This window comes from Populus trichocarpa, chromosome 5 (genome assembly GCF_000002775.5).
Source record: "Populus trichocarpa isolate Nisqually-1 chromosome 5, P.trichocarpa_v4.1, whole genome shotgun sequence".
Lineage (NCBI taxonomy): Eukaryota > Viridiplantae > Streptophyta > Magnoliopsida > Malpighiales > Salicaceae > Populus > Populus trichocarpa.
Window position 1 is genome coordinate 14,675,439 of NC_037289.2, and position 72,089 is coordinate 14,747,527.

Genomic DNA, 72,089 nt, shown 5'->3' on the forward strand with positions numbered 1-72,089 from the left:
GTCACCTTAACTTCTTCACACTCGTTCAACCATTGAAACTTATATGGTGTAGCATGTTTAGTAGTAGTCAAGTTCAACTTTCTAACCAAAGTTATGCTAGAAACATTATTACAACTATTGTCACACGTATGCGGCGTCGCGACGAATGCGTCCTGATGCGAACCCTAGCAGAATTGAATGGAATTCACAAACCCAAGATCTATATAACCCAAGTTTGCTGAAATTAGGATGAACTTATCACAATGGAAGACATGCTCCAAGGCAACAAAACTATAAACCAACCCAATCACAACGCTTACACCCGGAGACGAGCAAAACGAGTATAAATTCATAACAAAGATTGGTCAATTCTTTGAAGAGTTTAAAGTTCAATCAAGAACCAAGATTGACAACCAAAAACTCAGCAAAAATCAGAATAATATTAGCTAAAAGAAAGTGTGCTGAAAATTATTCTCAAGAGTATTTATACCTCAAGCCAAAAACCTAGTTTCCCTAATGGGTCACATATAAAGTCAATTTAAATAATAATCAACCCAAGCTAAAACTAGCCCAAACTAATTAAAATAAATAAAATAAACAAGTTTAAAACCTAAACAAGTGTTTCCTCACAAAATAAAGAAAGTTTAATAACTCAACCAATTTAATAAGACAAGTTTGGTTATTTCTGCATTCTGTCTGGCAGCAGCAAAACCCAATTTCAAACGGATGCTTATCTCTCATCTTAAATAATTAAAAGGTGTGCTATATACCGTTGGAAAGGTATGGAAGTCTAGTTTCCAGCCCAACTAGAATCACCTCAAAATTCGATCTGTAGCTCCAGTTATGATAAAAAAGGTAGAGAAAAGTCAAACTATCCGATTCTAGTCTTCTTCTTCCAATCCTTGTGTAATGATCTTGGTTCCACCAACAAGCTCCTCTTAAACATGAATAAGATTAATCACGGCTTGCTCCTCATTATTTAATATCCTCTTGAAGTCCACCTTAGCCCATGTATCTTGAAGAAGTCCATTAAAAGCCTTTTTGAACCTCTTAGCTCTAAGCCTTGTAAATGGACCAACTGGAACCTCCAATGGATCCTTTGGTGTTTGGATCACATCATCCCCTCTCTCCTCAAAAGGATTCGACCCAGTTACATCACCTATATCAAACAAATAAAGATCAACGACATTGAATGTAACATTAACACATACTCACCTGGCAGATCCACTTTGTAGGCATTATCATTAATCCTTTCTATGTTTTTAAAATGACCATCTCCTCAAGGCATCAAGTTTGATCTTCTTTGTTCAGGAAACCTTTCCTTCCTCATGTCGCGGAGCGGCGCGAGCGCCGGCGCGACGTCGTCTGGCGACGGTGGAGGCTCCTATTGTGAGGTGTGGTGTGTTGGGAAGGTTTTTTGGATTTAATCATAAAATTATGATTAATGTTTAGGAGTCGCCACCTAGTATTATGGTCACTAGGAACCTATGGTCTGCGAGAGTCTGGGTAAGGGACTGGTTGTGCAAGGGGAAGACGCATCACCCCCAGTGCACCCTACCTAAGGTGATGTAACCATATTATTCGATAGTTTCACCCACATCTACCTAATGTTTTGTCCATGTTTTATATATAAAATGCCTTGATATTCTTTGTTTTATGTTTTGAAGGCACTTTTGGATGAAAGATGCAAAAGGGAGTAAATTGGAGGTAATTGGCAGATTTGATGTTCAGTCAATGTTTTGTGCAGAGTGTGAGTTCTAGAGATCGAAATGAAGTGATTCCAGTGGCACTAAAAAGCTAACATCCATACCTTTCTGGAAATGTAATGCAAGAAAAATAAAAAGAGAAAGATCATGGAAATCACATCTTGCAAAGTCAAATCTCGCATTCTGCCAGTGTTGACCTTTGGCCATTCAAAATTTAATATATGGAGCTACAGAAGTCCAATTAATGCAAAATCAATTTTCGTGGATTCCTGACTTAAAGACCTATCAACGCTAACAATTTCAGCCAAAAACGATGTCATATGAGGGAGATATGATTTTGCAAAGATGACAACTGAATTCTGCCAACAAACAGGTTTCGTGAAAAAACAAGTCCAAATTACATTCCAAAGCATCTAAACCGACATCCAAGTTTTTATATTAGCAATTTAGCTCCTCTAAGTCAGAGCTTGAAGATTTCATGCAAGGCTATTTCTCCTTTTAGGAAAAATAGTTATTGAAGTACTTAAATGTAAACTGCCAACTCAAGGAAGGACTATTTTGTAAAATAGAGACTAGGGTTTCTTAGCATATAAAAAGAAAGAGAGAAGGAGGCAGCAGCCAGCAGAAAAGAGGAAGAGCAGAAGGAGGCAGCAGCCAGCAGAGAATAAACACAAATTCTCTCCTCTACAAACCCAAAAATCATGCTCTTTTCATTCTTTAGAAGTAGTTGTTCAATAGTTATGCAAGACTAAGCTCTTTTCTTGGTTGCAAGGACACAACAAACCTTCAGATTTCAAGAACCGTGAGATTTATTCTTCCTTTTATTTTCAGTTTATGTTATGAATGAGTATGATTGTTTTCCTCTGCATATTTCCTATGATTGTTGTTGATGATTGCTAGAGCGGACTCTAAGTTATTGTTGTGAACAATCTATTGCTAAGTTTAATATCAAAACCGGAGTTGTGATATATGAACTTGTGAAGCAACTAAGCTTGATAATTGTGGCGGAACTACGTTATTGAACTTAGGGAGAACATTTGAACAAAGTGACACAAGCTGCGGACAGCTTGTATGTTAATCTTGATGAAATTATCTAGTTCTTAAAGCTACCATTAAATTGAATCATTAGTGCAGACACTTTGATTGTTTGTTGGTTAGGATTAGTTATACGGCGCATCCGTTAATTAATCAACGTTAAGAAAAGATAAAATTTCAGAACATAAACTGCAATTTTCGTTTCAAGGATCGGTTCTAATTTCCGTTGGTGGATGTGTGCTTGCGACCAAGGTTTGTTTTCTTGATAAGTTTCGGTTTTAATTGATTTTGTTTGCTAGTTTAATTGCTGCCATAGTTTAGATAATCACAAACCAAATCCCCCCAATTACATAACGTACAACATAAAAATCTGACTTGAAACTTCCTCGTGGGATCGACCCCTTGCTTGCTCTATACTATCTTGTGTGTTGTGTTTGAAGCTAGGGTAATTAATTTGTGCGACTGCGACATCGCAACATAAGGTAAGGTGCATTGTTGTTTGATTGTTTTTTCTAAGTCGGGTTTCTATTCGTTGGTCTTTTCTAGGGCTCAAGGCAGATCTCTCTTCATGAGAGAGTCTCTACCCTATTGGGTTAAATCCTAACCGTTCTAAAGTCTAAATTTTAGCACCGTATTTTTACACCTTGTATCTTTAATACTTGAGGGTGTACTCTATCGTGTAATTTTACACCTCACAAATATTAAAGTCTACGTCTGGATCATAAAAAAAATTGGAAAAAGATTTTTAACATATTGGCCAAATCCTAATGGATAATCATAAACTGATTACGATATCCATTTTTGGATTTTTTTTAAAATATGGAAAATATGCAATTTTTTTTATGAAAATATGCTTGTAAAATTTTTAGGATTTGGCCGTATGAAACAAAATATTTTTTCTTTTTGAGAATGTTTTAATTTTATTTTTTTGAAATATTTCGGAGAAAACAAGGTATTTTAATACCAGATTTGTATTTTACAGTGTAAATGTACAACCCGATATTATGCAAAATTGGTAGAAAAATATTTGAGAAAATCATAATTTTTTCAAAGGATTTTTGAATTTGTTTTTGGAATTTTTTGTTTTTTTAAAAAGGAAATATACAATATAATATTATATATTAATTAAATATTATTAAAACAGGTGGGTCGGGCCGGCCTAGATAACTGGGCCAAGCCCAGCCGGGTTGGGCCGAAATCTGCCCCACAAAACTGGCTCCTTTAAGGGGGTGGGCCGGACCAGCCCAATCACTTGGGCTGGGCCGGAACAGGTTCAGCCCACCCCAAAGTTTATTATGTGCAGAACGTGAACAGTAGGTTCACGTTCTGCAGGCAATCGGAATGGTTGCAGAAATGGAGGTCGACGAAGGAGCAGCTCACTTGACGAAGGAGTCTCTGCCGTGATCAGGAGGTTGAGCTGATGGTTTCGGTGGCGTCGTTGGGAGGAACGGTTATCGGAGTTGATCACGGGGGAAGGAAGAAAACGAAAATGATGGTGTTGATGGGCTGCTGCCGCTGTGGAGGAAAAAGGAGGTGCTTTCGGTGGAGAGGAATAAGTGTGGTGGAGAGGGTGGAAGATGAGCTGGTGGCAGCGTGGCTTGGAGTCGCTGAGAGCACGGTGGAGAGAGTGTAGAGAGAGAGACTTGTTGCAGAAAAAGAAAAAAACTGGGTAGGAGGCTGGTTTTTTGTCAACTTTGGACTCGATTTTCTCCTCCCTCAGGCCATAAACTCAGCCTATATTTATAGTCGGTGGAAGAGGGTAATCTCGTCTGCAATGGGGTGAAATTTCAGCCCTTGATTCTGTTGGGAAGGATCCCAACCGTTGGCTCAAAGTAGGCATGGTGCACTGTCAAATCTGTAGAAAAAGCTGCCTGAGTTGGCACGTTTAGGCCGGTGCCGGCGCCGATGTCTTGTCATTCAGACTGAACTATTTACATGGGGCTGTAGAGGAACTAACGAGGATCATTGTCGTGCATGTTTGGTTAAATTTGGTGGACGTTAGGTGGATTAAATGCACCTGCAAAGGAGGTAACCGGACCAGCCTTTTCAGAAAAAAATGAAGAAGATAATGAACAGTGCTGAGTTCTGTTTTTGGCCAAAGTTCATTTCAGTCCTCCATCTTTCAATTGCTTTCAATAGAACCCCTAATTGACCCTAAACTTTTGCAATTAAGCCCCCTGATGAATTTCAATTGGAACCTCGAAGTTACGCGCCTATTGCAGAATGGTCCTTGGCTGTGAATTTCTTTAATTTAACCCCTAATTGACCCCAAAACTTCAATTTCTTGCAATTTTGCCCCTGGTTTCAATCAATTAACTTGTAGAAATTAAATTTGGTCTCTCTTAAAATTCCAATATTCTCAATTAAGCCCAAATTAGGCTCCCAAACTTAATTTCTCACCAATTAAGCCCCAAATAAAATTAATTTGACCCATTTAAAGTATAATTAAGTCCTTGCACTTAATTAAATCCTTCAATTGGATCCAAATTAATTCTTAAACATAATTAAAATTTAATTTGGCCCATGATTAAATCAAATTGGCCTATTAAAAATTTAATTATGTCATTGGACTTAATTTTTATGCAAATTCGTCCAGTAATAATTTAATTTAACCTTGAATTTGCATTTTTTTCTCTATTCTTGGGCATAATGGGGTACAATTAGGCCTTGAATTTTCTTCAAAAATTGCAGCTTGATTTCCCGGCCTGCTTTCTCCACGTTGCCAGCCTTTATTTTATTTTTTGATTTTTATTTTGAAAAAAAAGGTGATTTTTGGGGAATAACCCAGAATTGGGTTATGACAGTTGCCCCCCTCTTTAAAATGCTTATGATAGAAAGTCTCGTTAGAGACTTTAGATAGTAAGCGTTGTAAAGAAGAAAAAGAAGAGTGATAGATGATGGACTCATCATATTGAGAAATGATGAATCCTTTTGAGGGCTAGAATGCGCACTCAAAGTAAAAACTGGAAGATTCTTCTTTGAAAATTCAGAGATTTTGAAATGGTCGAATTGTCATGGGTGACCTACCTAGAGAAAATTAAATTTTTTTTGAGATGGTCTTATTGTAATTGGCGACCTACCCGGGTGAAAAACGCAAAGATTTTTCGGATATTTTTTCAAAATGGTGAAAAATACGAAGATTTTTCAAAGTGGTGAAAAATACAGAGATTTTTCAAAGTGGTCTTATTGTAATGGGCGACCTGCCCAGGTGAAAAACACAAAGATTTTTCAAATAGGTGAAAAATATGAAGATTTTTCAAAGTGGTGAAAAATACCAAGATTTTTCAAAGCGGTCTTGTTGTAGTGGGCGACCTGCCCAGGTGAAAAACACAAGATTTTTCAAAGTGGTGAAAAATACAGAGATTTTTCAAAGTGGTGAGAAATAAGAAGATTTCTCAAAATGGTTTCATTGTAATGGACAACCGGCCAAATGTAAGATGAAAAGAGTTTTCAAAGAGGTCTGATTGTGATGGGTGACCTACCCAAGTGAAATGAAATGTCTTGAAGAGACGACATGATAGGGCTCAAAGGCACTATTTAAGAGATGGAAGCTCAAAGGAGCGTTCGAAAAGAGATAGGACTCGAAGGGGAATGAGGGCTGAAAAGCGCACTTGAAAGGAGGCAGAGTTAGAAAACGCACTACCTGAGAAGTGAGGGCTCAAAGGCGCACTTGAAAGGAGGCAGGGTTATAAAACACACTACCCAAGGTGGTCGAGGGCTCTAAGGCGCACTCAAAAGGAGGCAGGGTTAGAAAATACACTACCCATGAGGTGAGGGCTCGAAGGCACACTCGAAAGGAGGCAGGGTTAGAAAACACACTATCTAAGGTGGTCGAGGGCTCTAAGGCGCACTCAAAAGGAGGCAGGGTTATAAAATACACTACCCATGAGGTGAGGGCTTAAAGGCGCACTCAAAAGAGGTAGGGTTGGAAAACACACTATCTAAAGTGGTCTAGGGCTCAAAAGCGCACTCGAAAAGAGGTACGGTTAGAAAACACACTACCATGAGGTGAGGGCTCGAAGGCGCACTAAAAAATAGGTAGGGTTGGAAAACGCACTACCTATGGTGGTCGAGGGCTCAAAGGCGCACTCGAAATGAGGTAGGGTTAGAAAACGCACTACCTAAGGTGGTTGAGGCGCACTCGAAAGGGAAGGAAGATAGGGCTATAAAGCACACTATCTGAATGATGATGACTCAATAGCCCGCTCAAAAAGAGGTGATGATGAGACACCGATCTGTCAGGGATGAAAGTAATGCATCATGATCAATATGCATGTGTACTTACATGAGAAATATAGGTCCCCTTTTCTTCATGGAGTTTTCCTTTTCTCAAAAGTTTGAGTCTCTAATAGTAAGCTTTGATGGCTCTTTCGGCTCTTGCTTACTCGAGTCATATCTTGTGATCTTGACCTCTAGGAGGGTATAACATCAACATACTTCTTTGTCCACAAACATTTATCTGAAGGGTTGTCAGCTCTGCCCAACACTTTCTGTTTTCTTAGAAGGGGAATTATGGAGTCAGCCTTATGTGTTTTGGTGGATTGCCCCCAGTTTGATCATGTCTCCAAGTGTTCAATTTGGGTTTTCCTTGGGGATGAGGCTATGTGGAAGAAGATTTGGTTATTTACAAGGAGTTGTTTTCATAAAGAATTTTTGGAATTTCAAAGCTATTCCGAAAAATCATTTTGATGTTTGTTCAAAACAAACTTGTTCTGAAAAATTCAAGCGATTCTCATGAGTGTTGAAAAATTTTGTTTTGCTTTTGGTGAAGTGTTTGCTCAAAAGGGTTCAAACTTCAATTTGAGGGTTTCAAAGAACTAGTTTTTAAAGCATTCATTTTGCTTGCATGAATAATGACTTGTTTCACATGGAAAAGCAAAGTCTACCGTTCCAGATTGCCTGCCTTTGATCAAAAAGGGCTTGATTGGGCACGTAATGTAGGTTTTGGCTCTTGGTTATGAAGAAAAAGGATATTTAGGCTCAAAAGGTGTTTAAGGGACTTTAAGACTAAGGATCACTAGTGCTTATATCCCAAACTCTTTTTTTTTTTTGGTCCATGAATTTCTAGACCTTGGAATTGATTTGCAAAATGGTCCACGGTGCCCCCCAATGTTGGGCTTTTTCTTCTTTTGGTTTTGAGCATCATTATATCAGTTATTTTATGGAAAGCTCAAATATTTTGATTTCTTTGGATTTTTTATGCCTCCCAACTTTATTTGGGCACCTTAATCATCAAGAACTTTATTTCTCACACTTGCCCCCTAATATTCTTTGGGCACTTTTGATCATTGAGGATTTTCTTTCATGCCCCCAAGGTTGTTTGGGCACTTTAGTCATTAAGGATTTTTTTGCACTTGCCCCCCAATGTAGGGTGTGATCCTAGCCAAGGTTATTTTTTTCAAGAAAAAGTTATTAAGCTCAAAAGGGGACTGCAAGGGATTATTAGAATTTGTGAAAGGATGATCAAAGATGGCCTTTCTTCATTTCAAATGCATGAAGTTAGAAACGACAAGCTTTGCTTTCTCACATGCGAATATGCAGAATGATTTCTCATTATTCATGCAGTCAAAACTCAGCTTTAAAGTTATCTCATGGTGTTCGGGTTGTCTTTCAGGTTTTTTTATAGGTTTTAGGATATCACTTGAATTTTCAGAACTTATTTGTTGGAACAAGCACCAATTTGATTTTTTTTTTGTATTAAAACTTTGATTTCCCAAAAAATCCTTGTGAAAATATGGGGTCATGCTTGTTTTTTTGGGAAAAAAGAGAAAAACACCAAAGAATTCTTGGTGCAGTGGTTTTGTGAGTAAAAGGTGTGTTATTTGCATGAAAGCACATCATGAACACAGGAAAACACATGATTTTATTAACAGGAAAGGCTCATTTGACAGAGAAAATCTTGTGGCATTATGAGCTAAATTGCCAACAAGACTAAAACAGGTTAAAACAAACATGATCAAACAAAAGGAAATAATTGGGTAGGCTCCATCTTCCCATTCTATAGAAGAACTTTGTCCTCTATCCTTGAGAGTGCACACTACCTTCTTCACACCTTGCTCTTGCCATCGGTGCTTTGAAGTTTTCGGAGCATTCCACCTCTAGTGCATTCACCGATCTAGTACTTGAAGCATGATTGGGTAGAGGGTTCGAACTTACGTTTGGAGTTCCTTCGAAGGTTATCCATCCAGCTTTAATCAAATGCATGAGCCTCTTCTTGAAGGCACTGCAAGTATGAATGTTGTGTCCCACGGCGCCAACATGGTACTCGCAAGTGAGGTCGGGCTTGTACCAGTTGGGGTAAGGTGGTTGCAGAGGTGTCAACGGTTCTGGAGCTATGTACCCGATGCTCAGTAGCTTTTGGTACATCTCATTTAAGGGCAGTGGTAATGGAGGTAGTTGTTCTTGGGCTCTTTGGTGTTTGGTTTAAGGCTCAGGTTTTCTGACAGGAAAAGAAGAGTTAAAATTGATGTTGGCGATTTGGGGTGAATAGGATAGAGTGTGGTAATTTTGGAATGAGTTCTTCCTACCCCTATAGTTACCCTCAATATGGTCAACCTCTTTCCTTTTACCTTCGAAGCCCTTTTTTGCAACAGTTAGCACATGAATTTTACCACTCTTGACTCCTTGCTCTATATGCTCAGCTACTGCAACAACGTCAATGAATTTCTGGGCTGAACTATCCATTACATGCTCGTAGTAGGGTGCCTTGAGTGTGTTAGCAAACAAAGTGACTATCTCTTTATCCAGGAGTGGAGGATGTATTTGAGCAGCTAGGTCTCTCCACCTTTGAGCATATTCCCTTATGCTTTCCTTGTCCCTTTTCTTTAGATTGGACAAACTGGTTCTATCAGGAGCAATGTCCATATTGTACTTGTATTGCTTGACAAAAGCATCCACCAAGTGTTTCCATTTGCGGATTTTGGTGTTGTCCAATCTCATGTACCAATTTAATGCCGCCCCACTTAAGTTATCCTGGAAAAAGTGTATCAGTAGTTTTTCATCGTGTACTACTTCTGCCATTTTGTTGCAGTAGGATTTTAAATGAGTTATGGGGCATTGTGTTCCAGTGTATTTGATGAATTCAGGAACACGAAACTTCTTCGGGACAACCACATTTGGGACCAAACATATTTTTGCTGCCCGTACTGGATCGTACAAGTCTACCCCTTCAATGGCTCTAATCCGGGCTTCCAATGCTGCCATCTTATCTTGATCAATGCCATTGGATGACTTGGTCTTGTGGGACTCATTGGCGGATGGATCTATGACTGTAGGGGCAGGTGCCCGTGGCGTTGAGTGTAAAAATGCTGGATTGTATGGAGGTTCTTGACCATGTTCACCCATTGTTTCTTCAGGTTGAGCATTTGTTGGAGGCTGAACAAAAATAGCAGGCTGGTTGGAAGGACCTTTACCAGAGGCATTTCTAAGTGTTTGCTCGAGTAAGCTAGTGAGGTGAGCCACGGTTGCTTTCAGAGATTCTAACTCTTCTTGGAAATGGGCGTCACGGTGAGCACACTCTTCATCTTCCATGTTTTTTACTCGGAGTCGGGTGTTGTAGGCTCTTTGGGGACCTATATTTCAACTTGTTGCATGTATGTATGTTATTTACGATGGATGGATCCAAGTCTTTATTTCGGCAATTTAGCTCCTCTAAGTCAAAAGTCAAAGCTTGAAGATTTTATGCAAGGCTATTTCTCTTTTTTTAGGAAAATAGTTATTGAAATACTTAAATGTAAACTGTCTACTTAAGAAAGGACTATTTGTAGAAAAGAGATTAGGGTTTCTTAGGATATAAAAAGAAAGAGAGAAAGGAAAGAAAGGGGCGGCCAGAAGAGAAGAAAAACACACCCTTTCCTCCACAAACCCAAATTCCTGCACTCTTCTTTCTTTTTGATTAGTTGTACAATAGACATGCAAAGCTAAACTTCTTTTTCTTTTGCAAGGACACAGAAACCTTCAGATTCCAAGAACTGTGAGATTTATTTTACTTTTTCTTTGCAGTTTATATGATAAATGAATATGTTTGTTTTCCTATGCTTATTTCCTATGATTGTTTATTTAAATTGCTAAAGCGGACTCTAAGTTATTATTGTGAACAATCTATTGCTAAATTTGCTATCAAAACCGAAGTTATGATATATAAATTTGTGAAGTAACTGAGTTTAATAATTGTGTCAAATCTATGTTATTAATTTTAGAGAGAACATTCGAACAAAACAAATATGAACTGAGAACAGTTATGTTGTTTAGATAAATCCATTTATCTAGTTCTTAAGGCTGCCATTGAATTAAATTACTAGTGCGAAAACTGTGATTGTTTGTTGGTTAGGATTAGTTATACAGTGGATCTGTTAACTAACCAATGTTAAGAAAAGATAAAGATTCAGAAAATAAATTGATGTTTCGTTTCGATGATCAATTCTGATTTCCATAGGTGGATGTTTACTTGAAACCAAAGTTTGTTCTCTTTCTGATTTATTTAATTTAGTTTGATTATTTTATTCTGTTATAACCTAGATAATCTCAATTCCCCTCAAATTGCATAATGTCTAGCATAAAAATCTGAACTAAATCTTTCTCGTGAGATCGACCATTTGCTTGCTCTATACTATCTTGTTTATTTAAACTGGGGTAATTAATTTGTGTGACCGCGACATCGCAACACCTATCAACCGTGTCCCTAGCTTCAAGATGCATAGGATCCAAAGATAAAGCCTCCTGGACAACACCCTGACTAGCCTTTAGGGTCTCCCTAGAAGTTGCCTTAGTAGAATGTTGATGATTGCTGCGATTGCTAACCCGACTGGTCCTTCCTGCAGAAATAGAATCCTGACTTCCCTTATTATTAGCGCCCATGGCAGGTGAGACTTTGGAGCACATAACAGTTGTGTGACCAAGAACCCTGCAGTGCTTGTAGAATTTTGGAAGGGTTTCATACGCAACAGGTTGCACCAAGCATGCTCCATTAGGCAAGACAACATTAATAGAGTGAGGTAATTCAACAAGCAAATCTAACTCAATTAAAACTCGAGCAAAGGAGAGTCTTGACATGGAAGATGTCAGCATATCACTCTACAAGGGCTTCCCAATTACACTAGACTGCTTGGACAGACCAACACTTTAATGGAAGATTGGGGAACTTAACCCAAACTGGGACAGTGGTGGTCATTTCAATGGGAGAGAAATTGAAGTACTCAGGCATGGATTTCAGAACCAGAGGTCTTCCATACATTAACAATGATACCATTTAAAATTTTATAGCCAGGAAACTTCCCAGCAACGTAGCCCACAACACACAATTTCCAGATATTATTGTTGCATCCCAAATCATCTTCCACTAAGGTACAATTAGTAGTATTATGTAGAGCAGAGAAATGTGATAGTTTCAATGACTTATCAATGCTACGATCAGTGGAGAATAGATCTCGCCATTTACTAGTAGCAGGCGGAGGAGTAGCTGAGGCATGAGGAGGACCCTGAGTATCAACTGCTGGGACAGGAGCTAAAGATACACAAGAAGAGGAATCCAAACCAGCTTCTACTCGAACATGGGAAGGGCTGCTGCAGATACTGGATCAGGGGGAAAAAAACCAGCAAATCCCAGACCTAGAACCATCTTCTGAAGCAGAAAACAGGTCCTCCTCAAAATCATCCTCTTCAGAGCAATCCTCAACCAGAACGCGGTCTTCAGAGGGAGAGACACCATCGGCCTCATGGGAGGCAGATCCATCCCCTACAAGGACATCATCTGTTTGAAAGAGGTATTTGTTCGGGCTAGCTCCTCCTGTAGGGGTTTTGGGTTGACGACACTACTCTTTCTCCTGCTCTAGCTAGATGGACATGAAAAGGAGCCTCCAAGGTCAGAATGGAGCTTGTGTGTTGCGATAGAGAAGCCTGCTCTTGTATCTTGCTACAAGTGGAGGATGCAGATTTCTTCTTATTCCTAGCCATGATAAAACCAAGCGAAGAAAAATCAACAGGAAAACTCGAGGACAGAAAGAAAGGGATTCAAATGTCAGCTGGGCGCACACGAGGGAAACAGCTTTAAAGAGAAGGAGAGCATCTCTCTTTAGTTTCTCTCTCTATAATCTCGGTAATTTTTAATTAGATCCATAATTACCTTCTAAACTCTTCATTTCATACAATTTTACTTTTATATCAAACCAAATCATCAACCCCAAAATTTAGCGTCATTTTCATCTTGGTCCTTGGTTTTTGATTTGTGCTTGGACCCTTAATTAACCATTAAATTTTTAATTTTCTTCAATTTGACTCTTGATTTGGTCAATTTCAGCCCTTGAAGTCTTGCGTCATTTATGATTTGGTCATTAATTTTGAATTTCTTCAATCAAACCTCTAATTGGCTATCAAAATTTAATATTTTCACAATTAATCTCCTGATTTAACCGATTAAACTTTTCAAAATCCAATTTCAGTCCCCCAAACTTCAATTTCTTCCAATTAACACCTAAATTGACTCTAAAAAATTAATTTTCCTTGCGATTAATTTCTCAATAAAATTAATTAAATCTTAAAAAATCTTCTTTGAGTCCTCACTCATCCGAATTTGTATTTTTTACCCCAAATAAAAATATTTTCACCAAATAGGTCTTTTATCAATCAGAATTTGATTGCCAATTTTGCTAATCTTGTACATTCTAGTTCTCCAACGTTTTCACTTGTCAATTTAATCATTCACCACCAACTTGGACAATCTTCTAAGCTTTTTTCATGTATATCATCTTGTATTTTTTACTTTTCTTCATTTTTTATAGGGTTAAAAATAAATTGATGGGCATATAGGAAAAATGAAAGGATGTCATAATTTTATATGAATATTAATTGAGACTGTTGCTTGCTATGATATTATGTTTGGTTATTTGCTAAGAAAGTTTGAAAATTTATTAATGTTGTTTCATATAAATTAAATGGTTAGTTGTGAATTTTAAGAAGTTTGAAAAATAGTCAATATATTAGACAACTAAATGGGTAAGGTCCCGTGTAGGGGTGTGCTACCAAAATTTTGTTAAAAATAGATAGACACACTAAAATAAAAACCCATAAAATATAGATTGAGAATTTAATTGAATATGCTTAATTATTTAGTTATATTATTTAAATATCAAGAAAAAATCTCGGGTCAAAATGGAGCAGTTCTGCTTCTTCAAGCAGTAGTGTTCTGTTGCTATGTCACGGTCGCACAAATTAATTACCCTAGCTTTAAACACAACACACAAGATAGTATAGAGCAAGCAAGGGATCGATCCCACGAGGAAGATTCAAGTCATATTTTTTTGCTAGATGATATGTAATTTAGGGGGGTTTGGACGTTATCTAGGCTAAAGAAAATAAAACAGAAAACTATCAGACGAAATTTAATAAAATCAAAAAATTATCAGGAGAACAAATCTTGGTTGCAAGCACACATCCACCTACAGAAATCAGAACTGGTCATGGAAACGAAACATCAATTTATATTCTGAATATTTATCTCTTCTTAACATTGGTTAGTTAACGGATCCGTTGTATAACTAACCCTAACCATCAAACAACCGTAGTGTCTGCACTAGTAATTTAATTCAATGGCAGCCTTAAGAATTAGATAAGTTGATTAATCAAGAAAACATAACTGTCCGTGATGCAACCATATTATTCAATAGTTTCACCCACATTTAACTAGTGTTTTCCCTATGTTTATATATAAAATGTCTTGATATTCTTTGTTTTATGTTTTGAAGGCACTTTTGGATGAAAGATGCAAAAAGGAGTAAATTGGAGATAATTGGCAAATTTGACCTTCAGTCGATGTTTTATGCAGAGCGTGAGCTCTAGAAGTTGAAATGAAGTGATTCAAGTGGCATTAAAAAGCCAACATCTATACCTTTTTGGACGTCTAAGGAAAGAAAATAAAATAAGGAAGAGCATGAAAAGCGCAGCCTTCAAAGTCAAATCTCACAATCTGTCAATGTTGACCTTCGACCATTCCGACTTACATATCTAGAGCTACAGAAGTCCAATTGATGCAAACTTAATTTTTTTACATATCTAGAGCTACGCAGTCTATGTTTGATTTGATTGAATGTTCTCTCTAAGATTAATAACGTAGATCCGCCACAATTATTAAACTCAGTTGCTTCACAAGTTCATATACCACAACTCCGGTTTTGATTTCAAACTTAGCAATAGATTGTCTACAATAATAACTTAAAGTCCGCTCTAGCAATTAAAATAAACAATCATAGGAAAAATAAACATAGGAAAACAAACATATTCATCATATAAACTGAAAAGAAAAGGTAAAATAAATCTCACAGTTCTTGAAATCCGAAGGTTTCCGTGTCCTTGCAACCAAGAAAACGAGTTTAGCCTTGCATGTTTGTTGAACAACTAATAAAAAAGAAGAAGGAATGCATGACTTCTGGTTTCTTAGAGGAAAGGGGCGTTTTTCTCCTCTTGGCTGGCTGCCCCCCTTCTCTTCTCTCATTCTTTTTATATCCTAGGAAACCCTAGTCTCTATTTTACAAAATAGTCATCCCGTAAGTAGACAGTTTACAATTAAGTACTTCAATAACTATTTTTCTAAAAAAAGAGAAATAGCCTTGCATGAAATCTTCAAGCTTTGACTTAGAGGAGCTAAATTTCTGAAATAAAAACTTGGATATCGATTTAGATGCTTCGAAACATAATTTGAACTCGTTTCTTCACGAAACCTGTTTGCTAGCAGAATTCAGTTGTCATCTTTGAAAACTCATATCTCCCTCATGTGACATTGTTTGTGGCTGAAATTTGGAGCGTTGATAGGCCTTTGAGTCAGGAATCCAAAGAAATTGAGTTTGCATCAATTGGACTTCTGTAGCTCCAGATATTCAAGTCGGAATGGATGAAGGTCAACATTGACAGATTGCAAGATTTGACTTTGAAGGTTGCAATTTCCATGCTCTTTCTTATTTTATTTTCTTGCCTTAGATTTCCAAAAAGGTATGGATGTTAGTTTTTTAATGCCACTAGAATCACTTCATTTTGACCTCTAGAGCTCATGCTCTGCACAAAACATCAACTAAAGGTCAAATCTGTCAATTACCTCCAATTTAATCCTTTTTGCATCTTTCATCCAAAAGTGCCTTCAAAACATAAAACAAAGAATATCAAGGCTTTTTATATATATAACATAGGCAAACACTAGTTAAATATGGATGAAACTATCGAATAATATAGTTGCATCATGTTCCTGAGCCTATAGTACATTTAGGCATCGATAATGAAGCACTTGATGCATATACTAGCAACAAAAGCTTGTCAACTACTAGTTGCAAATCTAACGTCCCATCTGCCAAAGATCTTTATTATGGCAAGTTAATAACAAAATGAAAAATTTCTTCCTGACGGAGTTAATTAAATGATTTTCATGTTCACAAATATAGAAGTTGTATGAAGGATAAGATTGATGATGAAAGCATTAATAGAAGTGTTTTTGTTTGAATGTATATATTACTTTTAGTTAATATACATGTTTTTAAAATTAAAAATTAATTATTTTATTCAAATGATTATAAGAAAAAATCTTTGTGGGATGCTGCAGATTCTAGGGTTACCAAACAAGTATGAAAAAATCACAATGTCACTATGTAAGTTTTAACGTATGAAGTTTATATTTTTTTTTTATAAAATTATAACCTTTTTTATCATTATATTTTTTTAGTTTAACAAACTTCTGAATTTGGTTGTGTGATTTCTAGTATGACATACGCACCTATACTAAGAGATGAGCTGAATTAGATGACTTTGAGGTGTGAAAGAATTTTAGACCTCACATCAATGAGTAATTGGAAGAGATATCTAGAGTTTTTAATGTTATATGGTTTTATGAGGTAGTCATGGAATGGGCCATCAAATAAAAGCAAGAAGACTTATGATTCTATTAGCAAGCATAATGGCGGGTTGCTTCCTTTTATTAACCATTCAAAGCACCTGATAAAAACCTATTTTATTTTTCTTAAAATGATAGTGATTAATTGTGACAATGTTTATTTACTGATTTATTTTGCATGCTACACATCTTGGGCATGAGCCAACTCCAATTGAATTATATATGGAAACACATATATGAAGGATAGACAAATAGGGATACAACAGTCGTAGACAGTTGAGTTGAAGCGTTTATTGTAAGTAAACTTTGAAACTATTGTATATTTTTTAGACTGATGTTTTTTAATGATATCTTTGACTTGGTTTTTTTATGAATAATATAAAATCAGCATGCATCCCCAACATAAAGAGAAACCTTCAACACATCTAGAATACAATCCATAATTGTGGATGAAGGTTGGAGCAACCGATGGACCCGATAGAAATTAAATTTAATGTTATCTATATAACTATAACCCGATATAGAAGGTCGGGTTGTAATGTCTCGACTATAGACACCCCAAGATTTAGCTTAAGGCAGCCATTACCAGCCACTAATGAGTTGCTTGAAGAACGAATTGGTGTTCCAAGGGTTGAAATAGAGGCAAAGTATAAAGAATGAAGAAGAAAGCAATGAGAGGATGATGAGAATGTAAAATGTAACATTTTTTCTCCTTTAATGTTTATTCTTTTATACTCATTTACTGTGTAAATATACTCATTATTCTTATATTTTTATCTAGGATGCAAAAAAAGGCATTAAATGCAAAATGATGCTTATTAGGCCATTTCAAACAGTTTTAACATCACTTTATAATCTGAGCATAACTTCCTCATCTGAGCTCCGATTGAGATGATTCAAATGATATGGAACACCAAGAGATATATATAAAGTTTTATATTTTAAGTTTTGAGAGATACTAACTGCATCGAGGTTGAAATTGGGTATAAAATCGATGCACCTGTACTACCAATGTGCTAGAACATTTTTTAGCTTCTAGATTTGGTGTATGAATTCCAGCTGAGAACGTCACTTTTCTTGTTATATGAGGACTTTGCCTTATTATTTAATATTTTCATTGATTAGTTAGATTTGATTGTTATTATTTGAGGATAATATTTATAATATTTTTAGCAGATTTGATGAGCTTCTAACATGGGGAATGAACTTTAAAAGGAAAGGAAACCATCAGACTAGGGAGATCTTTTTTGTTTTTTTCCTAACAACTCCTTTAGGTTCTCATCATGGTCTTGCATGGCTAAATTTTTATAATTGGTTGTAGATAGAAGCCTTAAAATCAATAAGACTATGAGATCTAATTTATGGATATTCTTTTGTGTATATTCTTATGATTGTCTCATTTAATTACTAGGAAGCCTACTATTGTGTGTATTATTCATTGCAATCTACTTCTAGATTAGATATCAAATCCAATAGGTACTTGTCCCATTAATTTGAGAAGTAACTAAGGGTGCGTTTGTTTCCCGGAAAGTGGTTTCCAGGAAACCACTTTCCAAACTTTCCTGTGTTTGTTTGCCATTAGAAAAGTTGGTCAATGAAAAACACTTTCCGATCAACGGAAAACACTTTCCAGTCAAAGAAAATTTGACTTGGTTTCCAGGAGAAACACTTTCCGAAAGTTGTGAAAAATTTAGAAATGTCATATTATTTGCTGATTATGTCAAATTTGGTCCTCAAACTTTTAATTGCTATATATATATTTTGTTTTGAATATTTTTTTTTCAATTTCATCCCTTACAATTTAATTTTTATATAACTTTTGGTCCTCATTTTTATAATTGTTATTTGCTTTTCCCTTATTATTTTTAAATTGAAATTTTTTATCTATCAAATTTGGTCATCATTCTTTTGATTGTTACTTATTTTATTTGAAATAATTTATGAAATGTTAATTATTATTATTATTATTATTTTAATTTCATCTTTCCATTTTTTAAATTTGATATCTATTATTTTGATAATTATTTATTTTATTTGAGATAATTTATTAAATTATATTTTTTTTCAATTTCATTCTCATTCAACTTTTTAATTTGTAAGATTTGTTCCTCATTATTTTAATAAACTTAAAAAAATAAAACATTAATAAGTTATTTTCCAGCTCATTTTCCATAACATAACCAAACACTGGAAAGTATTTTCCAACTTATTTTCCATTACACTACCATACATCGAAAAATAATTCACTTTCCCGGAATTTATTTTCCAAAAGGAAACTACTTTCCAGCAAACAAACGGGGCGTAAGGTTAAATGATTTACTACATCAGAAATTATTAAATCTTAAAAAGAATATTCAACTAAATTAAATGCAACTGTTTGTGCTTGTGTTTGTTTATTTTTATTGAACTATCTAAGCTACTACTATATTAAACTTTCAACGCTTGTCTTTGGGTTATTTAGTAGTTAGAATTAATTAGATCACTTGTTTCTAATTAATTGCAATTAAAGAGAGACAGGAAAGCGATCCCAACAGTGAAAATTCAAAGTGTAACTTGATATATACTTTAATTGATGATCAATTATAAAATTTCAACAGTAAATGTTGACTCAAACCAAGAATTGTTCTTCTAGTTAATTTCGACCATTTAATTAAAATTATTACCTAGTTTTTTTTCTTATAATTGTTTTCAATATACTCAAACCCCCTCCCATCATTATTCATGATATGTTTCGTGAATTCACACTACTATATATATTTTTAAAAGTTTAGATTTTAAGTTTATTTATTTGCGACGGCACACTAGAGGAGATGATGACATACCTTTCTAGTCATTATCTTCCCCTTTACCCCACAAGATTTTTCTTCCCCTCCTTCTCCAGCCTCATCTTCTTTTTAAATATACTAACATTTAAAATTGATTTTTATAGTTAAATTAATAATATAAAATGTGTTATTCTAAAAAATGTATTTGTTAGTGTTTTAAAAAATTACTAAAATACTAACAAAATCACCAACAATCATAAAAATTCTATCAGTGATTTCATCGATACAATACACATTTTTCTCAAAGAATTATAGAGATTTGTAAACCGTTTTGATATAAACTGATAGATTCAACAATAGAACATGTTTGTCAATGATTTATTAGTCAATCCCTTGGTTCTACATGATATGATATATTAAGGACAATTAGTCTATCAATCAATAATATTTATCAATGGCTAGGCCAACAAAAAATAACTGATGTCTCCTTTTATCACTAACATAAAATGATTGGCGCCTACTTTTATCATTGGCACAAATATTTTATCAGCCTATCCATCAACATTTAAATCATTGACTAAATGACCGACCGATTTGAAATCCTCAACAAGACACTCATCAACATGTTTCCATTGATAAATTTGTTGGTGATTTTTATACTGACACATCGACAATCGACAAAATATTCAGTGATTTAAATTAAAGTCCCCAATACATGTTTTGGGTTTTAGATTTCATACACACCACCTATATTGCGAATCCACGAATCCAGAATGTTTGCCAGTACGCGTCATTCTTACATTAACTCAAAACATAAATAAATACCTATATCTCAAAGGTTAAGTCGATCTTCAAGCGATCGCAGCTTTGTTCCTCGCAAGATTCTACTGGATCAGTTCATTTGCCTCCAGCTTTCAGCTTAAGATGGCCAACCTGTAAACAGTTTGAAGTTGATGCATGCAATTGAGCAATTATTCAATCTAATAAACACAAAACACCAGTTAGTTGCCTCAATATTGAAATTATGGTATATTCAAAATGATAACTTTTCACCGAAGGAAGCTTTATAGCAAGCTTATACGAGGGGTGTGAATTAAATCATTCATTTTGTGATCATGGATCCTTTAAGGCTAAAAGGAGAAAAGGAACCTGAAAAGTGAAACGAAGAAGAAAAATTGCACGTAAATTTAGTCGATATAATACGGGTAATTAAGTTCACCCTAATTTGAGAGAGGTGTCGGAGCTATCATCCTCTACAGGAGGGCCACTGCTGCTGCAGCAAACATTGCTAGTAGACTCCGATGACATCCTTTCTTCCTGAACTGCTGTGTCTAAATCAACAAGGGCAGGTCTCTTTCCCTTACAAATGGTTGTCATCTGCATACAACTTCAAACAAAGTTATTCTTTCAATATTTAAATCTTCACAAGTAAAATTATAAGCAACTTAGGATACAAATTCTTACTTTCTGTTTTAAATGCTTATTCTCTTCCAAAAGCTGAGCTCCCTGCATTATTGGAGTAAACCAAGTAATCAAAGAATGGATGAGATACTTTGCTTATCTAAATGATTAAGAGTATATAAACAAGACTAATGGTTCGTAGCAACTACACAGAAGAACGAGTTCTTGTCTTTTTTTTCTTTTCTTTTCTTTCTTCTTTTCTTTTTTTTTTTTTAATCAAAGAATGACTTCTATCTATGTAGGACATCTCTTGATGAAGTCTTGACCAGCAAGTCTCGTATACCATGAAATCAGTAACATTCTAACCTTCCTTTCAAGTGTAGATATCTCATTCATAATTCGTTCTCCCTGAAAAAAAAAAAAAAAACTCGTTGTTGCAAATTAAGAATCTATACGTGGTTATGTATGGTCGTAAATGGAAACCAACCTTGGTTTCAAGCACACAACAAAGTCCTACTTCAAGCACTTTTTCCAATTGCTGCAATTCCTCTATATTTAGTCCTTGAAGCTCTTCTCCTCTCATTCGCCTGCCATGCATTGAAGGAATACATCCCATTAGAACTAAATAGTAATAGATCAGTTACCACCTTGTGAAGTTCCTTGCTGAATGTTACCTTAGTTGATGGCTCTTTTCAGAAACCTCCTTTCTCAATCGCATATGATTGCTGTTTTCTAGCTATAAATAAAATCAAGAATGAAATTGCAGGTTAAGGACCAGGTATAACCTGCAGAGCTTCAAAAACACCCGGACAATGCCCTTAAAATGAACAAACAGAAACACATATTTTCCATGATATTGAGGTGTTAGTCATTATGCAAAACTAATAGAAGAAGGAATTACCTGCAACTCAAGAGATGGTTGGTTTAGTTTGTCGAGGTTATTGGAGTGCAAATTATACCTCGCAAGAACGTCCTTCATACTACACATAAGTGAAACAGTTAGTGCGTCATATGAAAAGCTGGTGACATTCAGAAAATGAGCAATACAGATCATCGCCACACAAGCTGCTCATAGAGACATAGCAAGGCGATGAGGGCTTCATGAAAAGTCCAAAAGATTAATTTAACTGGAATTGAAATATTCCATCAATTCTGCTAATAGAAAACGTAACAGACCCTGCATACTTCCTCTATTGCAACAGAATCTCAAAAAATTCACAAATATGGACGATATCAGCAAACAATGGCCAAACAAGCAGCAGACTTGTCCGTGGGAGTCTTAACCCTAGAACACTAGGCTCGGTTCAAGTCCCTATAAAATATTTTATTTTTTCTATGGTAAAAATTATGTTGGATAATATACAGCTTGTGGTAACAAATAAAACATATACAACTGGAAAATTTTCTGGTTCACATTTGTCAAATAATTTTAAAAACATTATCACTATTCTAGGAAATAATTACAAGATCATGGGTTAAAAATTAGTTTTTCTAGCTATATTGTTTTTTTTTTGGACAAACTTAATATATGTGATTCTGAACAAATAATTGAATTAGATAATGAGTTTGGATTTTGTATCAAAGTTTAAGCCATAGTCAATTATCAATTTTAAATATTATCATTTAATGTTGATTGTATGAGAGTAATTTATAAAATTATTGTAAAGTCTTTAAGTTTTTGAATTTAGATATTTATTTGATGTAATATTAAATTTTTAGTGTCTGTTTGAGAGTGTAGTGGAAGTTGCATTTTAAAATGTTTTTCACTTGTAAATGCATCAAAATAATATATTTTTTTATTTTTTAAAATTTATTTTTGACATCAGCACATCAAAACAATCCAAAAAAAACAAAATAAAATTAATTTGAAGCAAAAAAATAGCAAAACAATGACAATAATAGCATTAATGATTAATGGTGAGTGGATATAAACCAATTTCAAATTTAAAAGATTTTCACTTAAAAAATATATTAAAAAATAATATAAAAGCATTATAAAAGAAGGATTTTTGGTGATATTAGGTCTTTACTACATTACAAATGGGGCTGATAAAACAATATAATTAATTATACAAATTTCTTTACATTGGATTTATTCATAGTGTCAACATATGCAGTTATGTGCATTGTGTTTATTTTTTATTTTTACTATAAACTAGTGATGCAAGAGATTTTATTTCTTTGTTTATTTTTTCTTATGAAGTTCAATAATATTATTTTATTTTTATTTAGTTAGGCCTAAGATAAATATAAATAAAATTATTTAACTTGTATTTTAAAAGGCTTGAATGAATAAAAAATAAATATTTTGAGTGTTTCCTCATAGTTATAATATTGTTGATCTTTGAGAATTATAACTTGTAACAATCCCTATTATCTTTTGTTTTTTTAATGTGTCAGATGATATCAAAATTCAATGTTTTCTAATAATTTTTGTTGTGTATTGTTGAAAAACCATAATGGAGATCGTAAAGTAGGACATGTTCATTGTGAAGGAGTATAGTTTTCTATTGAGGAGATTCTACCTCAAGAAAGTTATTTTCAAGAACTAATGATAATTAAGGATTTATAAAGGTAGGTTGCGGATTTGAGTAGTTGTTTAGCGGATCAGGATCTCAAGATTTTTAAGTTCGTTGGTCATAACTCCACATCTAGATTTAAGAACCCACATCACAAGCATAAGCGTGTTCAAGATGATCACCATGAAGACCAGGGTTTTCGAGACCCTGAGTTTGCAAGTATCCTGTAAGCTAAGGGATTTATCAATTGATTTTATGAGATAGAACGAATCTTTAAGTGCACGGAGGTTTTGAAGATGAAGGTGAAGTTGATCACCACCAAATTGAGAGGTTATCCCTCTATGAGGTGGAAGCAATTGAAGCAACCTTGTACAAGATAGGACTAGCCCAAGATTTCTGAAAGGGAGAAGATGAAGATGTAAGACCACTTTATACCTTTGAAGTACACTTAAACCTTGAATTCTTCGAAGAGAATATTTCAACAATTGAAGCGCAGTAAAGCAACCAGTATGCATTCATCATGGTGTTTTGGAGATCAACGGCAATTTATAAGTTTCTATAACTACTTGAGACCCTTTATCATCAAACCCAAACATGGCAAAAGGAAGCAACAAGCTGAAAACTACAATAGAAACGAACTGGATATCAAGGTAGAAAAGAGTGCGAACTTTAGTGATCCTATTTATAAAAAGATAAATGTGAATTGGTATTCTCCATCAATTTATAATATTTATTTTGATGATAATTATAGCATAAACAATGACAATAATAGCATTAATGATATTATCAATGTGATGAGGTGTGTCCATATCCGCAGCATGGTAGGCCCACCACGAGGTATTGTCCCACATGGCTTCCAGGCTTCCAGTGGGTTTTGTCCCTTAAAAGACGTCTCGCGATGAGAGAGGTGTCCTTGGTGCCTTATAAGCAATCAAGGCCCTCGTCTCCTAACCGATGTGGGATAATGGCCTCATCACAATGGTTTCTCATTAACAAGCTAAAGATTAAATGCTAAGAGAACATCGTAGGTGTTCAACAAGAAAAAAATTAATTTAAAAGAAGTTGATTATTTTGATTACAAGTTTACTATTTTCACAAAGATAAATTTGTTAAAGGATTATATGATAACAACATATGTTGATGAAACAAGTTACTCTGGAAGCCAAATAAAGAGAAATAATTTATTAATTGGTTTTTTATATAAAATTTAATATGAAAGGACCTACGCTAATAAATAAAATTATAATACACTTGAAGTGAAGAATGAAAAAGAGATGAAGAGTTTTGATTAGATATCCACGAGATTAAAGTAAAAACAATTTGAACTAGAAAACAAGTTCTTTCTAACTTAAGGAGATTGGTGTATAAGCTATTTCTTATTTATTTTTTCTTATTCAATTTAGGAAATTTATTTTCCTAAATTATTTTTTATTTAGTTTAAAAATTATTCATATTTTGGATTATATTTTTCTTATTTAGTTTGTCTAAGACTAATATAAATAGAATTATCTAGCTTATATTGTAATAGAGACTTGGAAGAATATTTTGAATGTTTTCTTATAATTATGTTTTTTTTTTTATTTTTAAGAATTTTAATTTATAATAAATTTCATCATCCTTGATTTCCAATTACATGGGAGAAGAATTAAGATGGTTGTGTGGCATTAATAGTTTTACTTTCAAATGCTTATAAAGTAAAGTGGTAAGGATTCAAATGCATTGTTTACGTGCATATTCATTTCCATATCAAATACAATTGAACTACAAAAGAACTCCCACACGATGGATGTAGACGTAACAAGACTTGCACCCCGTTGAGTACACATGCTTAAAAAGATAAATGAGGAAGCGGATAGGGGATTCCAGAGAACATCACAAAAACCCAATGCTATTTAGCACGTAAGCTATGAAAATCATTTAATAGGACGCTGTTTACAAGTGAAATTGAAGGAAGCTATAGGGAACTTCCATCGTATTATTATAGTTCTATATCATTACGTCCTATTCTTTATTCAGATACACAATCCCTCATTCACAACGAAACATTGAAAAACCTGGTTTGTTTTATATTGTTTCCAATAAACTGTCGTTTCTTATCAAAAGCAAAGAACAAGGAAACGTTAGCCAGCCTAAGTTATTACTCTGTTCAATGTTTCACCATTGTAACATAAAATGCAGCACCTAAATTAAGAAGTTTATAAAAATAATAATTAAATCTTTGAACATTTTGTTCCTGCTAAACATTTAATTTGGGTTTGAATTGTTCTTAGAATTTAAAAGGATTGAACTTGGACGTATAGAAACCTTCAACCCCTTTCCTTTCCAGTAGGTAAAGGGATTAGCTCCCTTCGGCCTTTACCCCTCGTCTCCCTCAAACTTGTATAAAATTTCACTTGACAGTCCTCATGTGCATGCTAGGGTCTCACTAATAGTTTAGAAGGCCAGCCTAAATGGAAATATGAAGGTGGTCTCCAATGCTATACCTTTTCACAAATGCAACAATTGTGTTTTCTCGATCCATTACCAATCAGGGTTTTACATTTATGTCTTGCTATTGTAAGGTTGAGTGCAGAGAGTGAATAGTTTCTCCAAAATTCACACACTGCCATTTCCTCCCATCTTAACCCATAAAAGTAAGATTTTATAATTCCATATGCATTTACTTTTATCCATGTTAGCACACTTTTGAGAGAACATGAAGGTTAACATTTAACCCCCAAGTTAATGTTAAACTAACTAGGGAGTGGAGAGTGAAGGATTGTTTAAGGAGATAAAATTTGAATTTCATGCATTTTCTTATTTTTTCACTTTTTTTCTTGTCTCCTTTTACTAGTGTCTCAAATTTAGAACCACAAATATAAATTATTCAATGTTTTTGTTATAATTTTATTTAATTTAAAATTTCATTTATTTAACATGAGATTCTCTATCACTCATGAAAAAAACTGACTTCTACCAAACATCCTTTGATACTTCATCTCTTACCACTTCATATACCCTTGACATTTAACCTCTTATCTTACTTCCTTAATACTTTTCATTTAAATTCCTAAGATACATAAAACATGAAGTATTTCCTTAAGAGGACAACCTTTCACCGAAAACAATTATAAATAAAAAAACCACAACCTCATCTCTCTAGTGTTATTCCTACTCCAGAGGTGTTTTTGGCTTACTTAGAAACACTAAATTTCAAAAAAGAAATAGAAAAAAAGATAGAATGTAGAGTTTTCATTATCCGGGAATGTTTTCCTTTTTTAAAAAAAACAAAAAACTCTTATGTGTTTAGTTTATTTTTAAAAACAGTGTTGTAGTTTCCAATTTTTTTCATTTATTCCACAAAAATTATGTATGAAAAATTAAGAAAACATGCTTTCTGAATAAAAGGTTTTAAAATAGAGAACAAGGGCTTTGTGTGGCTTATATTTAAATTGATAAAAGAATTGTATATAAAAAAATAAGGTGATAAAAACAAGGCTCTTTGTTTTTAACAGTGAAGAAGTTGAAAAAACAATTTTTTTATGCTTTTCAATTTTCTAAAGAATTAGAAGAACAAAAAAAACCATATTTCTAAAAAAACATTCATTTTCAAATGCCTTCTCTATAATTCTCCATTTTCTAAAAAACTAAAACAATTTCCACAAGTAAAGATAAAATATTTCTAAAAGCTAACTTTTTCTCCAAAGGAATTACTTTTTCAATATTAAAAAATGAATTCTAACAGTGCTTTTATTCTTTATGTTTTGATTAATTCTCAGTTGCAACACTTGTAGGAATCCTACATTTGTAGGAATGTTGAATTCGGATAACAATGTTTCCATGAAATGAGTTAGTAGTAATAATCATATATAAACAAAATCATTTAGAAAGAGTGGTTAACTAACCCTAAAATAAGTTGTTTACGAAGATTGAGATATTTATATAGTTTGCTAGTCATGTTTGCACATGATTCATGTCACTTTCTTCTACCAAGATGAATTGAGTTCTAATACATGATAAAATATTTAGCAATATATATTAAGTATCAATAAATATTTATATATATTTTTAATTCACATTAAAATAATGATCATTTAAGTATCCGTGTGTATGGTAATGCAACTTGAGCATTTCTAATCTAATTCTTAAAGATATTTTTAAAATTTATTTCTATTTGTTAATGATTGTAAACCAATTCAAAAATATTGAATTTGATATTTGAATTTTCAAATTTTTATATCAATTTATATTCTTGTATTTATTCTTTATGGTATATATTTACTAACACTCCTTTTCACCTTTTCACTTGCAACCAATCTTTTAAGGATTTTCACAAAATCATGAATACTAATATCTTCGCTGACCTATTAAATTTAATAATTGATATTCTGACTTTATAACTTTATGCTAGATGATCCATTTTTAAGTTTGTATTGTTCTACTTATTTCATGCGAAACACACACACACACACACACACACACATATATATATATATATATGCACACGCACATTTGCTTTGTGAAAAAGTTTGACGTTTTATTAGAAAATTGGAGCATCTTTCTGATACTTGCAAACCAAAAGCCATGAAATATGTCATGACTTTGAAAAGATAGATCAGCTTCGACCTCTGTCCATTGACGAGGATGTTGTGCTTTCAATTGTTCTTTCCCTAGAAAACAGCAATCACTAGAATTTACCCATTCCTAATTGAAAATTTGCATGCCCGAGAAACATAAAGGAGACCACAAACATACTCACACCATGTAATTTCAACAAAATTAAAGTTTTTGTAACAATTTTTTTATTTTTTTAATCACATACGAAATACTTAGATATTGTTTTAATATTTTTTAAATTTGCTTTTAAAATTATAATGATGTTTTATTTAGAAAACAATGCTTGCAATTGAAAATCATGTTTTCATTGAAACAATCTAGAAATGTATTAATACAAAAATAGAATTCGGATTGAAGATACACATTTTTTCTACTTGTTTGGAATTAGGAAAAAAATTTAATCTTATTGTTGCTGCCTTCTATTAAGCAAATGCGCTCCTAATAAAAAACAATTATGATATTTTTAATAATATTATGATTTGTTTATGATAATATTATCGATTACTTTATGAATAATTATTTTTCAACCCAATATGTGAAATCTTAATGATAATTTTCTCATTAATATTGAATGAGAATATAATATATATTTTTTCTTGATTTTTTCATTATAAATTTTTTATATATTGTTTTCAAGTTTATTGTTCTCATTTTTTTAAATAGACATAGAGAGATGATTGATTATGATTTTTTAAAATAGAACTTGCTTTCATGATCATAACGAGTTTCTTTCTGTCTAAAAAACAGCACTTTCATAAAAAACAAATGTCTTCATCAAAACAAAAAAAGAAAATACATGAATATGAAAATTTAGTTTTTTATTAAAAATATATGCCTTTTTACATTTATTTAAAATTAATATAGTTTCTCCAAACTTATTTTTATGTTGTTTTTTATTCAATTAACTATGTTGTAATGCAAAAACAGTTTTTTTATTAAAAAAATTATATGAATCAGAAAAGACAATTTAGATAAAAAAAAATACATTTCTCCTCAATAATTTTATTAGTTGTCTTTCATGCAAATGTTTATTTTTATAATTGTTTAATTGATTAAAAAACAAGTTCTAGAAAACAAGGTTATTAAACTCGTCCAACCCATGGCTTAGATCAATAAAAAAATTGTCATCGTATCAATATTTTTTTATAAAAAAAGTTAAATCAACTTTGTTTTTAATATATTTTTTCTCAAAAAAAGAAAATTGAGTTTTTACTAGGTTAATCAAGAGGATTCACCTACAAGTCAACACTAAGTCAACAAGTCAGGTTTTCACCGGATCAATTGATTCATGGGCACACCTACTAAGTCAATTGGGCCATGTTTGATCTGCTCTCAAAAGGTTTGCATTAAAACTCGACTAGGTTCAGTGACCGGGTTAACAAGTCACTACAATGACTCACTAAGCTTTACTAAATTTAACAACATTGTTAAAAAGATTATTGCAATAGCGCACAGGAATATGACTAGTATTAACTAATTTTGTTTCACTTTTTTAACATAGTTCCTTGGTTTTTATTAACTGAAGTATCCAAAATTCCCAGTACTTAGTCAAGAACGGAATGAGGTATAAGGTCAAACATGTCATAGCATCCCAAACTCTGAGAAAGTTTATAATTTAATTAATCCTAAAATTTGGAAGATCTTTTTAATTACATCCTTAAAATTAAGATTTACATTTTCGAAAACATGTATTTTGCATTAACCTAAAATTATGTATTATATGTAAAACCATTCAACTTGATACTTTGCTTTATGTAAATATTTGAGTTGCTTGATTTTCTTCTTGTTTTTTTGTTTTTTGTCTTATGTAAATAGACACTAGCATCTCTTTTTGCTAGATTTCCATTAGTTTAAATGGTTCTCTAGCCTTATTTAAAATCCACTCGATTATTATAAAAAAAAAATATGTAAAACCATTCATTAATTCGTTATTTATTTTTAAGCTCATGCTAAGGTTTTTCATGACCTCGCACTTGAAAAATTCTAATCTCGCTGGTGCCTTTCAATGATCATTTACGTCACAATCAACATATAATTCCTCTCCAAAGGAATACTATTGGAGTACGTGGACTTCCAACTGATCCAACCTAAAAGTCTCAAAAGGAATTTAGGCACAACAGGAAGGCCTGCCCTCCTTCTTGAAGCCTAGCTATCTATCTTTACCAATTTAAACTTTTAACTTCCACAAAAACCGATGTAACTTTTAACTTCCATAAATCTTGGCTGTCACTTAATTGGCATCTCTTATTTAATTACTTCAATGTTTTTCGAGATTTTTAATGACCTAATTCAAAGGGAACTACTGTTAAAAAAAGGAGAGGATTGGTTTCAGTTGTTTATTTTAGTTTAAGAGGAAAACAATTAACTCCCATGTTAACAACAGATCACATTCAACAAGAACCTCAAAATTTAATGAATTTTAGCTTATCATATGCTGTCGATATATAATTGATCTTTAAGGAGACAAGATTAGAGACTTAGCGATATATAGTTCTGAACCCTTTTCCCATGTTACACACCTCGGAAAAATATAATAAGGCAGAATAATTGATTAATACAACGACACACAGACAGCTGCACATAAACCCAGCTAGATTACATCAATGAAAATTAATAAATTCTAAAAAGCACAGAACCGCAACTTCGGAGAGAGGATTTCATGTTAGAGAAGAGAATATCCCAGAAATGAAGTGTTTCTTGACTATTATTTTTTTCTCAAAGAGAAATGAAGTAAAGAATTTGTGTTAAGATATGTAAAGTTGGATGTGCTTATATAGTCTTTGAATGAGGTAAGGCTTACCTATTTATCAGAGGTACAGGAAACTATACCGCAAGGGATCTTGATTCCTTCCTCACTATCTAATTACTGGATTTTTAAAAGTCCATAAAATTAAATAGACGGATATAAATTTATGTTTATATACGAGGTTTCAAAGCCACATCAAAATCAACAAATATGCCTGTAAGATCATACAGTCCTAAAACAGGAGTAGAATCTTAAAAATCCTCTATGTCTCTCTCTCTTTCTCTCTCACGCAAACTCTAATGATTACACTCACACCAGCACATAAACACACAGTAAACAAGACAGAGAGTCCACTAGGATAAGACATACATTAAATCAAATACAAGGGGATCTCCGTCTTTAAAGGTAAAAAAATGCAGTACCTGGAGCTGGAATACTCAAAGAGCTTGCCAGTAGCAGAAAAAATGATGACAGCAACCTCAACATCACAAAGAACAGAAAGCTCTTCAGCTTTCTTGAGAAGTCCTCGCCTCCTCTTTGAGAAGGTCACTTGTCTTGCAGCCACGTTGTCAATCTTCTTGATCTTGATCTTCTCTCTCGCCATTATCCTCTCCTTTAAAAAGAAAAAAAAAAGACACAACATTGACATTGTCCTTACAAACAAGAACGAACATATGAAATGACATGGAAACAAAGCTAAGAAAAGTGGGGTTTTGCTAATTTAATACGAGAATTTAGCAGAAACCCTAGCGAGAAGACCCAGTTCAGATCCAAGCAAAGACGCCCAAAAAAAAAAGAAAAGAAAAGTGAAAGACGGACCAATCTTGGCTCATGAACATGCAAAAGAACTGAAGTGACATGGATTGATTGACTTTCACTTGTTTACCTTCTTAGGAGCTGGCTTGAGTTAGGTCTGATCAGAGGAATCAAAAAACTTCCAATTTCAGAAAGTAAAACAAACACCAGATAAAAAGAAAGAGAGAGAGAAAAAGGAATAATAGGGTGTTGTGTGTTCGAGAAAGGAAAGGTTATCTTCCCTTTTATAGCTAAACAAGAATATCTTATTATCTTATGTTTGTGACATTTACTTTGTTTTAAATAAAATACTCCTCCTGACAAGTTTAAAAGTGAGATATAATAATAAACTATGATATTACATTCTCGGACGCTGTTACGAAATTATAAAATAAATATATTTGATGAATTATCACTAAATAAATAATATAAACTAAAAGTATAATAAAATCAATATTTTATGACGGAAAAAAAATTATGTTATGATTAAAAATTTAGAGACTGAATAAAATAATTTGTAGTAATCCATAGTGTTTTGTGAGGAAAGATACAGTGATTTCGCCACATGATTTAGTTTTTCTGTTAATAAAAAGTAAAAAAAAATTACAAAACTTAATTCTCTACCAACTTAATATTAAAAAAAAATTGACAAAGATAATTTTGGAAGGAAAAAAAATCACGAGAAAAAACGTTGTAGCAATTGACAATGTCTTGTGAGGAAAACTACAGTAATTTCCCCAATAAAATCAACAAAGATAATTTAAAAACAATCATAAAAAATTAAACTATTTTGAGAAATACTGTAGCAATCCACAGTGTTTTGTGAGAAAAATAACAATGTTTTCCCTATATGATTTAGTTTAATTGTAATTATAATTCTTAACCAACTCAATATTAAAAAAAAATCGATAAAGATAATTTTGGAAAAAATCATAAAAAAATCATATAGGAAAACACTACAGCAATTCACAGTGTTTTAAATCAAAAAAATTACAAAGCTAAATTCTCAATCAGCTCATATATTAAAAAAATAAAATCGACAGAGATAATTTTTTTTAAAAAATATAACAAAAACAAACAGGAAAAAAAAACTATGTTGGAAACATTATAGCAATTCACAGTGTTTTATGATGAAAGCTACAATGCTTCCCCACATGATTTAGCCTTATTTGTAATGACTTATAATTGTAATTCTCAACTAGCTCAATATAAAAAAAAAATTGACAAAGACAATTTTGAAAAAATCATAAGAAAAAAAACCATGTGTAGAGACACTGTAGCGATCCACAGTATTTTATGAGGAAAGCTACAGTGCTTTCCCCACATGATTAAGCTTTATTACAAAATTAAATTCTAACCAACTCAATATTAAAAAAAAAAATCGACAAAGATAATTTTGAAAAAAAATATTACAAAAAAAACACACAAAAAAACTGAAAAAAAAACCATGTGAGGAAAAACTGTATTAATCCATAGTATTTTGTGAGGAAAGTTACAGTGTTTTCCCCACATGATTTAGCCTTACTTGTATTTACTTGTAATTGTAATTCTTAACTAGCTTAATATTTAAAAATAAAATTGACAAAGACAATTTTAGAAAAAAAAAACATAAAAAAACAAAAAAAAAACCATGTGGGAAAAAATATTGTAGCAATCCACAATAATTCGAGAGAAAAGCTATAGTGCTTTCCTCACATATTGTAAATGTAATTCTTCACCAGCTCAATATTAAAAAATAAAATCAAGAAAGATAATTTTGGAGAAAATCATAAAAAACAAAAACAAAAAAAAACCATGTGGAGAAACAATGTAGAAATCAACAATGTTTTAAAGAAAAAAAATTACAAAACTAAATTCTCAATCAGCTCAATATTAAAAAAATAAAATCGACAAATATAATTTTGAAAAAAAATAGAAAAACCATGTGGGAAAACACCGTAGCAATTCGCAGAAAGAAAAAAATTATAAAGCAAAATTTTTAAACAGCTCAATATTAAAAAAATAAAATTCACAAAGATAATTTTAGAAAAAAAAAAGTGTTATAGGAGAAAAAAAAAAGAGGAAAGTAATACACTATAAGTGAAAAAAAATTAAAAAAAAAATAAAAAAAATAATAATATATTATTGATTATTATTGTAATTCACAGTGTAATGAGTATAAATGAGCAATAATTTCTTTACATCCTTTAATTTTATGTATAATAATTAATAAAAATGAATAAATAATTTAAACAATTTTTGTCTAGGATTTGCAAATTCTACGAACCAAATAAATTGGTTTTTTTTATCTGCTGATTTAATAAACGGAAGACGAAGACCACTTATTTTTATCTAAGTAATTATGTATAATAACTGGTATTTTTTTTTATCTAAAAATAGATTATTTTTTTTCATTCCTTCTATCAAAATTTGAGATGAAATATAAAATCAGAGGTTTTTTGTTTTTTTGGACGATCTCTTTCCGTACAAAGATGGCCTTTCTGCAATCACGTCATGGTTAGTCTAATAAATTACCCTCTTTTCCCTCTCGCTATTACCGAATACCTCTTATTTTATTGCGATTAATTGGTATAATTATCTATCAACAATGATTCTTTATAAATTCACAAGTATCTACTTTTAAGATTTTTTCCCTTGTAAATGGGTATTTTTACTGTAATAATTTACCGTGAAATATCTATTTTACTCTTCACAAAACCAAACAATGCACTTTCTACAGGGGTAAAATAAACATTTCAAATTGATTTGATCATTATTAAATTTATTGGAATTATATCAGTCTTTTTATTTTAAAACAATGCAATAACTAAAATAATATCGGAGGCAAGAAAAAAAAAAAGAATTACTGTTCAAGGACTTTCTAGACATTTTCAATGTTTAAGCATCGATGAATTATTTAAATGTCCTCGTAAGCCAAAAAAATTAAAACTTCAACCTAAGGGCTTTTTCAATTTTTTAGTCTTTTTTTTTTGTTATTTTCATGTTAACTAAGGTATAATTTAATATTTTAATAAACATAAAAATATTAATAAAAAAAAGTGGTTGGCGTGCCAATAAGTGGGTGTTGCTTTCGCTCTTTAGGTAGCGTGTGCTATTTTTTCCATTGGTATAACACCATCTTACATGGTGACACTAGATACACGTCGACGTTCTTTTCCCGGTGGTTCAACGTGTGTGTGCAGAGAAGCGACGATTGAGCTTCAATACGCTTTTTTTTCTTTTCCTTCATTTTTCTCTATTCTTTTTGCTAAAGTATGATGTTGTCTTATCATTAATTTTTTTTATCCACTTTGATCCTTATTTTTTTTTATTACTATTTGTTTTGTTTTTTTTTATCTTATTTTAATTTCTATTCTCTTCTCCTTGCTGAAATCATTTGGTTTGATTTTATTTTTATATCAAGTTTGATCTTTATTCTTTTGATTTTCTTATCCTTTAACTAAATGAATTTTGTTTTTTTTCAATTTTATCCATAGTATTTGATTTCAATTTATTTTTATGTTGAAATTAGTCTTCATTCATTTTATTGTTATTTGTTTTGTTTTTTTATCTCTTTTTTATTGTATTTGTTTCTCAATTTCATCACTCAACATTTTTATTGAGAATTTTGTTTTGTTTTTTTGTTTGTCTTATATGGTATTAGTCCCGACCTCATGAATAGGGTTACATGTTTTAAGGGTTGGCATAGGTTGATTTTTAGTTTTTTTGTAAGGTTCTTTTATAAAATTAATTTTCAATTTCATCATTTGATATTTTTTCTTGAAATTGGTCTTCGTTCTTTTTTTTTAATTTTTTTTTCTATGAGATTATCTTAATCATATGCTCATGATTGCGGGTTTAGCGGGCTAACAATTATATGTGCCAATAAAATATAAAAAAAGTCATAACAAAAGCAAATTAAATAAAACTACAAAGTTCAACCATCAAACAACCCAATATAGGATGACAAAATTGAAAAACAAATAAAAAAATGAAAAAAAAACTAGGTCAACACAACCCAATTTTGGATGGAAAAACTGGAAAAAAAAATTAAAGCAATGAAAAAAATTGGGTCAATTGGGTTGACCTAGTTTTTTTTCATTGCTTTTTTTTTTTCCGGTTTTGTCATCCAATATTGGGTTGTTTGATGGTTGAATTTGTAATTTTATTTAATTTGCTTTTGTTAAATGATTTTTTTATGTTTTATTGACACATATAATTGTTTGATTAAATAAAATCTTTATTATAAGAAACAAAGTTATTTAATATAATTGAGTACATGGCTGCTGCAACCATATTATTCGATAGTTTCACCCACATTTAACTAGTGTTTTGCCTATGTTTTATATATAAAATGTCTTGATATTCTTTGTTTTATGTTTTGAATGCACTTTTGGATGAAAGATGCAAAAAGGAGTAAATTGGAGGTAATTAGCAGATTTGACCTTCAGTCGATGTTTTGTGCAAAGCGTGAGCTCTAGAAGTCGAAATGAAGTGATTCCAGTGGCATTAAAAAACTAACATCCAATCCTTTCTGGGAATCTAAGGGAAGAAAATAAAATAAGGAAGAGCATGGAAATCGCAGCCTTTAAAGTCAAATATTGCAATCTGCCAGTGTTGACCTTCGGCCATTACAACTTGAATATCTGGAGCTACAGAAGTCCAATTGATGCAAACTCAATGTTTTTGGATTCCTGACTCAAAGAAATATCAACGCTCCAAATTTATGCAAAAAACGATGTCATATGACGGAGATATGAGTTTTCAAAGATGACAATTGAATTCTGCTAGCAAACAAGTTTCGTGAAAAAATGAGTCCAAATTACGTTCCGAAGCATCTAAACCGACATCCAAGTTTTTATTTCAGCAATTTAGCTCCTCTAAGTCAAAGTTTGAAGATTTCATGCAAGGCTATTTCTTTTTTTTTTTGAAAAATAGTTATTGAACAACTTAAATGTATACTGTCTATTTAAGGGAGGATTATTTTGTAAAATAGAGACTAGGGTTTTCTAGAATATAAAAAGAATGAGAGAAGAGAAGAGGGGGCCGCAGCCAGCCAAGAGGAGAAAAACGCCCCCCTCCTCTAAGAAACCGGAAATTATGCATTCCTCCTTCTTTTTGATTAGTTGTTCAACAAACATACAAGGCTAAACTCTTTTTCTTGGTTGCAAGGATACAGAAACCTTCAGATTTGAAGAACTGTGAGATTTATTCTACCTTTTCTTTTCAGTTTATATGATGAATGAATATGTTTGATCTCCTATACTTATTTCCTATGATTGTTTATTTTAATTGCTAAAGCGGACTCTAAGTTATTATTGTGAACAATCTATTGTTAAGTTTGCTATCAAAACGGAGTTGTGGTATATGAACTTGTGAAGAAACTGAGTTTAATAATTATGGCGGATCTACGTTATTAATCTTAGGAAGAAAATTGAATCAAATCAAATATAGACTGCAGACAATTATGTTTTCTTGATTAATCAACTTATCTATTTCTTAAGGCTGTCATTGAATTAAATTACTAGTGTGGACACTGTGGTTGTTTGATGGTTAAGGTTAGTTATACAGCGGATCCGTTAACTAACCAATGTTAAGAAGAGATAAATATTCATAATATAAATTGATGTTTCATTTCCATGATCAGTTCTAATTTCTGTAGGTGGATGTGTGCTTGCAACCAAGGTTTGTTCTCTTGATAATTTTCTGATTTTATTAAATTCCGTTTGATAGTTTTCTGTTTTCTTTTGCTTTAACCTAGATAACGTCCAAACCCCCCTAAATTGCATATCATCTTAGCATAAAAATATGACTTGAATCTTCCTCGTGGGATCGACCCCTTGCTTACTCTATACTATCTTGTGTGTTGTGTTTGAAGCTAGGGTAAGTAATTTGTGCGACCGCGACATCGCAACAATGACCTATGTTACGAGATCAAATATATTAATTTTAGTTATCTCCTGATCAAATATCAATTTATTTAATTAGATACATGTATAAGATTTTTTATTTAAGATTAATATTTTCTTTTTATATCCAAACACACATTGGAAATGCATGTATATTCCTTTTTTAACATAAAAAATTATCCAGCCCGTGTCGATGTACTGGTCAAATAGTGAGCAAGGTTATAATTGTTGAGTTTGTTTCGGATCCAGCTAGGTTTAGTCGTGACTAGATTATTGGCTCGCGTTCTACTGCATGTTAGATTAATTTTCTTAAAATAAAAAAATATATAAGAATTGCTAATAGTTTTTTCCTAATTTTTTTAATCATGAGCTCAAAATATGATGCATATTGGACAATATCTGTTTCAAATATTGATATGATGATATATTGGATGATATGTTTTAAAATATTAAGACGATCACATATTGGATTGATCTGAGTTAACTTGTCAAATTTGCAACCCGGGTTATGAGATGTGATAACTCTATAGAAAAAAAATCAAAATAAGTTATAAAGTACATTTCATAATTAACCCAATATTAAAGGATAAAATTGAAAAAAATATTAAATTAAGAAAGGAAAAAAAATGTCCAAGTTAACCTGGGTTACCTGTCAAAACAGCGATTCGGGTCATGAGATCAGGATAACCTAATAGAAAGAAAATTAAAAAAATTATAAAACTCAATTTTCAACCAACTCAATGTTGAATGATGAAATAAAAAAAATCAATTCAAAAAATGAACAAAAAACAACCCAAGTCAAGTTGGGCTAACCTCTTTAACCCGTAACATGGGTCATGGAATCAAGATAACTTCATAAGAAGCAAATAAAACACAATCAAGATTCTCTATTTTCCAACATATTCGGTGTTGAAGGTGGAAATCGAGAAAAAAATCTAAATTCATGAGACTATGATAACTTCACAGAAAGCAAATTGTCAAAAATTATGAAATTCAATTCCCAAGCAATATAATATTGAAAGCATAAAATTGAAAAAAAAAGGAAGATTAAGTTGTTGAATGATGAAATTGAAAAAAAAATACTCAATTAAAAAATAACAAAAAAATAAATCAAGTCTTCTCAGGTCAATATGCCAAACTTGTGACCCAGATCATAAGATGTGGAGAACCTATAGAAAAGTTGTTTGAAAAAATAATGAAGTCTAATTAAAAAAATATTCAATTAAAAAAGAACCTAAAAATATGAATAGAGTCAACCTAGGTTAACCTGCCAAATCCGTTACACGGGTCATGAGATCGGGATAACTCCATAAAAAGAAAATAAAAATATTATGAAGTTCAATTCCCAACCAATATAATATTGAAGGATGAAATCGAAAAAAATACAATTAAAAAAAAGGGACCTAAAAAAATATGTGTCAACCCAAATTAACTTATTAAACCTGTAACCTAGTTCACGAAATTAGAATAAATTCATAGAAGATAAATTGAAGAAAAAAAAAATCCCCATTTCCAATAAATCTAAAGTTAAGGGTTGAAAAAAAAACTAAATCTATAAGATCAATATATAACCCAATAAAAAGAAAATTGAAAAACAATTATGAAGTTCAATTCTTCAATTCTCAAAACAACCTCATATTCAGTGATGAGATTGAAAAAAAATACTAAATAAAAAAAAGGATTGGGTTGTTAAAGAATAAAATTGAAAAACAAAAACCTAAAAAAAAGTAAAAAAAAAAAACTATTCTAATCAATAGTTTTTTTTTCCTTCTAATGAATAATGTTTTGTGAGCGTGACTATTGTTAATTAGCCACATCTTTTAGTGTTTTGTTAATAGAAAGCAAGTAAAAATATTATAAACCTCCACTTTCAATAAATATAATGTTGAAGGTTGAAATTGAGAAGAAAAAGAAGTTAAATCAATGAGATAATTAAATAACCCAACAAAAAAATAAAAACAATTACGAAGCATAATTCTAAAAACAATTTAATATTGAAAGATTAAATTAAAAAAATCTAAATAAAAAAATCAAATTGTTAAAGAGTAAAAGTAAAAAAAATAAACTAATAAACAAAAACATATTGGATATGACTAGTCACACAATAAACCATACTTTTTAGTGTTTTCATAATAATAATGAAAACACTAGTCTTAAAAGATGCCATAGATTTCTTTAAAATACAAGCAACATTAATTTTTGGGACATGAATAATGTCATTTGGAATCATTTTATTTTTTAAGGTTATAGATTTGACCATTGTTCCTGCATCTTACATTCCATAATGGACAACATTGTTTAATAAATAAATTTTTTATTTGGTCATTGAACTTTATTTATTTTTATAATTTTATCCTTTCATATAAATAATTAAAGGTTTTTGATAACATTTTAGATTTTCAATTAAAAGCTAAATGATTAAATAAGATTTAAATTTATATTATTAAAAACAATTACAAAAAAAAAGTAACAAGGATTTTTTGAAATTCATGTAGAAAAAAATCAGTCTTGGTATTACAGGCCCACACATATGTTGGCTTTTTTGGATTGGGTTAAATGCTCGGGCCTAACCTTCCAAACCCAAACACCTACCTTTTTTTATATAGTCTTTTAGTTTTTTTTTAAAAAAAATTATTTTCTTAATTTAAAATCCAACTTTATAAATTATTTCATATAAAATAACCAGTAATCAAAAGAACAAAGATCAAGTCTAAAGAAAAAAAATTGAAGGTCTTATTTGAAAATTTAGAAGGTCGAGTGTGAAAATCGAGGAGAAGAAAGAAAAGATGAAAAAAAAGGTGATTAGCACCAAACCAAAGGTTCGTTAATCACACGCATGTCCAAGGGATGAAGGAATAGCTAAATGATTCGAATGCTGCCCCAGAAACAGGTGTTTGACCACTTTTCGATGCCTCACACGTCATTCGAAGAGCTAGGCCACTGCTGACATGATCGAAGAATTGATGTCTTATCCCAAGTGCAGGAGTGTCAAAGTAATAAATAACCTGGCAAGACCGGGGTCGATCCACAGGGAGGTCAACTATATAAATTATAAATAATATATATAATTTAACAAAGAGTTAAAGAGATCTTTGAGATGTGAGATTAATGTGAGGATTAAATAATGATAAAAATAATTGTCAAGGTTAGAGGATCCAGTAATGGCATTAGAAATAAGTATAGTATAAACTCTTTTTATTATTCAACTGGAAACCACATATAAAGGAGGTTCCAATCGGATGATTCATCCTTAATAGTTCATTATAAATTTTTAACATGATCATATTAATTATCTTATTTTAGTAACACCACTTTTAAATATTGTCAGGAATTCATGATGTTAACTTATGTTAACAACAAATCAAGTTCCTCTCATAACAACGATGTCGGCCGAAAACTATGAAGGATCAAGCATTTATTGTACCAAGTGTTATACAACACAAATCTAGATTAATCATTTAACAAGCAAGATATTAAGAATTAGTAAGATAAAAAGATAAGACATATTAATAACAAACTTTCTTGGATATAAACATTGGAGTCCATGTTAAGTTTATGTTATACATATTCTAACACCATTAGTAAACCTTTTCACCTTGACATAATTAACTTAGCTAGACATAATGAAGAAGAAGAACATAAATAAACAAGATAAGAAAATAATTATGATATAAGTTAACTAAGAGTAGTAAAGGAAATGAAATGCATAAACAAGAGATTAATGAAAATAAAACATGAAATAAAACTTTAACATTACAAAGAGAGAAAGCAAGAAAATGATCTTGATCTGAAAATCAAGATGCCTAAATGAATGGCAAATGCCTCCTTTTATAGGTTAAAATTCAAACTATTCATTTGGTAATTGATTATTGATGTAGTGGTCAACTATTAATTTAATGGACTTGGTGGACAGCAGCACTCAAGCATTTTGGCTGGATGAAATGACATTGATGCAATCAGAATTTGACAAAGTGTTCTTCATAATAGTTGTTGGCAATCATCTCCTCTTTCCACCCACAACATTTCAGAGCATTGGAATCACTACAACTCGAGATATGGCTAAAATACTGAGTAGTACTTCTGGTGGACGTGGTGGATAGCCCTCAAGCTCTTGTCTAGATGAAATGTCATTGCTAACATCAGAATTGGAGCAGGTGGTATTCATGAAAGTTGTTGTAAATTGGCGTATCGTTTCACCCACCAAATATGACATTATTTGGCTTTTTAGAACTCCATATATGGGTAAACTTCTGAGTAGTGTTTGAGCTGGATTGCAGGACAGATTCTGATTTTTTTTTTTGTGGCCAAGCTTTGAATTTGAAAACGGAAGATTTGGGTCTTCCACTCTTCATGAAAGTTGTAGGCCTATATCTTAACGTTCCAGAACAATAAACCAAACATCAATCCAAGGTCCATAACTCCATATATGATCAAATGACTAAATGATGTGCCAGTTTGATCCAACATCTCTTCTCTAATCTTAGCCCTTCCTTTGTTCTTTTATTTTCAATAGTTAATCACATAAATCAATCATTTGAATTGTGAGATTTGCCTGCATTTAAAATGAGCATTTACTATAAATTAAAACTATCTTATATTATCAGACTTGTTATTATAAAACATGTTAAGTTAGGGAAATTAATGATACTAAAAGTACAACATGATGATATAAAACCTTAGTAATAATGTACTTTTAAGTACTAATCAACTTCCTATTTTTTTAATAATATTTATTTTTATGAAATTACCAAATAGCCCCTAAATGAACCTGATTATAACATAAAACAAACCATAATGAATCAACAAAAAATTTTTAAAGGGTAATTTAGTCATTTTATTATATTTAAAAAAACAAAAAAGACTATAATGCCCTGGACGATAACTTTAAAACTTTTTGCCTTTTAAGGTAATTTTATTGTGCATTTGAAATGTTAAAAGACCAGTTTGAACTATATTAATCTAACAATGACTGATATAGCCATGGAAAAAGACTGTTTTATCCTTAAAAGTTATTTGATTTTTTAGCAGGGCTAAATAGTCATTTCATTGTTCCTATCATAACCCATTTTGGGTTATTCCCTATTTTTTATCCTTTTTCCTTGTAAAAATAAAAAATAAAAGTAATAAAACCAGTGATGTGGCAAAAACTGGCTGAGGAATGTTTCAGATATACATAGAAAAATCAAGTCGGAGTTTTGGATGAAATGTAGAGCCTAATCATACCCCATTGTACCCAACACTAGAGAGACAATATATATTCAATGTTAAATCAATGGATTATTGGACGAATCTGTATAAAAATGAAGTCCAAGGTCATACTTAGATTTTTAATAGGCCAATTGATTTAATCACGAGCCAAATTAAAAGTTTAATTATTGGGTCAAATTAAAAGATTTAATTAGGTGCAGGGACATAATTATACTTTTAACGGGTTTAATTAATTTTATTAGGGATTTAATTGGTGAAAAATTAAGTTTGGGTGCCTAAATTGGGCTTAATTGAGAATATTAAAATTTTAAAAGACCAAACTTAATTTTTACAAAGTCAAATAGTTGAAATCAATGGTAAAATTGCAAGAAAATTGGAAGTTTAAGGTCAATTAGGGGTTCAATTAAAGAAATTCATAGAGAAAAATATTTTTGTAAAAGGTGCTAAACTTTGGGGATTAAATTCAGTTGAAGACATGGGTGAAATTAAAGAAAATAAAAAAGTTTAATTATCAATTGAGGGTCAATTTGCATAAATCTAAGAATAAGGATCATAATGAAAAAGGCACTGAAATTTGGGGTTGATATTGAAGTTCAACAAGGACAAAATTGCATAAAATCAAAAGTTTAGAGTCAACTAGGGATGTAATTAAAATAAATCAAAAGCCGATGGACTAAATTGAATTTTGGTCGAATCTTTAAATTAAAACCCTAAAAGATAAAATGATGTCGTTTCATTTGAATGAAACATGTTTTGACCAAACAATAAAAAAAAAAACCAGACGACTTGTTATCATCTTCCACTTATGTACCTAAAAAACTACTCGGGTGACTATTTTTTCAGAGCATTTAATGCTTTAGCTCTCAACCAAACCGGACAAACCATACACTACTATGATGGCTTGACATTGTACTACACCCCAAAGTAGTTCTTGCCGGCTATTTGCCCCTACAACCGTCGCCCCAAAGAGGCCAACCTGATCAGCCCTTTTGCGGCCAATTTTCACAGACCATAATAACACCTTTGAGCCAACAATTAAGATCATTCCTGCTTAAATCAAAGGCCAAGATTTGTCAATAATAAAGACAAGATGTCCCTCTTCCACCCCTTATAAATAGGGCTGGATTTCAAGCGTTGAGAAACAATAAATCAATGTGCAAAGTTGGCAAACAATTAGCCCCCAATTTGTTTTTGCCATTGCCGCCTTTCTTCTCTTCCTCCACTGTTTCTTTAGCCACCACCACCTCACCCACGCCGTGACCATTGGTGGCCCAGCACCTTTGCAACCCCATCATCTCGCTGGCAATAAGAACATCCACTGTGAGCTTATTATACTCTTTCCCTCACACGATAGTCCGTCAACCTCTCCACTAAAAGCTCCTTTATGACGCCGTGGCCGCTAGTTCCTCCACCAACAAATGCCAACCTTCACAAACGTGGTCAGCTAGCCACCCCTATGCCAAGTAAATTTTGTCTTCCCCCTGTGACAAGACCGACCACTGCATGCAGAACAAGAATTCATTTAGCATGCAAAACGCGAATATAATTAACATGGTCACTAGGCTGAGCTAGTGACCATGTGAGCTGGGTTGGAACCGTTTCATCCCAGCCCAGATGGTTGGGCTGGGTCCAGCCCAAAATATTTAATAATAATATAATAATATTAAAAAAAGAAAAAGAAAAAGAAAAAGAAATCAAATTTTTCGAAGGGCATTTTAAAAATATTTGTGGGTCTCTCGCATGTTTTTCCAACAATTTTGCATAATATCGGGCTGTAGACTTATACTGTAGGATACAGATCTAGTATTAAAAGTACTTGGTTTTCTCCAAAACTTCAAAAAAAAAAAAACCAAAACTTTAAAAATAAACTTTCATTAAAAAAAAAGGTGTTTAGTTTTCATGCATACGATTAAGTTCTAAAGGTTTTTCATGCATATTTTCTAAAAAAGAGGCTAAAATCATCTTTTCATAGTTTAAAAAATGCAAAAATAGATATCGTAACTAGTTTATGATTATCCATTAGGGTTTGACCAAAATACAAAAAATCCCATTATAATTAGTTTGTTATTCAAAATGATAGGACTTGGCTATATTTAAGAGATAAATAAGTCTGGGGCTTAGAACAGTTATGATATAATCCAATAAGGTAGAGACTTTCTCATGAAGGGAGATCTGCATTGTACCTTAGTCAAGACCAACAACTTAGAATAACAATCAAACAACAATGCAGCTTACCTTAGGTAGGGTGCACTAGGGGTGATGTATTTTTCCCTTGCACAAGTAGTCCCCTTACCTAGACTCTCACAGACCTTTAGGTTTTTCAGTGACCATAATACTAGGTGACGACTCATGAACTTTATAATCATAAGATTATGATTATATGTAAAAAAAAAACCCTTTTACCATTCTTAAAAGGCAGATCTGCCATTCTACGTCATGCACGTCACAATAAGATGGCGACTCCATTAGGGATGCCTTGTCTGGTTGGACTAAGCTTTGCTTGTTTGATTGTTTACTTATATGTTTTGGTCTATTTAATTTTTGCATATTTTTTTTTATTATACTGCTTATGCATAAGCACATTGGGTATAGATTAATGCCTTCATGCATTTTAATTTTTCCTAATAAACCCAATTCTAGGTTAGGTGGGAAGTAGTAGTCTGCCTCATGACTTTCAGTCAATGTCAGATTCGTGAAACATCTAACTATGAGCCAAGTGTTTACTTTGTAATAGTAGTCATATTGTGCCCTAACTATTCCTTGTAAACTCCTATATTGCTTTCATGAAAGGTGGTCACTAGGTGGATTATAGACCCCTTTTGAGATCAGAGAGAAAGCTTACCCCTCATGTAATGACCTAAAACCTTCTATTAGGGTATGGATTCCCTAATAATTCATTTTACATCAAAGCAGACATGATTAATAATTCTGAACTCCGTAGGATTTTATTAGCTAAGACCATGATTTTTTCTAAATATGGGTAATAATATGAGATAATGTAATTAGCTGGAGGGAATTTCCTAAGGACTAAGGTTGGGAGATTACTGCGTGTAAAAACTATTTTTTTTTAAATAGGCTAATACCCATCTTTTTGTTTGTACTCTTTAATGTATATGAGTTTAACCGAGATAAGGACATGAGAAAGATCTTCTCAGATTAATCAGACTATGGATTTTTGCCCATATTCAATAAAGAAGACACATATCAGCCTTTCGAACAGGTTAATCCATACCCAATATGCATGTACATATATTTACATCCATCCATACATATACATTTATTTTGAATGACATACATAGATGCACCAGGTTGAAATATAGGTCCCCAAAGAGCTCCAATCCATAAAGTCTACAACACCTAACTCAGACAAAGAAATATGGAAGACGAAGAGCGCGCTCACTGTGATACTCATTTCCAATAAGAATTGGAGTCTCTAAAGGCTAGCGTGGCTCATATCACTAGCTTACTTGAGCAAGCACTTAAAAATGTCTCTAGTGAGGATCTTTCCAATAGACCTGTCATGCAAGTGACAACTCCACTCGAGGAAAGGGTGGGAGAATAAGGTCAAGATCCCCAACACAATCTAACATTTGTGTAGTCAACAACACCGACACCAACTTCTGCAGCTGTAGATGCATTTGCCAATGAATCTCATAAGATAAGGTCATCTGAAACAGAAATGTGGCAGCACTAGAAGCCATTAAAGGAGTAGACCTGTATGACCCAGTACAGGTTGCAGAAATGTGTCTTGTCCTAAATATGGTTATGTCAAAGAAGTTCCGTGTTCCCAAGTTTATCAAAGACACTGGAAGTCAATGTCCTACTACTCATCTCAAATCCTACTACAATAAAATGACAGAAGCAACATATAATGAAAAACTATTAATGCGCCTTTTCAGGATAGCTTAAGTGGGGCAACACTGAGCTAGTATATAAGAACAAGAAGAGCCAATTCCAAAACTACAAAACTCCATTCCCTTCATCTCAAATTGCCAAAATCAACTTTAACTCCCCATTTCTTGCCTAAAAACCCGAGCCTCAAAATAACCAAGCCAAAAACCAAACTAAAGTTTCCTAAGGAAAAACTACCAAAGAGTCTACGAAGAACTACCCTTGTTACCGCTACCCTTAAACAAGATGTACCAAAAAGCTTCTGATCATCGGACATGTAGCTCCAGTACCACTCACGCCTCTTCGGCCACCTTACCCCCAGTTAGTATAAACCCGACCTCACCTGTGAGTACCATGCAAGCGTTGCAGAACATAACATTCATATTTGCAATGCCTTCAAGTAGAAACTCCTGCAATTAATTAAGGCTGAGTGGATAACGTTCAAAGAAACTCCAAACATGAGTACGAACCCCCTGCCCAATCATGTTTTGGGTAGTGGGTCAGTAAGTAAATGCATTAGAGGCAGAATGCCCAAGGAGTTTAAAAGTGTCGATGGACAGAATTTATAAGATGCTGATAAAAGCAAGGTATGAAGAAGATAACATGAACTTCTGCAAGTATCATGGTAAAGAAGGCCACATGATCAACCAATGCAAAGGCTTCCATAACAAGGTGATAAAAATGATGATTTGAGGAATTCTTCGAAGAAAAAAAGGGGATGGATAGAGAGGTATCCATGATGGATGCATTTGGAAAAAAACAAGAAAGTGTGTTGGGTATAATTCACTGCAAGTGGGTTGCCAAAACTAATCCTATCCAAACCCACAATGACACATAAGGGAGACTACAATACCTTACCTTATAATTACAAGGACTCCTTCTAGAGCATGCAGCTAGCACCTGTCTTTCAAGCAGAAGTTAGAGGCCTGACTCGTAGTGGAAGATGTTTCACCCTGAAAGAGCTGGAGAAACAAAACAAGGCCAAAGGTAAGGAAATGGTCGATCTGATGGAGGAAGTAAATAAACCCATAACTGAAGAAGAAACCAATGAATTATTGAAGTTGATAAAACATAGTGAATACAATGTTGTTGAGCAGTTCAAGAAAATTCCTGCCAGTTAATCATTATTGTCATTAATTCTGAGCCCCGAGCCACACAGGAAAGCCTTGTAAAAGGTGGTAATTGAGGCCTATATGCCCCAAGACATCAACCAAGAACTATAGAGCATATGGTTGGAAGAATCCAAACCTCAAATTATCTATATTTCACTGAGGATGAGCTGGGTCCAGACGATACTGGGCATAACAAGCCATCGTACATCATAGCGCGATGTAAAGACATCTTGATCGAAAAGGTATTAGTCGACAATAGCTCTGCGCTAAATATGCCGCCAAAGCATATGTTGAAAGAAATGCCTATTGATGAGTCGCACATGAAACCCAGTACCATGATGGAAATAGTATACGATAGCTTGCCGAGACAAATAGTTGGGACATTAGAGCAGGAATCGTACGTGGGGCCATAAATGTTCCTGGTAACATTGCATGTGATGGATATTCATCCATCTTACAACATATTATTAGGGAGGCCATGGATCTATGCGACTGGAGTGGTAACTTCCTTACTACACCAGTGTTTGAAATATATCATGAATACAATGCTGATAATTGTTAAAGTTGAAGAGACAGTTTTCATGATAAAAATTATGGTTGTGCCATTCATTGAAGTAGAGAATTATAGAGATGGGAACATTCACGCATTTGAAATCGTGACTTGAAGGTGTGGTGCTGAAAAAGCCAAAACGTTTAGAAGCAGCAAGGATGGCTGCCAACTACTTTTTGAAAAATAGGATTCCTTTTTAATATGATCCAAAAAGAAAATACCTGAGTGAGTTAATGCGATGAAACTAAAGTATGCAGACCAAAAGTTTGGGTTTGGATATAAGCCCAAGAAGGATGACTACAAGGGGTTTGTCAAGATCAAAAGAGAGGCAAAAATGACGACGATTAAAGGATGAGAGCCAGAGGAAGAGGAACTTGTCATCCCACCATTCCAAGGTCTGTAGAAGTGATTAGATCCGGTATAACAGATATTCATATTGGTACTCTAGAATGCTAAGATAAGGAACAAACTAAGGAAGTGGAAGCTGAAATAAAAATGAAGTTTTACCGCAACTTTCTGTCCACACAATTGATGAGATCCCTGCGAGAGCTTTTGTGAGGAAGCTGGCCCAAGGAGAGGTGTACTAGAATCAGAAGATGGAGCCTGCCTCTATTATTTTCAAAAAGTAATTTGCCTTTATTTGATCATGTCCACAAAATTGTTTTAACTTTATTATGTTTCGACTACTTCTAGTCTTGTCGGCAATTTAACTTATAATGCCACAAGATTTTTTCTGTCAAATAAGCCCTTCTTTTTAAGGAGATCATGCATTTTTTTGTGTTCATAATGTGCCTTCATTTTTTTAACACACTTACACGAGCATAACCTATATTTTCAGAAATCCTGAAAGTTCCATCAATTCACAAACTCACTGTAATAAGAATAATTGGCCAAACTTTGATAATATTATTGCAATGGGTGATGAAGAATTGGAAGAAGAGGACATGAAAAAGTTTGTTAGGTTGGTGGAAAAATCCAAGAAAATTGGGAAACTGTTAGTGAAGAACTATAAACTATAATTTCAGAACTAAGCAAGAAAAGAAAGAATTGAAGATTGACACTCTTATTATAGTGGAAGAAAGAGATAGGTTGACATCTCTACTGCATAAGTATGTAGACATTTTTGCTTGGACTTATGCAGATATGTCTGATTTAGACACAGACATAGTGCTGTATAAAATTCCTTTGGTAGAAGCAAGCAAGCCAGTTAAATAGAAGACCAAACGAATGCGCCTAAATAAGTTGCTTAGAGTAAAGGCAAAGATACAAAAATAGTGGGATGCGGGATTTCTGGAAGTAGTCCACTACCCATAATGGGTAGCCAATGTGGTTATAATCATCTACAAGGATTGAAATGAAATGCTTCTGTAAGGACTAAACTTAATTTTTACAAAGTCAATTGATTGAAATCAGGGGTAAACTTGCAAGAAAATTGGAAGTTTAGGGTCAATTAGGGGTTAAATTGAAGAAATTAATAGCTAAAGATCTTTTTAAAAAAGGCGCTAAACTTCAAGGACTTAATTTGATTGAAGATAGGGGTGAAATTAAAGACAATTGAAAGTTTAATGGTCAATTGAGAATCAATTTTCATAAATCCAATACCAAGGATCACAATGAAAAATGAACTAAAATTCAGGGCTGATATTGAAGTTCAACAAGGACAAAATTGCATAAAATCAAAAGTTTGGGATCAATTTGCATTTAAAATCAATCAAAAGAAGATGGATTAGATTGAATTTTGGTTGAATCCTTAAATTAAAACCCTAAAAGCCAAAATGATATTGTTTTGACCAAACAATATATATAAAAAAAACCAGATTACTTGTCATATGATTACTGTTCATCATCTTCCATTTTTGTACCAGAAAAAACTACTCAAGTTGCTACTTTTTTAGAGCATTTAATGCGTCATCTCTCAACCAAACCAGACAAACCATACACTACTATGATGGTCTGACATTGTACTACACCACATAGTAGTTCTTGCTGGCTGGCTGTCCCTACAACCATTGCCCCAAAAAGGCCAACCCAATCAGCCCTTTTGCAGCCAATTTTCACAGACCATGATGACACCTTTGAGCCAACAGTTGGGATCCTTCTCGCTTGAATCAAGGGTGAAGATTTGTCCCCAAAAAAAGTCAAATGTCCCTCTTCCACCCCCCATAAATAGGGTTAGATTTCGGGCATTGAGAAACAAGAAATTAGTGTGTAAAGTTGGCAAAAAATCAGCCCCCTAGTTTTTTCTGCCATTGCTGCCTCTCTTCTCTTCCTCCGCTACTTCTTCAGCCACCACCACCACCTTACCCATGCCGTGACCATCGGTCTCCCAACACCCTTACAACCCCATCATCTCGCTGGTAACAAGAACATCCACTATGAGCTTATCCTCTCTCCCCCACACGATAATCCATCAACTCCTTTACGATGTTGTGACTGCCAATTCATCCACCAACAAGAGCTAGCCTCTACCACCATGGCTAGCCAACCACCCCCACACCAGGTAAATTTCTTCTTACCCCTGCCACAAGACCAGCCATGCAAATATAATTAACGTTATCATATGAGCCGGGCTGGACTCGTTTCAACCCAACCTAGATGGTTGGGTTGGGTCCAGCCTAACATTAAAAAAAGGGAGAAAGGATTATTGGGTCGTTAGTTGGCCCAACCCATTCCGACTGAGCCAGGTTGGACTCGTTTCAACCTAGCCTAGATGGATGGGTCGGGTCCAACCCAATATATTTAATAATAATAAGATAATATAATAATATTAAAAAAAAAGAATGAATTTTTTTTTCAAAATTTTCAAAAGGCATTTTAAAAATATTTGTGGGTCCTTTGCATGTTTTTACAATAATTTTGCCTAATATCGGGCAGTAGACTTACATTGTAAGATACATACTCAATATTAAAAGCACCTGTTTTCTCCAAAACTTCAAAAAGAAATTCCAAAAAAAGTCCAAGAATACAAAAAAAGGCTTTTCATGTTTCAAGAAATGCAAAAATGGATATCATAACCGGTTTATGATTATCCATTAGGATTTGACTAAAATACAAAAAAATCCCATTATAATTAGTTTGTTATTCGGAATGCTAGGACTTGGCTGTATTCAAGAGATAAATAAGTCTAGGTCTTAGAATAGTTAGGATATAACCCAATAAGGTAGAGACTTTTTTTATGAAGTAAGATCTGCCTTGTACGTTTGACAAGATCGGAGAGAAACACGACTTAGAATAACAATCAAACAACAATGCAACTTATCTTAGGTAGGGTGCATTGGGGTGATGTGTCTCCCCTTTGCATAACTAATCCTCTTATCCAGACTTTCGCAGACCATTAGGTTTTCTAGTGACTATAATACTAGGTGACTATTTCTGAACTTCATAATCATAAGATTATGATTACACCCAAAAACCCCCTTTTACCATTTTTAGAAGGCAGATTCGTCATTCAATGACAATTACAATCCATAGTGACATGTGGTTTGGTGCACAATGAATGAGTGATGCCTCTGAGTTTTTTTTTTTTTTAATTCTAATTGTTCTTATTTTTTTGTTTCTTCTTTAGATGTAACTAGATTTGTGGCCCGCGCTCTGCTGTGGGTCGTCCAAAATTTTTTTCCATGTAAGAAAAATAATAAGGAAAAACAAAATACAAGAATCGAGTCATTGGTTAAATAATATGAATTAAAAAAAATACATTGACAATAAATAAATTAAGAAAAAATAACAAAGAAAAAAGGTAAAAAAACCCGATCTGAGCCTATTCAGATTATTAAATAACCTAATATTGAAAGGGAAAACTAAAAAAAGATGATTTAGAAAAAAACTACAAAAATTAAACCCAGTTAAATCGGGTTAACTTGCAAACTTTACGTCCATGGACATAAGATTGGTATAATCTCATAGAAAGGAAAGAAAAAAAAAAATGGATGAAGAATAATTTCTAATAAATCAAATGAGAGCATGATAGTTCCATATAAAATGAAATGAAAAGAAAAAAAGTTGAAACTTAATTTCTTGCAAATAAAATGTTTAAGGACAAAAATTCAAAAGAAATAATTAAAAAAGGTAAAAGAAACTCAATTAATGTAAATGCTTGACCGCTTTTTATGTTCGGCTTGTTTTAACTCGCAAGTGCACGAGTGTGCGATGTAGCAATTAACTCGGTAAGATCGAGGTCATATCCACAGAGAGCTAGATCTGGAAATTAAGCTAGGTAACAAAAAAACTCAAGAGAAATTAAATTAACAATAACTTGGTTGAAAATGATTGATGGATTTGTTTTCAAAGATGAAAAAGTGTAAATAGATTTTAAATGACAAGAAAAAGTAAGTCTTGGTCCAAATATATTCTAATGGTGATGTATTGGTGATTCCTTCAACATATATAAGATAACTCAACCTAATATCAACGATGGTGATATTAGATCGGAAGATATTACAATGAAGTTTAAAAGGATGAAGATTGATTATTGCTTAAGAATGAACAAGTACTTTCATATTAAGTAAGACATTGAATCAAGCAATCTCTATACCAAAACTAAGGTTTGTGCATAAAAATTCAAGATTATAACATTACCTAAATGATTTCTAAAATTTCTTTGCAATAATAAAACATTCATGAAGAAAATAAGAAGATAAACATTAAGATTCATTCATATCTTAAAGAACTCACCTCAATCACCATCATCCTTAATTTGGATCCAAGAAGGAGATTAGCCAACCATGATCATATATAAGAACACTTCAATAAACATGAAATAACTTGAATCACACTGAAATAATAAGTTTTACAAGCTAAAGAACCGAAATTTATAAAGAAGAACACAACTCAATTGCAGTAAAAATTCGGACACAAATCTGACTCTAACTTTGGACAGCAATTCGACCCTCTTAGAAGCCTCCTCTGAAGATGGCTATTAGAGACATATTTATAGGCCATTCTGTTAGCTTTCCAGATCATTAAAGAACAGCTCATTTGGACATCTGAGTCAAAAGGTATGGGCAAAACACCGAAAGGTGTTCTGGAAAATCAAATCAGGCCAGCTTGGAGAAAACTTTGGTGCACGTTTTTCTTCCTCCTTCGTGAGCTGTCTCTTTCTTCTTTTTTACCCAAAATAATGTGACAATGTCCCCTCCAGCTTTCCATCCATGTGCTTGCCCTCTTGGATCAATGAATTATCCAAAATAAATCAAATGTTATTTGTTGTGTGGACATGTAAGATCATGGATTGTGCTTGGGCTGATTTGGGGGCTGATTTGGGGCTGAATTTAAGCATCAAATAAGGATACAAATGTACCTATTATTTGGGCTAAGATTGACATTAAAACCTTAAGTGTTTGATGGTTGAAGTTTGCACACAACATAAGGCAAGTTTGGGCTTGAAATAGATCATATGATATTCTTTTCTAGAATTGGAATAGAATTGATTTTTGGAGCAAATTTGGAGCACTTATTTGAACCAAGATTTTCTTCAATCTTCAACTAAATTTCTCTTCAATTCTTTGTTCCGAATTCCGACGTTGAATTTTCTGAAATAATTCATTTAAGCTCCAAAAACCTATCGAAACATTAAAAAAAACTTCATTACTAAAAAGCACATCAATTATTATAAAAAACCCAAATAAAAACAATAAATACATATGTAAAATAAGAGACTTAATGATACTTTTGATGCACAATCACACCCCCCAACTTAGATTTTGCTAGTCCTCAAGCAAAACAAAACATAAAACATTTGAAACAAAAAGAATAATAATAACATAATTAGGCTCGACTCATCACACTTAAAGGACCTATCATGCAAACATTGGTATCTTTAACTTAGTGTACACAATAGCAAATAAAGAAAAATAAGCATACTCACATTCTCTAAATCAAACATCCATACAAAATTCTAAATTCAATCGTATTTATCATGCAACCAACATAATTGATTCACGCGAAAACTCAACTTGTAATCTTCCCTTCTCACTACTACAAACAAGGTAGCAAACTAGAGAAGTATCTATATATTTCTTTTTCTTTTCTTTTTTTTTGATATTATTTATTCTTTTTCTTTAAGTGGTCACTTCCCTTTTGACGCGAATACAAACATTTGTGATGAATGCACCCGGTTACTCACAAAGTCACAAACTTAAAGTGCTTTGCATACTCATATTTCAAGCTGCCGTTTGACGTAAAGATAAACATTTGTGATGAATACCCCTAGTTACTGAGGAACTCAAAACATTGGAGTAGATAGAACTTTGTACACATTTGTGTAATAATGATTACTCTATTTACTTAAACCTTGTTTAGGACTAGATCAAAAGGGATGATCACAAGTAAAGCATCACACTCATCTTTCATGCATAATCACACAACTCACACAACTTTTACAAGGAAAGATGTACTTCAATAATCTTAAGAAAAAAGTATGCTATATCTTGCTTTATAAGATATTATCTATCCCAAATTAAAGCATGCAATGTTCAACACAATAATGAATCCAAAAATGTAATGCTGATCCTAAACAAGTCTCATTCACATACGAATGCAAGTTTTTTTTTTTTTAACAAGCATGGTTATCTCAAGCATTCAACATAATCAAATATCTAAAATTAAGTTTTTCATTATCCTCAATGTAAAAAAGAAAGAGAAGAAAAGTATAAAGATTAGAAAACTGTTACTCCCCTTTTGTTCTCAAGGATGAATGTCTGATTGAATTGGACATGAGCTGATTTCTTGTTTGATTTTTTTTTTACCTGCATATCACAACTAAAAGAAAACATTTATGTTTTTTTTTTTTGAAAATAAAGAACCTCACACCCCCCAACTTAAAATAATGCATTGTCCCTAATGCATGAACAAGAAAATATAAGAGATGGAAGAACGAAAAATAAATAAATAAATAAAAATGAAATAAAAATAAAAACTCATTACTTCTGATACTACAATGGTATTGGATCTTCAAGATCCAATGTCTCAACTTCAGCCACAACGTTTTCAAAATAATGTTTCAATCGATGACCATTTACTTTGAAAACATTTCCATTCTTAGGATTTTCTACCTCAAATGCACCATGCTCAGAGATGGATTTAATCACAAATGGACCAATCCATTTTGTCCTCAACTTCCCAGGAAAGAGATGTAATCGTGAATTATACAAGAGAACCTTTTGACCAATATGAAAGGATTTTCTAAAAATATGTTTATCATGCAAAGCTTTCATCTTATGTTTTGAAATTTTTGCATTTTCAAATGCATCATTTCTCAGCTCCTCTAATTCATCCAATTGAAGCTTTCTATTTTTGCCAACCTCATTTTCATTGTCATTGAATTGCCGGATGGCCCAATATGCACGGTGCTCAATCTCAACCGGGAGATGACAAGGCTTTCCATAAACTAGCCTATAAGGAGACATTCCTAAAGAGGTCTTATAAGCAGTGCGATATGCCCACAAAGCATCAACTAGTCGTAGGGACCAATCTTTACGGTTTGGATTGACTGTTTTCTCTAAAATGTTCTTGATCTCCCTATTTGCCAACTCAGCTTGGCCACTAGTCTGTGGGTGATAGGGGGTACTGACCTTGTGAATTACACCATATTTTCTCATCAAAATCCCAACGGGCTTGTTACAAAAAAGTTTTCCCCCATCACTAATCATAGCCCGGGGCATGCCAAAACGAGAGAAAATGTTTTCTTTCAAGAATTTGACCACAACTCGATGGTCATTAGTTCGAGATGCAATGGCCTCCACCCATTTAGACACATAATCAACAGCTACAAGGATGAATTGGTAACCAAATGAACTTGGAAAAGGTCCCATGAAATCAATCCCCCAACAATCAAATATTTCCAAAACAAAAATGGGGTTCAGGGGCATCATGTTACGCCTAGTGAGGTTACCTAGTCGTTGGCATCGGTCACATGCAACACAGAAGGCATGGACATCTTTGAACATGGTGGGCCAATAAAAACCACACTGCAAGATCTTGGCAGTGGTTTTCTTGGAAGAGAAATGCCCACCACAAGCTAATGCATGACAAAAATTAATTACACTTGGAATTTCATGATCAGGGATGCACCGCCTAACAATTTGGTCAGGGCAGTATTTAAATAGGTAGGGGTCATCCCAAAAAAAGGTACGCACATTGCGCAAGAATTTTTGTTTGTCAAGTTTAGACCAATGAGAAGGAATCTGACTTGTGGCTAGGTAATTTGCTATGTCAGCATACCATGGAGAGCCAATGTAGGAAACTGTTGCGATGTCGCGGTCGCACAAATTAATTACCCTAGCTTAAAACACACAAGATAGTATAGAGCAAGCAAGGGGTCGATCCCACGAGGAAGGTTTAGTTCAGATTTTTATGCTATACGTTATGTAATTTGGGGGGGGGGTTTGATTTGCAATGATCTTAAACTATGGTAGAAATTAAACTAACAAACAAAATCAATTAAAACTGAAATATATCAAGAAAACAAACCTTGGTTGCAAGCACACATCCACCTACAGAAATCAGAACCGATCCTTGAAACGAAACTTCAGCTTATATTCTGAATTTTTATCTTTTCTTAACATTGGTTAATTAACGGATCCGCCGTATAACTAACCCTAACCAACAAATAATCACAGTGTCCGCACTAATGATTTAATCCAATGGCAGCCTTAAGATCTAGATAAATTCATTAATCTTAACAACCAAGTTGTCAGCTTGTGTTGCTTTGATCGAATGTTCTCCCTAAGTTTAATAACGTAGTTCCGCTACAATTATCAAGCTTAGTTGCTTCACAAGTTTATATACCACAACTCCGGTTTTGATATCAAACTTAGCAATAGATTGTTCACAATAATAACTTAGAGTCCGCTCTTAGCAATTAAGATAAACAATCATAGGAAATATGCATAGGAAAACAAACATACTCATTCATAATACAAACTGAAAATAAATGGAAGAATAAATCTCACAGTTCTTGAAATCTGAAGGTGTTTGCGTCCTTGCAACCAAGAAAATGAGCTTAGCCTTGCATATCTATTGAACAACTACTCCTAAAGATGAAAGAATACATGATTTCTGATTTGTAGAGAGGAGAGTTTGTGTTTCTTCTCTTATGGCTGCCACCCTTCTTTCTTTGATTCTACTGCACTCTCTCTCCCTCTCTCTTGGATCTCTTAATATCATGAACTTAGCTGCCTATTTATACACAAATTGTAAGTAAGAAAAATCAAAGGTCAAGTGTGAACATCAAGAGATGGTGGTAGTGTGAAGGCAGCTGGTGGCTGGTGGTTGGTGGCTGGTGGCTGGTGGCTGGTGGTTGGTGGCTGCCTTCCTTGACCTTCTGGATTGATTTTCTTGAGGAGCTAAATTGCTGAAATTAAAACTTGGATGTCGATTTTGATGCTTCGGGATGTAATTTGGATTCGTTTCTTCACGAAACTTGTTTGCTGGCAGAATTCAGTTGTCATCTTTGAAAACTCATATCTCCCTCATATGACATCTTTTTTGGCTGACATTTGGAGCGTTTGTAGGCCTTTGAGTCAGGAGTCCAAAACAATTGAGTTTGCATCAATTGGATATCTACAGCTCTAGATATTGAATTTTGAATGGACAAAGGTCAACACTGGCAGAATGCGAGTTTTGACTTTGAAGGATGTGATTTCCATGCTCTTTGTATTTTTATTTTTCTTGACTTAGATTTCCAGAAAGGTATGGATGTTAGCTTTCTAATGCCACTGGAATCACTTCATTTTGACTTTTAGAGCTCACGCTCTGCACAAAACATCGATTGAGGGTCAAATCTGCCAATTACCTCCAATTTACTCCTTTTTGCATCTTTCATCTAAAGGTGCCTTCGAAACATAAAACAAAGAATATCAAAACATTTTATACATAAAACAATAGGCAAAACACTAGTTAAATGTGAGTGAAACTATCGAATAATATGGTTACATCAGAAACAGTACTTGCACAAAATAAATTTTCATCAGCAAAGAATTCATTTATTGGAGATTCATCAATTGTGGTCTCATAGCTTGAAAGACGGGACAAATGATCAGCCACTACATTCTCTACTCCCTTTTTATCTCGAATTTCAAGGTTAAACTCTTGGAGTAGGAGGATCCATCGAATCAAACGTGGCTTGGCATCTTGTTTTGTGAGCAAGTATTTCAACGCTGCATGATCAGTGAAAACAATAACAAGAGATCCAACCAAATAAGACCGAAACTTGTCCAATGCAAAGACCACAGCTAAAAGTTCTTTTTCAGTTGTAGTGTAATTCAATTAAGCATCATTCAAAGTCTTGCTAGCATAATAAATGACATGAGGCTTCTTATCTTTTCTTTGCCCTAAAACAGCCCCTACCGCAAAATCACTAGCATCACACATCAGTTCAAATGGTAAAGACCAATCAGGAGCTTGCATGATTGGTGCAGTGGTCAACAACCCTTTAAGCTTTTCAAAAGCTTCTTGACATTTTGATGTCCAATCAAATTGAACATCTTGTGACAACAAGTTACATAATGGTTTGGCAATGGTACTAAAAGAATGAATGAATCTTCGGTAAAAACCAGCGTGTCCTAAAAAGGATCTCACATCTTTCACAGTCCGAGGGGTAGGTAATTTTTGAATGACTTCAACCTTTGACTTATCTACCTCTATCCCTTTTGAAGAGACAATGTGACTTAAAACAATGCCATGTGTCACCATAAAATGACACTTCTCCCAATTGAGTACAAGATTGCTCTCCTCACACCTTTCAAGAACTTTTTCCAAATGCATTAGACACAACTCATAAGAATCCCCATAAACTGAAAAATCATCCATGAAAACTTCCAAAAAAATTTCCACCATGTCACTAAAGATACTCATCATACACCTTTGAAAAGTGGCTGGTGCATTACACAAGCCAAAAGGCATTCTTCTATAAGCATAGGTACCAAAAGGACAAGTGAAAGTGGTTTTTTCTTGGTCTTCTAAAGAAATTTCAATTTGGTTGTAACCTGAGTATCCATCAAGAAAATAATAGAAAGCTCTTCCGGCTACTCTTTCAAGCACTTGGTCTAAAAATGGAAGTGGAAAATGGTCCTTCCTAGTCACCATGTTCAACTTACGATAATCAATGCACATACGCCATCCAGTTTGGATTCTAGTTGGTACTAGCTCATTATTTTCATTCTTCACTACCGTGACTCCAGATTTCTTAGGGACAACTTGGGTTGGACTAACCCATTTTGAGTTTGCAATGGGGTAAATGATACCTGCATCAAGTAGCTTAAACACTTCACCTCTCACTACTTCCTTCATGTTTGGGTTCAATCGTCTTTGCATTTGCCTCACAGATTTAGCCTCTTCTTCAAGATAGATTCTATGTGTACATAAAAGAGGGCTAATTCCTTTCAAGTCAGTAATAGTCCACCCAATTGCTTTCTTGTGTTTTCTTACCACTCTTAAAAGTTCTTGTTCCTGCTCTATGCTAAGTTTTGATGAAATCACAATAGGATATGATTCATCTTCCCCTAGAAAAGCATATTTAAGATCACTTGGTAAAGGCTTCCTTTCTGGTTTATAAGGTTGGACAAGAGATGCCTCAACTTTCACTTGGGGTGAAATCAAAGGCTCAAACGATGGGGTCCATTGACCTATTGACATAATAGGCATTGGATCTAGATAAGTCTCGAGTTCTCTTACTTCCTCATCAACACATTCCAAAGAACAAAATCTTTCATCATGAATTAAAGTTCTCTCCAATGGATCCTTGATCCACTCTCTCTCAAAGTGTTATTGACAAACTGTTTGGATCAAATCTACCTCTCTAATGTCCTCATGTTCACCAATTTGTTTGGAGACATTGAATATGTTCATCTCCACAGTCATATTCCCAAAAGACAATTTCATCACCCCATTCCTACAGTTGATTAAAGCATTGGATGTAGCTAGGAAAGGTCTACCTAAGATGACTGGGATGGGAGCATTAGAACCTTGAATAGGTGCGGTGTCCAACACTACAAAATCAACAGGAAAGTAGAATTTATCTACTTGGACCAACACATCCTCAACAATACCCCTGGGAATCTTGATTGACCTATCAGCTAATTGAAGGGTGATTCGAGTAGGCTTGATTTCTCCTAAACCTAACTGTTCGTAAACAATGTAGGGTATCAAATTCACACTTGCTCCTAAATCCAACAAAGCTTGGTCTATCTTATGACTTCCAATAATGCATGAAACAGTAGGACAACCAGGATCTTTGTATTTGGGAGGGGTCTTAAACTGGATGATGGCACTAGCATGTTCAGTTAGAAAGGCTCTTTCTTTCACATTCAATCTCCTTTTAACTGTGCATAAGTCCTTGAGGAACTTTGCATAAGATGGGACTTGTTTAATTGCATCAAGGAGTGGAATGTTGACTTTCACTTGTTTGAACAATTCATAGATTTCCGAGTTCATAAGATCATGTTTAGGTTTCCCTAACCTTTGTGGAAATGGTGCTCTAGGAACAAATTCTAAATCACTCACTTTGACTCCAATTTTTCTTGAATCATCTCCTTTCTCACTCATCTCTTTCTCATTTATCTCACATTCTTTGTCACTCAAGCTCTTATTTGTCACTTGTGTTTTGATTTCCTCTTCACTTTCCTTAGATTTCTCCTCCACAATACCTCTAGGAATCTCAAAACCTATAGCTTTGTCAACAATCTTTCCACTTCTAAGGGTAGTGATGGCTTGGACTTGTTCATGGTTTGAAGGTTCACTAGATGAGGATTCACTCATGTGTACCTGACCTCTAGGATTTGGCATTGGTTGAGCTGGAATCTTTCCCTTCTCTTGAATGCTTAGTGATTGAGTCAACTTGGTTAGTTGACTTCGAATGTCATCTAAGGTCCTATTGGTCTGGTCTTGAAATTTGTAAGCTTGGTTGTTGATTCCTCCTTGTGTTTGCATGAATTGTTGAAGAGTATCCTCTAGGGATCTCTTATGAGGTGGTTGGTATGTGTTATGTGTGGGAGCATGAAATGGTTGGGGTGGAGGTTGAAATGTTTGAGGTACTGAAGAGCCCTCATTTCTCCATCCAAAATTTGGGTGGTTCCTCCATCCAGGATTATAGGTCTCAGAGTAGGGATTGCCTACTTGGTTTGAAAATGGCTTTCTAACATTACTTGAATCAGAAGTTTGGCCATATAGCACTTCCTTGAAGGCTGGAATGGTAGGACACTCAGTTGTCCTATGCCCTTTACTCTCACAAACAACACAACTTTCCTCTTGTTGTTCACTCATGACATGCACTTTTTTAATCTCAAGAGACTCTACTTTCCTAGCCAATGAGGCTAATCTAGCATTGAGGTCATCAGTCTCTTTCAATTGAAACTTCCCACTTGAATGGGAAATGGTGTTTCTAGACTCAACATGAAGTGGGAGAGAAGTCTCCCATTGCTTTGTGTTTTCAGCCAATTGATCAAAGAAATCAAAGGCTTCACTTGGTTCTTTGTCATAAAACTCACCATTACACATGGTTGACACTAGCTTTTTAAAATCTGCGGTAAGAGAGTCATAGAAGAAACTCACTAACCTCCACATCTCAAAACCATGGTGGGGACATGCATTTAACAAGTCTTTGAACCTTTCCCAAGCTTGGTGAAATGACTCATTTGGACTACAAGAAAAATTCATCATTTGACGTTGTAAGGCTGCCGTCCTATGAGTGGGGAAGTATTTTTTCAAAAATTCAGCTTGCATTTCTCTCCATGTACCTATAGACCTAGGACGCAAGGAGTTTAGCCAAAGCTTGGCTTTATCCTTTAGAGAGAATGGGAACAATTTAAGCCGAATGGTTTCCTCGGTGCATGTTCTATCAATAAAAGTATTACATACCTCTTCAAAGTCCTTAATATGTATGTATGGATTTTCAGAATCCATACCGTGAAATGTGGGAAGAAGTTGAATCATGCCCGGTTTCAAATTGAAAGCTTGTTGGTTAAGAGGCAAGATAATACATGAAGGTGTACTTTGTCTAGTCGGGTGAAGATACTCCCTAAGAGTTCAAAAATTAGGTTGATCATTGAATTGTGGAGGTCCATTACCTTGAACACTCCCTTCACCCTCTACATCTTCAACATTAGCCATGATGAAAAATAATATAACAATTATATGAATATGAAAGGAAAGGAAAGAAAAAAAAAAGGTAACAAGCATGAATAAAAAGGCGGTAATACCAGCCAAGCACTTCAAACAATAACTATAAGAAAAATAATCACAACAAAACAACAAAATAAAATAAAATAAACAAGAGGCGGTAAAACCGGCCAAACACTTCAGACAATAAATATAGGAAAAATAATAACAACAAAATAAAATAAAATAAAATAAACAAGAGGCGGTAAAACCAGCCTTATAATATAAAAAATAAATATTAGAAACTAACTAGAATAGACAATAAAGAAAAATGGTTGAACCAACCAAAATCCAATAATTAATAGTCCAGTCCAAAGTCCAATATCCGAAAAGTTGAGGTCAATTTTTTTTTTTAGGCGGTAAAACCAGCCATTTGATTTTTTATTTATATGTATTTTTTATTGGTTTTCCAATAATCAAATATAAATTTGTTACCTTTGCTTGCTAGCTCCCCGGCAACGGCGCCAAAATTGCTTGACCGCTTTTTATGTTCGGCTTGTTTTAACTCGCAAGTGCACGAGTGTGCGATGTAGCAATTAACTCGGTAAGATCGAGGTCATATCCACAGAGAGCTAGATCTGGAAATTAAGCTAGGTAACAAAAAAAACTCAAGAGAAATTAAATTAACAATAACTTGGTTGAAAATGATTGATGGATTTGTTTTCAAAGATGAAAAAGTGTAAATAGATTTTAAATGACAAGAAAAAGTAAGTCTTGGTCCAAATCAATTCTAATGGTGATGTATTGGTGATTCCTTCAACATATATAAGATAACTCAACCTAATATCAACGATGGTGATATTAGATCGGAAGATATTACAATGAAGTTTAAAAGGATGAAGATTGATTATTGCTTAAGAATGAACAAGTACTTTCATATTAAGTAAGACATTGAATCAAGCAATCTCTATACCAAAACTAAGGTTTGTGCATAAAAATTCAAGATTATAACATTACCTAAATGATTTCTAAAATTTCTTTGCAATAATAAAACATTCATGAAGAAAATAAGAAGATAAACATTAAGATTCATTCATATCTTAAAGAACTCACCTCAATCACCATCATCCTTGATTTGGATCCAAGAAGGAGATTAGCCAACCATGATCATATATAAGAACACTTCAATAAACATGAAATAACTTGAATCACACTGAAATAATAAGTTTTACAAGCTAAAGAACCGAAATCTATAAAGAAGAATACAACACAATTTCAGTAAATATTCGGACACAAATCTGACTCTAACTTTGGACAGCAATTCGACCCTCTTAGAAGCCTCCTTTGAAGATGGCTATTAGAGACATATTTATAGGCCATTCTGTTAGCTTTCCAGATCATTAAAGAACAGCTCATTGGGACATCTGAGTCAAAAGGTATGGGCAAAACACCGAAAGGTGTTCTGGAAAATCAAATCAGGCCAGCTTGGAGAAAACTTTGGTGCACGTTTTTCTTCCTCCTTTGTGAGCTGTCTCTTTCTTCTTTTTGACCCAAAATAATGTGACAATGTCCCCTCCAGCTTTCCATCCATGTGCTTGCCCTCTTGGATCAATGAATTATCCAAAATAAATCAAATGTTATTTGTTGTGTGGACATGTAAGATCATGGATTGTGCTTGGGCTGATTTGGGGGCTGATTTGGGGCTGAATTTAAGCATCAAATAAGGATACAAATGTACCTATTATTTGGGCTAAGATTGACATTAAAACCTTAAGTGTTTGATGGTTGAAGTTTGCACACAACATAAGGCAAGTTTGGGCTTGAAATAGATCATATGATATTCTTTTCTAGAATTGGAATAGAATTGATTTTTGGAGCAAATTTGGAGCACTTATTTGAACCAAGATTTTCTTCAATCTTCAACTAAATTTCTCTTCAATTCTTTGTTCCGAATTCCGACGTTGAATTTTCTGAAATAATTCATTTAAGCTCCAAAAACCTATCGAAACATTAAAAGAAACTTCATTACTAAAAAGCACATCAATTATTATAAAAAAACCCAAATAAAAACAATAAATACATATGTAAAATAAGAGACTTAATGATACTTTTGATGCACAATCAGTAAACACCCAAAAAGTAAGCCAAAAACGACTCCACTATCGCTGCCGATTTCTGGATCGGCAGCGACACACTTCTTTGTTGTTGATTTCTAGATCAGCAGCGACATAGTTTGCGGCTGCCGATTTCTGGATAGGCAGCGACACAGTACTTGGCTGTCAATTTCAGAATCGGCAGCGGTACAATTTGAGGCTGCCGATTTCTGAATCGGCAGCGACACAGTTTTGCTGCCGATTTCAAAATCGGCAGCGACAAAGCTTTTGGCTGTCGATTTCTGAATCGGCAGTGGCACAGTTTGGCTGCCTATTTATAAATCGACATTGACGCAGTTTTTGCTGATGATTTCTGAATAGGCAGCGACACAGTTTTGCTGTCGATTTCTGAATCGGCAGCGGCAAAACTTTTGGCTGCCGAAAAAGTTTGGCTGCTGATTTATAAATCGGCAGAGGCGCAATTTTGGCAGATGATTTTTGAATCGGCAGCGACATAGTTTGTGGCTACCAATTTTCGAAAAGCCCAACAAAAATTCATGTTGGACCGGGCTATTCTAGATGAGAACAATAGAGGACATGATCGGCCTTAGATTAACCTAAAAGAGGGATGGGAACAACCTTATCCAGCCTACCAAACACCCTTTTTGCATTTAAGAAGGGTATAAATGTAGCAAGGACTGAGAAAGGGGCACTCTTTCCAAAAGGGGCTGTATGCTCTTGCCTTTTTCCTCTCCCAAAAAAACAGCCAGCTAGCAGCCTTGGCTGCAGCAACCTCTCTTCCCAAAGCAAAACCAGCAAACCCAGCTGCATGCATCTCCTTGGAACGTGGGAGAAGAAGGGAGGATTAGGGAAAAACAGAGGTGGCCGAAGGCATGGAAGGAGAAGAAGTCTAGACCTCCCCCCAAAAGCCAGCCAGCAAACACCACTGCAGTCGCCGCTTCCCCAAGAAGAAAACCTAGCAACCAGTTGCATGCACATTCCTTGAGTGTTAGAGAGGTGATATGATCCAGGCAAGGTCAAATTTGGATTTTGACGTAAAAAGTGCATCTATCCAGTTTTACAGCAACAATCATAATTCTCAATCCGATCGTTGGATCGGGCTGAAATTTTACGTGGAGTCTCCTGACATGGTTTCCTACCTTGGGTTCAAATTTTAGATCAATCGGAGTTCAAGAGGGCATCTCAATACAGGTCAACAAAGGCTGTACGAATTTTGTTATTTACTTCCTTTTGACTTGTGGACTTCCTATTTGGCTAGAATTCTTTTCCTAAAAAGATATGGCAGCTTATTTTGGAAATCTACTAATTCTACAAAGATCTTTAATGGGCTGCAACATAATTTCCAAGTGTGGCAAGGATTCATAATTATTTCAGAATCCTTTTCTTACAAGGATTCCTTATTCATCCTAGCTACAAAAAGGAAAGAAGACTTTAGAATAAATTCTACCTTCAGATCAGATTTCCTAGTCTATTTGGGACTTCTAAAGGGCAACAAATCTGATCCTATTATATTTAGGATATTAAATTCGGATTTATTATTGTTATTATTATTTTCTTCTTAGTTTAGGGTTTATTTATATTATTTGGGTTTAATTGTAAGTGGGCATCATATAAGTCCACATAAGGGGTCCATTAGGGTTTATTTTAGTTTGGAGTCACTATAAATAAGGGCACAATCAGACACGTAAGGTTAGACAATTCAGATTAATAAAACTTCTTGTTTGCCGCACTTTGTGTGTGTGTGTGTTGGTGAGAGAATCTCCCTTCCATGGTTCTCTAATGAATTGAAAAACAACTTATCGAAGAACAACTGTCTTCGTGATGTCATCCTTATACTTCTCGTTCGCGAATCAATATTCATTGGGTGGGGGTTTCCATTTCCAATAGTGCTGGTGCCTAGGTACAAGTTATCTTTGTGTCACACTCCTATCAAACCTGATTTACTTGGCTTTCCGGGAATTGGTGTCTTTGTGTGCTGTTTGCGTGACCACGTGATCACGAGGTTCGCATCAACAGGCTTAGAGTAAGGTTATGTGCATGATTGTGTGTGTTTGTAACCTTGAAAGCATGCTACAACTGAAACAAGAATCTAATGAAAAAGTATGTGCTGGAATTGAATTTGTACAACTGAAACAAGAATCTAATGAAGAAGTATGTGCTGAAATTGAATTTGCATGTGTGTTCATGCTAAAATTGTATGATTCTGCTAGATCCAAAGAACGAATTGAGGTGTCGCAGCGAATGAGTTTTCGCTGCGAACTGTGTTTTCTGCAGCAAATCAGTTTCGCTGCTGAACTATGTTGTCTGCAGTGAATGAGTTTCGATGCCGAATTGTATGTCAGCAGCGAATCAGTTTCGCTGCCGAACTGTGTTGTCTCCAGCAAATGAGTTTTCACTACCGAATTGTGTGTCAGCAGCGAATCAGTTTCACTGCCGAAGTGTGTTGTCTCCAGCAAATGAGTTTTCACTACCGAATTCTGTGTCAGCAGCGAATCAGTTTCACTGCCGAAGTGTGTTGTCTGCAGCGAATGAGTTTTCGCTGCTGAATTGTGTGTTAGTAGCGAATCAGTTTCGCTGCCGAACTGTGTTGTCTGCAGCGAATGAGTTTTCGCTGCCGAATTGTGTGTTAGTAGCAAATCAGTTTCGTTGTCGTACTGTATTGTCCGCAGCAAATGCGCTTCGCTGCCGAATTGTGTGTCAGCAGCGAATCAGTTTCGCTGCCGAAGTGTGTTGTCCGTAGCAAATGCGTTTTCGCTACCGAATTATGTGTCAGTAGCGAATCAGTTTCGCTGTTGAAGTGTGTTGTCTACAGCGAATAAGTTTTCGCTGCCGAAGTGTGTTGTCTGCAGCGTATGGGTTTTCGCTGCCGAAGTGTGTTGTCTGCAGCGAATGCGTTTCGCTGCCGAATTGTTGATTAGTACTTAAAAGTGCATTTTTATCAGGGTTTTATATCATCATTTTGCACTTGAAGTATCAATAACTCATTAACTAAAACATGTTTTATAATAACAAGTCTGATACCATAAGATACCTTTAATTTATGGTAAATGTTCATCTTAAATGAAGGCCTATCACATATTTGAAAAGATTGATTGATGAGTTTAAGTACTGAAATTGAAAGGACAAAGAGAGGGCCAAACTTAGAAAAGAGATGTTGGTTCAATCCAAACTGGAACACTGTTCGGTCATCGGGTCATATCTAGAGCTGTAAATTTTGGATTTAGGTCTGCTTTATATGGATGGAAAGCTAAGACATATGCCTAAAACTTTCATGGGGAGTCCAAGATCTAAAAAGGCCGTTTTCAAGTCCAAATTGTGGCAACAACAGAGAAGTCTGAATCTGTCCTACAGCCCAGACACTGTTCAGTGTTCATCCCATATCTCGAGTTCTAGAAGTCCAAATGACCTCAATGTGTTTTTCCTGGAAAACTGAGATAATGTCCTAGAACTTTCATGATTTAAGTCTGTTCAAATTCTTACGTTATCAAGGACCATTATCAACTTCTGAGTTTATACTATACTTGTTTGAAATACCATTAGTGGATCCTTTAACATTGACAATTGTTTTTATCATTGTTTAATCCTTATATCAATATCACATCTCATAACTCTCTTTATTATTATTATTATTATTATTATTATTATTACTATTATTACTATTACTATTATTATTATTATTATTATTATTATTATTATCATCGTTGTTGTTGTTGTTGTTATTGTTGTTGTTGTTGTTGTTGTTATTTATAATTTATATAGTTAACCTCCTTGTGGTTTGACCCCGGTCTTGCCGGGTTATTTATTACTTCGACACTCCTGCACTTGGGAGAAGACATCAATCTTTTAGTCGTGTCAAGTTTTTGGCGCCGTTGCCGGGGAGGTAAATTCTTGTACAAATTATAGTATTTTTTTTTTCTTTTTTCACTTTTTTTATATCTAACTTTGTTTCTTTTTCTTTTGTTTTCTTCTTCCTTTTATTCTCTTCCTACACGTGCATGAGAGTTTGGTCATGTACATTAAGTGGTAGACTTTGTAGGGTATCCTCATCATTTCCAGAAAGTATGGCCGAAAAAGATAATCACTCATTTCATAATGAGAATAATCGTGTTAGAATACTTAGAGATCATATGAATCCCACAAGAACAAGTGCACCCTCATGCATAGTTTTTCCTCCTGATACATCTCATTTTAATTTTAAGCCAAGCATTATTCAACTTTTACCTTCTTTTCATGGCTTAGATTTATAAAATCCATACTTGTATTTAAGGGACTTTGAGGAGGTCTGTAATACCTATAATGACTCAAATTGTAGCATGAACACCATCAGATTAAAGCCTTTTCCTTTTTCATTAAAAGATAAAGCTAAAAAATGGCTACAAAATTTGAGACCAGGATCTATTCGTGCTTGGGATGAAATACAACAACAATTTTTTAAGAAGTTTTTTCCGTCTCACAGAACAAACTATTTCAAAAGACAAATCATCACTTTCACTAAAAAACTAGGAGAAACATTTTACCAATGTTGGGATAGGTATCGAGACTTGCTTAATACTTGCCCTCATCATGGTTTTGAAACATGGAGATTGGTTTCACATTTTTATGAAGGGTTAACACCTAGAGATAAGCAAATGGTTGAATTGATGTGCAATGAAACTTTTGAAGATAAAGACCCTAATGAAGCAATGGAGTACCTAGACTTGCTAGCTGAAAATGCTCAAAATTGGGACACTACAAGTGCTTATGAGGCACCAAGTAAAAGTTAACCTCATATATCTAGTGGAGGAATGTACAACCTTAGGGAAGATCATGACCTCCAAGCCAAGTTTGCATCTTTAACTAGAAAAGTTGAGGCACTAGAATTAAAAAAGAGTGGTCAATTAAAATCTGTTCAAGACATTGTGTGTCAAATCTGTGAAACCAATGAACATTCAACCAATGACTGTCCAACTTTGCCTTCTTTTAAGGAATGTCTCCATGAACGAGCCCATGCTTTAAACAGTTTCCAAAGGCCCAATCATAACCCATACTCACAAACATACAACCCTGGTTGGAGAAATCACCCAAATTTCGGTTGGAAGAGTGATAACAATAATGCACAAACTTCACAGCCACCATTTCAAGCACACCATAATTTCTAAAATTCTCATGAATATGCACCTCTTTATGCTCCCCCTCCTAAAAGAAATCTTGAGGAAACATTGCATGCATTCATTGAAAAGCAGGAGACAATCAACACTCAACACTCAACACTCAACTTGCTCAAAGCATTATAGATTTTAAAGATACTCTTGCAAAATTGACATTTGCTCTCAGTTTTCAAGAGAAAGGTAAGTTTCCATCTCAACCACAACAAAATCCAAAGGGACAATACAATGCAAATGCAAGTAGTTCTAGAAGCCAACACATGGATCAAGTCAAATCAGTCACTACTCTTCACAGTGGTAAGGTTATTGAAAAACCCATTCTTGAACCTTGTGAGAAAGATGATGAGTCAATCTCTGAGGGTAAGGAAGGGGTTGAATATGAACATTGCAAAACAAAAGACTGATTTCCCGTCAGCACTTCCATTTCCACATGCCATGACCAAACAAAGGAAAGTCAATCACAACTCTGAAATCTTTGAAACTTTCAAACAGGTAAGGATCAATATACCTTCGTTGGATGCTATTAAACATGTACCTTCTTATGCTAAATTTTTGAAAGATCTGTGCACTATGAAGAGAAAACTGAATGTGAAAAAGAAAGCCTTTTTAGCCGAACAAGTAAGTGTCATTCTTCAGAACAATAATGCTTTGAAATATAAAGATCCTGGTTGTCTTACAATTTCTTGCTTTATTGGAGAACATAAAATTGAAAGAAATTTACTTGATCTTAGAGCTAGTGTGAATTTACTTCCATATTCAGTTTTTCAAAGTCTCAATCTAGGTGAGTTAAAACCAACTTCTGTAACTCTTTTACTTGCCGATAGATCTGTAAAAGTGCCTAGAGGAATAGTTAAAGATGTGTTAGTACAAGTCGATAAATTCATTTATCCTGTGGATTTTATTGTCTTGGACACACAACCTGTTGAAGCATGTAATTCATTTCCTGATATTTTAGGACGTCCGTTTCTTGCAACTTCTAATGCATTGATTAATTGTAGGAATGGACTGATGAAGCTATCTTTTGGAAACATGACATTGGAGATGAATATTTTCAACATTTGCAAGCAACCTGGAGATGATAATGATTTACAGGAAGTGGACTTTATTGAAAAATAAGTTCATGATCAATTTCAAAGCACTTATAGTGAAACTGAGATTGATGAATCTGACGATTTGCATATGGTTTATTTTCAGGAAGAATCAAAGGCAAATAGTTGGAGACAAAAAATAAAGGAATTGCCACCATGATCAATTGAGTACATACCTTCAAGTGTTCAACCACCAAAACCTGATTTGAAGCCGTTACCATTCAATCTCAAATACTTATTTTTGGGAGAAAATGAAACTTTTCCGGTAATAATCTCTTCCAAACTTAATGCACATCAAGAAGGTAAGTTATTACAAACTCTGAAAATGCACAAAAATGCATTAGGATGGACCACAGCTGACATAAAAGGAATTAGTCCTTTTATTTGCACACACAAGATTTATTTGGAGGGAAATGCTAAACCCTCTAGAAAAATACAACGAAGGCTTAATCCTAATATGAAAGAAGTAGTGAAAAATGAAGTCATTAAGCTTCTAGATAATGGAATCATTTATCCTATTTCTGATAGTAAATGGGTAAGTCCTACCCAAGTTGTACCCAAGAAGTCTGGAGTCACTATGATAACAAATGAGAAAAATGAGTTAATTCCAACTAGGACTATTACTGGTTGGCGCATGTGCATTGACTATAGAAAACTTAATTCAATGGCTAGAAAAGATCATTTTTCTTTACCTTTCATGGATCAAATCCTAGAAAGAGTTGCAGGTCATGAATTTTATTGTTTTCTAGATGGCTATTCAGGTTACAACCAAATTGAAATTGCATTGGAAGATCAAGAGAAGACTACTTTCACATGTCTATTTGGTACTTTTGCATATTGAAGGATGCCTTTTGGATTATGTAATGCACCAGCCACGTTTCAAAGATGCATGCTCAGTACATTTAATGATATGGTTGAATGTTTTCTTGAAATTTTTATGGATGATTTTTCTGTTTTTGGTGATTCATTTGATGATTGTTTGACTAACTTAGAAAAGGTTTTGAGCAGGTGTGAAGAGAAGAATCTTGTACTGAATTGGGAAAAATGTCACTTTATGGTAACAAACGGCATTGTACTTGGTCACATTGTTTCATCGAAAAGAATTGAGGTTGACAAATCTAAAATCGAGTTAATTGCTAACTTGCCCACACCAAAATCTATTAAAGATGTTAGATAATTCTTAGGACATGCTAGTTTTTATAGAAGGTTCATCAAAGATTTTAGTGTAATATCTAAGCCCTTGAGTAACCTTCTAACAAAGGATAATATTTTTGAATGGACTGAATATTGTGAAGAAGCCTTTGTTAAACTTAAAAACTTGCTTACTTCTACTCCTGTCATTCAACCTCTTGATTGGTCACTACCTTTTGAAATAATGTGTGATGCTAGTGATTATGTCATGGGTGCTGTCTTAGGACAAATAAAAGATAAGAAACCTTATATGATTTACTATGTAAGTAAAACTTTAAATAGTGTTCAAATGAATTACACCATCACTGAAAAAGAATTACTTGCAGTAGTATTTGCATGTGAAAAATTCAGGTCTTATCTTGTTGGCTCACCTGTTGTTGTTTTTAGTGATCATGCAGCA

General features: G+C 33.7%; 1 protein-coding gene across 3 annotated transcripts; it reads right to left on the reverse strand.

Moving 5' to 3' along the window:
• Positions 1-20,025: 20,025 nt before the first annotated feature.
• Positions 20,026-31,668, reverse strand: LOC7486551 (MADS-box protein JOINTLESS). 3 transcript variants are annotated; one of them, XM_024600792.2, is made up of 9 exons: positions 31,501-31,668; positions 31,037-31,227; positions 21,655-21,733; positions 21,428-21,489; positions 21,241-21,340; positions 21,120-21,161; positions 20,817-20,858; positions 20,572-20,729; positions 20,026-20,285 (listed from the first exon to the last, which is right to left on the reverse strand). In XM_024600792.2, the coding sequence occupies exons 2-9, from the start codon at positions 31,216-31,218 to the stop codon at positions 20,267-20,269; spliced, it is 684 nt and encodes a 227-aa protein (XP_024456560.1). In that variant the 5' UTR covers positions 31,219-31,227; positions 31,501-31,668; the 3' UTR covers positions 20,026-20,266. The 3 variants fall into 3 exon arrangements, with proteins under 3 accessions (XP_024456560.1, XP_052308658.1, XP_002306534.3); XM_052452698.1 differs by having other exon boundaries at positions 20,026-20,332; XM_002306498.4 differs by lacking the exon at positions 20,026-20,285 and having other exon boundaries at positions 20,568-20,729.
• Positions 31,669-72,089: the final 40,421 nt, after the last annotated feature.

Excerpts from the sequence above, each read along its gene's own strand:
- LOC7486551 (XM_052452698.1), bottom strand. The coding sequence starts at position 31,218 with ATGGCGAGAGAGAAGATCAAGATCAAGAAGATTGACAACGTGGCTGCA. Across the intron at positions 20,730-20,816 it reads ATAAGCATTTAAAACAGAAA|ATGACAACCATTTGTAAGGG; the intron begins GTAAGAATTTGT and ends AGTTGTATGCAG. Across the intron at positions 20,333-20,571 it reads GACACCTCTCTCAAATTAGG|ATTGAATAATTGCTCAATTG; the intron begins GTGAACTTAATT and ends TGTGTTTATTAG.